At 39.6% G+C, this 50,883-nt stretch overlaps 1 non-coding gene and 1 pseudogene across 1 annotated transcript; one reads left to right on the top strand and one right to left on the bottom strand.

The window, feature by feature from the left end:
* Nucleotides 1–14,159: 14,159 nt before the first annotated feature.
* LOC103082471 (39S ribosomal protein L45, mitochondrial-like) lies at nt 14,160–15,060 on the bottom strand (annotated as a pseudogene).
* Nucleotides 15,061–27,441: 12,381 nt separating this feature from the next.
* TRNAW-CCA (transfer RNA tryptophan (anticodon CCA)) lies at nt 27,442–27,514 on the top strand. The gene has a single exon. It is a non-coding gene; the product is annotated as a tRNA-Trp (tRNA).
* Nucleotides 27,515–50,883: the final 23,369 nt, after the last annotated feature.

The raw sequence follows: 50,883 nt of genomic DNA, 5'->3' as shown, positions 1-50,883 counted from the left end.
CACAGGTCTCTTTCCCTAACTGCCTCCACTTTTTCTCCCTCACCCCACTCCAGATTCTGGTAACACTATAGGGCCCCAGATATTATACTATCTCCACACCTTTGTAACTAGTCCCTTAATGAACTCCCCTCAAATTACCCACTATGAATGCGCCATCTTTTTCTTGCAAGGACTCTGACTCATACAGTGCTATGAATGTCTCCTTCAGTATGGCTTCTTCCTGTGCAGAGAATTATTTTTGACATTTCCTGTAGTATTTTGGCCCAAGCAGTTCAGTAAACCTTTATTCTTCACTATTCAAAATGCTGAAGATAGAAAGATAACTATGACAATGGTTTTGCCCTGAAGGAACCTGGTCTAATGATACAAACAGATGCATAAATAGGGTGCCCCAAACTTTATTCTCCAAGCTAAAACAATTTTTTTTAAAAAAAGGAGTTGCTATAAATAATTACATGAGGACAATAAACATAAACTGTCACAGTCCCAAGTTCATCCTACACATAAAGAAATCATTGCCTTATACTATAATGAGCATATGCAGAGTGTGAACAAGCTACCACAGGTGAACAAAGCCGAGCCACCTAACTCAAGCTTTGAAGAGGGGTCAACAGGAGGCTTCTTGAAGGAGTCTTGAATATGATCTGCCCCCAGAGGCTCCACCTCTCTGTAGCACCCCTGTGTCACATCATCTCCTTTGCTAGAGACTCACCTTGGCCACAGGTGACAGATTGAGAAATCAGGGCTAAGTACATCCACACCTTAGCAAGAAATAAAAGATTCACTCTCTGACTTCAGAAATAAAAACTGGGACTTCCCTGGTGGCGCAGTGGTTAGATTCCACCTGCCAGTGCAGGGGACACGGGTTTGATCCCTGGTCCAGGAAGATACCACACACCTCAGAGCAACTAAGCCCGTGCACCACAGCTACTGAGCCTGTGCTCTAGAGCCCGCAAGCCACAACTACTGAGCCCACGTGCCACAACTACTGAAGCCCATGTGCCTAGAGCCTGTGCTCTGCAACAAGAGAAGCCACTGCAATGAGAAGCCGGCGCACTGCAACGAAGAGTAGCCCCTGCTCACCACAACTAGAGAAAGCCTGCATGCAGCAATGAAGACCCAACGCAGCCAAAAGAAAAATTAAAAGAAAAAAGAGCTACCCACGAGAGCAACAGCCAGCTCTACCCACCACCAGTCCCTCCCATCAGGAAACCTGCAAATGCCTCCTAGATAGCTTCATCCACCAGAGGGCAGACAGCAGAAGCAAGAAGAACTACAATCCTGCAGCCTGTGAAACAAAAACCACATTCACAGAAAGACAAACAAGATGAAACGGCAGAGGGCTATGTACCAGATGAAGGAACAAGATAAAACCGCAGAAAAACAACTAAATGAAGTGGAGATAGGCAACCTTCCATAAAAAGAATTCAGAATAATGATAGTGAAGATGATCCAGGACCTCGGAAAAAGTTTGCAGGCAAAGATTGAGAAGATGCAAGAAATGTTTAACAAAGATCTAGAAGAATTAAAGAACAATCAAACAGAGATGAAATATACAATAACTGAAATGAAAAATACACTAGAAGGAATCAATAGCAGAATAACTGAGGCAGAAGAACGAATAAGTGACCTGGATGACAGAATGGTGGAATTCACTGCTATGGAACAGAATAAAGAAAAAAGAATGAAAAGAAATGAAGACAGCCTAGGAGACCTCTGGGACAACATTAAATGCAACAACATTTGCGTTATAGGGGTCCCAGAAGGAGAAGAAAGAGAGAAAGGACCCGAGAAAATATTTGAAGAGATTATACTCGAAAACTTACCTAACATGTGAAAGGAAATAGCCACCCAAGTCCAGGAAGTGCAGAGAGTCCCATACAGGATAAACCCAAGGAGAAACACATCAAGACACACAGAAATCAAATTGGCAAAAATTAAAGACAAAGAAAAATTATTGAAAGCAGCAAGGGAAAAATAACATACAAGGGAACTCCCATAAGGTTAACAGCTGATTTCTCAGCAGAAACTCTACAAGCCAGAAGGGAGTGGCATGATATATCTAAAGTGATGAAAGGGTAGAACCTACAACCAAGATTACTCTACCCGGCAAGGATCTCATTCAGATTCGATGGAGAAATCAAAAGCTTTACAGACAAGCAAAAGCTAAGAGAATTCAGCACCACCAAACCAGCTCTACAACAAATGCTAAAAGAACTTCTCTAAGTGGGAAACACAAGAGAACAAAAGGACCTACAAAAACAAACCCAAAACAATTAAGAAAATGGTAATGGGACCATACATGTCGATAACTACCCTAAAGGTGAATGGATTAAATGTTCCAACCAAAAGACACAGGTTTGCTGAATGGATACAAAAACAAGACCCATATATATGCTGACTAAAAGAGACCCACTTCAGACCTAGGGACACATTCAGACTGAAAGTGAGGGGATGGAAAAAGATATTCCATGCAAATGGAAATCGAAATAAAGCTGGAGTAGCAATACTCATATCAGATAAAATAGACTTCAAAATAAAGAATGTTACAAGAGACAAGGAAAGACACAACGTAATGATCAAGGGATCAATCCAAGAAGAAGATATTACAACTATAAATATATATGCACCCAACATAGGAGCACCTCAATACATAAGGCAACTTCTAAGAGCTATAAAAGAGGAAATCAACAGTAACACTTTAATAGTGGGGGACTTTAACACCTCACTTACACCAATGGACAGATCATCTAAAATGAAAATAAATAAGGAAACAGAAGCTTTAAATGACACAACAGACCAGATAGGTTTCATTGATATTTATAGGACATTGCATCCGAAAACAGCAGATTACACTTTCTTCTCAAGTGCGCACAGAACATTCTCCAGGATAGATCACATCTTGGGTTCAAGCCTCAGCCTCAGGTCACAAATGAAGCCTCAGTAAATTTAAGAAAACTGAAATCATATCAAACCTCTTCACTGACCAAAATGCTATGAGATTAGAAATCAGTTACAGGAAAAAAAAAAAACCGTAAAAAACAAACACATGGAGGCTAAACAATATGCTACTAAATAACCAAGAGATCACTGAGGAAATCAAAAAATACCTAGAGACAAATGGCACTGAAAACACGATGATCCAAAACCTATGGGATGCAGCAAAAGCAGTTCTAAGAGGGAAGTTTATAGCTATACAAGCCTACCTCAAGAAACAAGAAAAATCTCAAATAAACAAGCTAAACTTACACCTAAAGGAACTAGAGAAAGAAGAACAAACAAAACCCAAAGTTAGCAGAAGGAAAGAAATCATAAAGATCAGAGCAGAAATAAATGAAATAGAAACAAAGAAAACAATAGCAAAGATCAATAAAACTAAAACCTGGCTCTTTGAGAAGATAAACAAAATTGATAAATCATTAGCTAGACTCATCAAGAAAAAGAGGGAGAGGACTCAAATCAATAAAATTAGGAATGAAAAAGGAGAAGTTACAACAGACACCACAGAAATACAAAGCATCCTAAGAGACTACTACAAGCAACTCTATGCCAATAAAATGGACAACCTGGAAGAAATGCACAAATTCTAGGAAAGGTATAACCTTCCAAGACTGAACCAGGAAGAAAGAGAAAATATGAACAGACCAATCACAAGCACTGAAATTGAAACAGTGATTAAAAATCTTCCAACAAACAAAAGCCCAGGACCAGATGGCTTCACAGGCGAATTCTATCAAACATTTAGAGAAGAGCTAACACCCATCCTTCTCAAACTCTTCCAAAAAATTTCAGATGAAGGAACACTCCCAAACTCATTCTATGAGGTCACCATCACCCTGATACCAAAAGCAAAGATACTACAAAAAAAGAAAATTACAGACCAATATCACTGATGAACATAGATGCAAAAATCCTCAACAAAATACTAGCAAACAGAATCCAACAACACATTAAAAGGATCATACACCATGATTAAGTGGGATTTATCCCAGTGATGTAAGGATTCTTCAATATACCCAAATCAATCAGTGTGATACACCATATTAACAAATTGAAGAAGAAAAACCATATGATCTTCGCAACAGATGCAGAACAATCTTTTGACAAATTCAACACCTATTTGTGATAAAAAAAAAAAAAAAACAACTCTCCAGAAAGTGGGCATAGAGGGAAGCTACCTCAACATAATAAGGGCCATATATGACAAACCCACAGCAAACATCACTCTCAATGGTGGAAAACCGAAAGCATTTCCTCTAAGATCAGGAACAAGACAAGGATGTCCACTCTCGCCACTATTATTCAAAATAGTTTTGGAAGTCCTAGCCATGGCAATCAGAGAAGAAAAAAATAAAAGGAATACAAATTGGAAAAGAAAAAGTAAAACTGTCACTATTTGGAGATGACATGATACTATAGATAGAGAATCCTAAAGATGCCACCAGAAAACTACTAGAGCTAATCAATGAATTTGGTAAAGTTGCAGGATACAAAATTTATGCACAGAAATCTCTTGCATTCCTATACACTAATGATGAACAATCTGAAAGAGAAATGAAGGAGACACTCCCATTTACCATTGCAACAAAAAGAATACCTAGGAATAAACCTACCTAGGGAGACAAAAGACCTGTATGCAGAAAACTATAAGACACTGATAAAAGAAATTAAAGATGATACCAACAGATGGAGAGATATACCATGTTCTTGGATTGGAAGAATCAATATTGTGATATACTACCCGAAGCAATCTACAGATTCAATGCAATCCCTATCAAATTACCAATGGCATTTTTTATGGAACTAGAACAAAAAGTCTTAAAATTTGTATGGAGACAATAAAGACCCCAATTAGCCAAAGCAGTCTTGAGAGAAAAAAACGGAACTGGAGGAATCAGACTCCCTGACTTCAAACTATACTACAAAGCTACAGTAATCAAGACAATATTACAAAAAGAAAAAAAACAGAAACATAGATCAATGGAACAAGATAGAAAGCCCAGAGATAAACCCACGCACCTATGCTCAACTGATCTATGACAAAGGAGGCAATGGAGAAAAGACAGTCTCTTCAATTACTGGTGCTGGGAAAACTGGACAGCTACATGTAAAAGAATGAAATTAGAACACTCCCTAATACCATACACAAAAGTAAACTCAAAATGGATTCGAGACCTAAATGTAAGACCAGACACTATAAAACTCTTAGAGGAAAATATAGGAAGAACACTCTTTGACATAAATCACAGCAAGATCTTTTTTGATCCACCTCCTAGAGTAATAGAAATAAAAACAAAAATAAACAAATGGGACCTAATGAAACTTCAAAGCTTTTTCACAGCAAAGGAAACCATAAACAATCCTCAGAATGGGAGAAAATATTTGCAAACAAATCAACAGACAAAGGACTAATGTTCAAAATATATAAACAGCTCATGCAGCTCAATATTAAAAAAACAAACAACCCAGTCCAAAAATGGGCAGAAGACCTAAATAGACATTTCTCCAAAGAAGACATACAGATGGCCAAGAAGCACATGAAAATCTGCTCAACATCACTAATCATTAGAGAAATGCAAATCAAAACTACAGTGAGGTATCACATCACAAGAGTTAGAATGGGCATCATCAGAAAATCTACAAACAACAAATGCTGGAGAGGATGTGGAGAAAAGGGAACCCTCTGGCACTGTTGGTGAGAATATAAATTGATACAGCCACTATGGAGAACAGTATGGAGATTCCTTAAAAAACTGAAAATAGAATTACCATATGATCCAGCAATCACACTACTGGGCATATACCCAGAGAAAACCATAATTCAAAAAGACACATGCACCCCAATGTTCATTGCAGCACTGTTTACAATAGCCAGGTCATGGAAGCAACCTAAATGCCCATTAACAGACGAATGGATAAAGAAGATGTGGTACATATATACAATGGAATATTACTCAGCCATAAAAAGGAAAAAAACTGAGTCATTTGTAGAGATATGGATGGATCTAGAGACCGTCTTACAGAGTGAAGTAAGTCAGAAAGAGAAAAACAAATATCGTATATTAATGCATATACGTGGAACCTAGAAAAGTGGTACAGATGAACCGGTTTGCAGAGCAGAAATTGAGACACTGATGCAGAGAACAAATGTATAGACACCAAGCGGGGAAAGCCGCGGTGGGTGGGGGTGGTGGGATGAATTGGGAGATTAGGATTGACATGTATACACTGATGTGTATAAAATGGATGACTAATAAGAACCTGCTCTATAAAAAAAAAGAAAATAAAAATAAATAAATAAATAAGAAAGAAATAAAAACTTTTTTCAAAGTATGTAGGTAAATATTCACACCATGACAAACATTTGTAGCTTGTAAATATACCTTAGTCCACAAATTATAAGTGAAAGAATTATTACTTTTAAATTTTTCTTAATTCCACTAGGTGGTGGGTATATTATTTGAATCAACTCGGGCCCCCCAACCCAGGATTTTGAGGTGTGTGTCTGTGGGTACTGGGGTGAAGCTCCATAGTACTAAGGGTACAGAGATATCTGGTCCTTGATGCTGTCACCCATCCATTGTTGAGTGGTGTTTGGGCCCCAAAAGTCACCCCTAATTTCTCTTCCTTCCTACCCGCAAAACCTCGTCATGTCCTCTCTCTCAGTCTCTGAATTATGTTTCCTCCCCTCTGTGATATGTGAGGATTATCTGGGGCTGGACAAGGGGAGAACAGGCAAGGCACAAGCCTCCTTCTCTGGATCTCTCTGGCTTTGAGGTACTGGCAACTCCTATCACAACCAGGGGAATCTTCACCACACCTGGTGCACTCTTACTTCCTTTGTATTCTTCCAAATCTCTGTCTTCTGCATCTGGGCCTATGATATTGAATCTCAAGACTCAAGGTTTTATCCCTTGTTTTCATGATCTGCTTCGTCATTCTTCAATGAGCAAATCAAGACAGACTGCTCAGCTGTCCAAAGGAAGAGAGGGTAGCAGTCACAGGTAATAACTGGTGGGGAAAAGAGGTGAGGCATCCATTAATATTTATAACATTTTCCCACCCCAGATTTGTTAAGTGTGATTCCATATGCCCAAGAACTGGAGATATAGAGATGAATATGAGAAAGTGCTTGCCCTCTGGAAGTTCAGAGCCTATAAGGAATTGTAGAATCAAACAAACTATCAACATAATAAGTAATTTTGGAGAAATGAACTTTCCAGAAGACTGAAAAACTGGATAAAATATATATATATTATTCATGGATACATGGACATTAACTCTGCTTTCTCCCTGCTGCTCTGTTCAAGGATCAGGAATGTTATAGACATTCCTTGAAACTAAAGCATATGGATTGCCAGAGTAAGTCTTGTCCTAAACAGTTCAAAAATTGCTAAGTGCCCATCACATGCTTGGTCAATTCTTGGTGTAGCAGTAATTGAGGTTTCTGGATTTGATAAGACTCTATCATGAATAGTGTCACCAGCAGTTCTCAAACTTGGTGATTTACAGTCTTGTTGGCCTGGAATAAGCATGTTCTAGATGAGGTGCATCCTGGCATTTGCTGAGGAGCAAGGATTCTGAATAATCACTTCAGGATATACACTCCACTCCCCAAATCTTCAAACAGTAGTTCACTTACAAAAGAATAGAGCTGGGAAGGCAACCTGAAGTTCTCTGCTGAATTTATTAATGATGAAACTACCGACAGTACATGTAGGCAACGTTCCTCAGTCTACTGGTAGGGAGGTATCTTAACTCATACCTAGCTCCCTGTGAGGTCCACTTCTTTTAGGAGTTCATTTCTAAACTTGACACAAAAGGAAAAGTTGCTGATATACATTTTCCTTTCTCTCAGGAAAATTATTAAGGACTAATATTATTATGACAGGTTTGGAAGATTTCAACATACTCCAGGCTGTAGCAATCTGACACGAAACCTCAGAAGTGCACAAGTGGCGATTTGGTTACATTTTCAGATAGAAAACTTCTATTACCCAGACAATCTTTAGGATTAAAAGTGCAGTATAGTCACCTATTTATATACATAGATAGAATCTGCTCTCAGTCATAAAATGACAGCAGCAGCTTATCACCCACATAATCCCACAGTATCAGTGAACTAGAAGTCTGAGAAACTTCTGTCCTTCAGACCCAAATATCTGAACATAAACTCTAAGGAAACAGTACCTTAGATTTAGAGTTCCGGTTTGATTTAGCCTTAATTCTTTTTATAAAAGAAAATCAATCTTTTTCCCCCCAAAGAGCTTCACTAGCTATCTTGCTAACTAAGAAATCTTACTGACAGTTATAGAACAACCAATGGGAGAGTAGCCATGAAGGAACTGACACAATTGAATCCCTGTTATCTTTTGCTGACAAACAAAATTCTAGAAAGGATGCCCTTGCCTTTGAGTGGTTACAATTAATCTGCAAGCCTCCAGGGTGGAGGAACTGAAAGGTATTTGCAACTATTGCAAAGAAACAGAAAATAACTGGCTGTCGCCTTATTCCCCCTCTGGCTCTCTCTGTCAATTTTCACTACCTAAGCAAAAGTGGTATTCTGAATATTGAGAGGCTTTATCTCATGGGGATGAGTTAAAACTTTCTGATACTGTTATGAAAATATCTATTATTGAATTGTCATAAGTTTGAAATAAGTAGGATCAGTCTAAATGTACTGTTCTGTTTTCTGAGTTGGTCCCCAGCATTCTTATCAGCCAAAAACTTGGTGGGGGTACTTGGATTTTATCCACATACATAAACAGATTTTTAAATATAGAACACAAAAAGAATCAGAGTCCTAAAAAAAGGTCTGTGGTCATCAAACCATAGAGGCATCTGCTTATTAGTAAAAGTGCCATGCGCAGCTGGAAACATTCTCTGGAAGTCAACCCCAGGATAATGGAAAGATAAAAGCAAATGAGAGGTAGCAGAAGCTTTGGAAGAAATGTAAAAGTTAGAGAATTTTTTTTTCATGTGAAATATTGGTGGAATAAACTCAGCATCAACCTTTGATAGTAAAAACTCTTAGCAAAGTATAAAGACACAGGGAATTCCTTTACGTGGCACAAACCGAATAGTAATATGTAGCGGAATCCTTTTTGTGTCAGTAAGAAGGTAAGAAGCCTGCTATCATGCTTAACAAATTCAAATGGAAGGTGCTGGGTAGTGCAGAAAGAAGAAAGGAAGGGAATGAGGGAAAGAAGATTGGGAAAAAAGAAGAAAGCAAGAGAGAGAAAGAGAGGTCAAGGGAAGGAGGAAGGAAAGAAGGAAAGAAAGAATACAAGGATTGGAGGAAAATAACAGCATTATTTTTTGCAAACAGTGTGTAATTTTCTATGCAGAAAATTCAGGAGACTCTGCAGGCCAAAAATTAGAGACAAAGAGCAAGTTCAGGATGTTTGCTGAACATAAAATCAATACAAAAAGTCAATTACATTCCTGCATACAAATCACAAGCAATTAGAAAATGCAATTTTTTAAAGATACCATTTAAATGACAAAGCAATCTATAAGATACTTAGAAATAAATCTAGCAAAAGATGTCAGAATTTTATTGAGAAAAGTACAAAATTCTAAGGAAGGACTTAAAATTTAAGTATTTATGGATGGTAAGAATCAATATCTTAAAGATGTCACGTATTGGGCTTCCCTGGTGGCGCAGTGGTTGAGAGTCTGCCTGCCAATGCAGGGGACACAGGTTCGTGCCCCAGTCCGGGAAGATCCCACATGCCACGGAGTGGCTGGGCCCGTGAGCCATGGCCGCTGAGCCTGCGCATCTGGAGCCTGTGCTCCGCAACGGAAGAGACCACACAGTGAGAGGCCCACGTACAGCAAAAAAAAAAAAAAAAAGATGTCACGTATTACCAGATTAATCTATAAAGTAAATGTAATTTCAGACAAAATCTAACAGGCTTTTTCATGCAACTTGACAAGGTGCTTCTAAAATTTATATGGAAGCACCAGACAATTATATGCAAAAAGACAAAGGACAATGTAGGTGACTTACTATATCATATATAAACATGTTATGCAGGGATAGTAATTAAGAAATTATAGTATTTGCCAAGAACAGACAATCAGAAGAGTAGAACAAAATAGAGAGTCCAGAAACTAATTCTTGCTTAAATGGACCTAAATTTACATAATATAACAGAGATGAAGTCATGAATCAAGGGGGAGGTGGATGGACTCTTCAATAAATGATGCTGGAACAGCGAGTTAACCAGGTGGACATTAAGTGCTCAACAATGTCCAATTTTCCTCTCCTACTAGACAGACTGAAGTCAACACTTCCACACTACCTTGTTGCTGGTCAGGCCACGTGACAGGCTATGACAATGACCTATGTGCAGAAATGATATGAGCAGGAGTGGGAGCTCCCTGCGCTCCCTTCCTACAACGCTAACAGAGGAAGCTGTATATTCTGAAAAAAATGGCAGAGCTACTTCCGCCTGGGTCTTTGAGAGACCTGTGGAGCAAAGAACCAACTGTGCTCACCCCACCTCAGAACGGCCACCAATGTTGCACACTTATAAGAAAGCAACAAATCTTTGTTGTGTTAAGCCATTAAGATTTAGAGCTTAGTTTGTTACAGCAACATAAATAGCTTATCCTGATAGTGCAGTTATCCTATGTGCCAACTAAAGAACGTCACTCGCCATCCAGCTCTACAAGGATTAGGTCATTAGCCACCGCAGTATCTGACTTTAACACACCCGAAAGGAGTTCAGGTGGAGATCAGGACTGAGGCATTCTATGCTCTGGGAAAAACTGGCAAAACAAGCCTTCAGATAGTTAGATATTTTCAGGAGAAAATTTTAGGAACCTAATTTCTTGCATCTTCTCATACCCCAAAAAAGCACTAAAATCATTAATGGAGACATCTGCTCCTCATGAGTAGCAGCAACCCTCTACCAAGATGCGTGCTGGATTGCACATACCCATTCACCAAAGTCATATGTATGCTGACCTTCGTCTCTACCTCTTTGGAGCGGTTCCTCAGAGCTATCTGAGAGGCTGTCTCCCAGGCTACAGTCCACAGTAAGTCCCCAAATAAAGTTGAACTCATAGTTCTCTCATTGTGCAGTTATTTTCAGTCGACATATGGAAAAAAATAAATAAAACTAGATCCCTACCTCAGGCCACAAGTGGATTTTAATTTAATTTAGACCTAAATATAAAAAAGAAAAACTTAAAAAAATTTTTTAGAAGAAAATATAAAAGGATACACTTCTGACCATAGGGCATAGAACTGTTCTTAAATAAAATACAACAAAACTCAAACCATAAAAAAAAAATTGATAAATTTGAGTACATTAAAATTTTAAAACTTCGCTATAACAAAAGACACTATAAACAGAGTAAAGAAACAAATTCAATTTGGAGAAGTTATTTGCAACCACATAACCAAAAGATTAGTATCTAGTTTACATAGAAATCTATAAAATGATAATATATCACACCCTGAATACAGAATAGAAATAAATATTCATATTCTAATAAATATAATTTAAAAGTATACACATTATACATAAATTAAGTATGGTATATATTATAATAAAAAGAAATATAATACAATAATATTTAACTAAATAAAGTAGATGCAGATGCTTGTGATCAGAGAAACAACTTAATAGCTATGACTTGTGGCCTGATAATCTGCTCTGCCCCTTAGTGCTTCTCAGTGCTGGAGATCTATGTACTAATTTTTTTCAAGTCTGGTCCTTTGTGTTTCTCTTAGGAATTTTTTCCCCTAATGAGATTATAAACTGTCAAGGATGGGGTTGAATTCTGCAACCCACATGCCTATTCTGCCTGCAGGTGTTTTTGGCTTACCTGGCATGACACTTTTTCAAAGATTTAATTTGAATATCTCTAAGTAAAGCTGTGGGTCTCCTCCATTCACAACAGGCCCCACTATTCTCTATAGTCTTATTTTCAGCACAAGTCCTTAGCTTCCTGATCTCTATATGCATTAGAGTTATGACTTCTGCCTATGGGCAGTGATTAGCCTTCATTTTTTTAATGGATAAATCTATAAACTCACTAATAGCCAGACAGTGTGCTATTAGCTGGAGCAATGCAAATAAAACATAGTCCCTGCCTTTGCTGGAGCTCAAAGCCTATTAGAGACAGACATAAGTAAATAAATTGAAACACTAGTGAGTGCAATTAGAGCTATACACAAGGTAGCTCCAATAGCTAGGAGAGACTGAAAAGTAAAGGTAGGAGGATGGAGGGGTGAGTAGAGGCTGTGTATAAAGGCTCCTTAGAGGAGATGACACCAGAACTACATTTTGAAAAATAAATTCCCAGGCAATCAAAAGGGAAATGAGCATTCCTGGCAGAGGGAACCTCATATCTAAAATCACAGGTAATCTGTATGGGGAGCACATCAAGTATGAGAAGGTAATGGGAGATGAGGCAGCAGCTCAATTATAAAGGGCCTTGTATGACTTCAGTTAAAACTGTGGCTCTACTGCTTGTTAAATGGGTGACTTTAGACAATTTGTTTAACCTTTGTGTGTCTCAGTTTCCTCAAGAATCAAGTACAGATAATATTTTCTTCCAGTGTTCCAATGAGGGTTTAATGTGATAATGTTTGGTTAAATTCTTAGCATAGCACCTAGTACAATGAGATGCTATCAGGAAATGTTAGTTTAATCTAACCCATAGGGCAGTTCTCCAGGCCTTCTGGTCATTTTGATGGCCGTTCTATGGGGGCCCATTATAGCATTTCTTCTTAATGTTTACCTGTAGTCTCTAATTTTTCAATGATAAACACATATGACTTTCATAATAGAATTAAATAAAGCCTTTTTTATAATGATGACTTTTTGGTAGGCATAAACAAGCTTATTTTAAAATTTATACAGAAAGGCAAAGAACTTAAAGTTGGTAAAACAATTTTGGAAAATAACAATAAAGTTGGAAGAATCACTCTATTTAGGTTAGAATGTCAAGGCTTACTCCACAGCTACAATTATTAAGAGAGTGTGATATCTGGCAGAGGACTAGACACATAGATCAATGGAACAGAACCGAAAACCCAGAAATAGACCTACAGCGAGAGAAAGAGAGAGAGAGATTGACTGATTAATTTTTTTAATTGGTTCACATAGTTGTGAGGGGCTAGAAAATTCAAAATCTTGCAGAGCAGGCCAAGCTAGGCTGGAGAACCAGTGAAGAGTTGATTTTGCAGTCTTGAATCTGAAAGCAGTAAATCTAGAGGCAGAATTCCTTCCTCCCTGGGGAAATCTAAGACTTTTCTTTTAAGACTTTCAACTGATTGAATGAAGCCCATCCACATTATGGAGGGAAATCTGCTTTACTCAAAGTCTACTGTGTAAATGTTAATCGCATCTAGAAAAATACCTTCACAGCAATATCAGACTGGTGTTTGGTGGACGGAGGGGGAGTGGGGTTTGTTTTTTGTTTGGTTTTTTGAGGGATAAATGATTTCTTTGGATTTACATTCCCCTATGAAATACAAATGATGATTCAGTGAGTCCATGTATGAGAAAAGACCCTCTTAATGACACCATCTTTTATAAACACTAATTATTTTTCCCAAGTCTGGATTTCCTGGAAGTCACATCACTCACAATGAAGCTTATCTTTCATTTCTGCCATTTAAAAGGCAGGCCTACTTCTAGCCTGAACCAGGAGAAGTACAAAACCCACAATTTGTCCAACACCCTGACAGTGTTTTATTTCAAACTCTGGTCCCTGCCCTGTGATTAGAAAGAAAATTCTGCCAGTTTGCTCCTGACAGCCTCTGCTGTGGGAAAAACTGGTATCAGACGTTCTCTGAAACATACTGCCTTTCATCTAGACTCAGAAGCTAGATGTGCAATTAGTAGAAGGAGGAAGAAGTGGTGGTAGAGGAGGGGGAGGAAGAGGAAAAGGAGGAAGGGAAGGGGGAAGAGAAGACGGAGGTGCATGGCTGGGCATACCAGCCACCCACCTGAGCCCAGCCATCAGCCATGGTTGTTGAGGATGAGACTGCTAAAAAGACCTAAGCAGTATAGGAGAGAACCAAGGTAGTTCCTTCTAGCATCATGGAGATGGATGACTTCCCAGCTCCCCGATTCATAGACTTCTCTGCTTCCAGCCACCTCACCCGTGCTTCATCTCAGGAGTCATTTTTGCCATCAGGTTAGCTGAGGCTTATGGGCTTCTCCTTGTGGTTCTTCCCACAGTTTCAGCTGGGGGCCAGGGATCATTACTGTCTTAAGGTTGGGCTGCTTAGGAAGTATCCATGGGGGTACTGTTGCATAATCCAGCTCCCAAAGGGATTTATCAGGTGCTTTTCAAATACAACATACTCCAGGACATCATTGGCCACATCTTCCTGTCCATACATCAAACAGCCAAACTGGTCATAGACAGTCAGAGTCTGCTGGATGTGCATGAGGACAGTGACCTGGCCATACATGTTGCCCTGCTTTTGCAGACTTCAGCAGTGAATCTGAACCACTGGAGTGGCTCTAAAGATTCTACAAAGTTCTGGCAGATAGACTTATGTTTGATGCCCTAGACCACATTCAGAAAACAGTGATTAGTCACCAAGGTGTGAAGCCAGTCGTGATCTAAGTCGTTTAGATAAATGTGACTGGCAATGAAGATATCCTTATCTTTTTCAGGTAAGTCCTTCGTTTTAAAATTAGCATCATATTCTTTTATCTTCCGAATGGACAATTGTGAGGCAACATTCTTCTTCCATTGCTCAGTGCTCTGTGTCAGGCTCCCTTTGAAAGAAATGACATGAGAGCATCACCCTCAGGAGGAACACAGGCATCAAAGACACCAGCTGTACAGGTCAGATGTGTGAGATGCTCCAAACGTTCCAGAGGCATGACCAGTCCCACTTTCTGGGCATTCTATAAACTCCTTTTCTGATTCATATTTGGGTTCACAAGTAGTGGGTATGAAACGTTTTTTAGTTCTCACTAGAACTACAGCTATGTACTGAGTCACCAGGACTGGCTGCAGAGACTACCATTCTAATGGTCTGGATAAGCAAGACAACCTCCCCCGGCATGGGGCTGCCATTTTTTTAATGCAAGGGCCTCTGGAATGGGGACTAAGAGTGAAGAGCCTGGGACAGGTGAGAAGGCACATAGGGTGGAGCTAGCTCCATATGGAATCCAACTGCATACCATAACCTAGCCAAATTGACACATAAAATTAAACATGACAGTAGCTTTTTTTGATAGCCAAAAAGTAGAAACAGATTAGCGACTAAACAAACTTGTACATCAATACCATGGAATACCACTCAGCAATTAAAAAAAAAAAAGAGCAAACCATTGTTGCAGGCAACAACTTGGATGGACCTCAAAGGCATGCTAACTAAAATAAGCCAGCCTCAAAAGGTACTGTATGATTCCATTTTGTCATTTAATTTTAAAATAACAAAATTATGCAGATGGAGAACAGATTGGGTTTAGGAATGGGGACAGGGGGCAGGTATGGCTATAAAGGGATTATAGGCAAGACTGATGGAACATTTCTATATCCTGACTGTGGTGGTGACTACACAAATCTACAAATGCGATGAAATTGCATAGAACTATACATACACACACACACACACACACACACACACACACACACACAATTGGTAAAATTTGTGTAACCTCAGTAGATTCTACAAATGCCATTTGCCTGGTTGTAATATTATACTATGGTTGCCCTTAAGGAACTGGGTGAAGGATACATGAGACCTCTTTCTATATTATTTTTGCAAATTCCTGTGAATCTACAATTATTTCAAATTAGAAGTTTTAAAAAGTGCGGGGGTTTAATTTGGTTAGGTTGTACCCAACCAAATTAATTATTCACAACTATCTGTGACCTGCTCACTGTACATCAACTATATTATATAGACTTTCTGTTGGTAATTTTGTGCTCCATTTTTAAAATCCATGAGCCTCTGAATGTTTCTCCAAAACCTGTAAAAGATTAATTATGGTCAGCCCTATTGGCAGACCAAAAGAAGCTTGTAACCATCGATCTCTGCTACACAATTTATTTCTTTATGGATGCTTCTCTTCTTTTACCCATAATTTCCTACTCGTGGAGGGAGGGAGGCAGGGAGTTTTCTTTGGCTGACTTGGTGTTTGGCGGCCACTTCATAGTGAAACTGGTCTGTGCTGGGCAACTGAGATGCAAACCAGCAAGTACAGAGAGAGAACGACAGGTCTGGAAGACAAAGATTCCTGTCCAGATCTACACCTTGCACAAAACGAAACCGCAGAAATGACTACTAATATAGTGCAAGGCAGGGAGGGGCATAGTTTTTCCATCAGTAAAACTTTGATGCCAAGGGGGCCATGTGCCCAGTGCAGAAGGCAGAGGGATGGTGATAAAAGGAGCCATCTAAAATTAAATTGTGATTGAGCACCAGGATCGAATTACAAGATAAATTTCAAACGGTAATAAAAGTTTGCAAAGTCCTAGGTGAGTTTTCTGAAAATGTCAATTGATATGCATTTACATATCTTACATGTATCTATATGATTCCCCAATCAGACTGTAAGTTCCTGAAAAGTTGGACCCTAGAGTGTGACTGGTCTAGTTTGCTGCAAGTACTAGCATTCAGTAAATTACAGAAGGCAACTCACATGTGTTCAGTACCTAGTCTTGGCGTTCTTTTGCACATGCAAGTTCATTCTGTTTAATCCTCACAACTATGCCATTAGCACATCTTATTGCCTGCATTTTGCAGACGTGGAAAAGCACTCAGAGAGCTTTAGTGACATGCTCAAGGATTTATTTAGGCAATAAGTGGGAGGACTGACAGTCAAATATAGGTCTGTGTGTCTGGCCCTAAGACCGTGTTCTCTCAATAGCAATCAATAGTTCATGATTATAGTTCTAATGACACAAAAAGTTCCTTAAGTTGCTTTCTGAATCAAGCAATAGTAGGTTATGCTCTATATCATTTTAGTGTTAATTGAAATTGGGAAGTCTGGATATAGTAACTCTTTATAGAGAATATAATTCGTCTATAGTGCTTCCCAACATAAAAAGTGATATTAGTTAGAGGGAGAGAAGGGAAAGGAAAAAAACTGAAAAGAGGAAAGAAAGGAAGGTTGACTCTGTGCTGGCTTTAGAAAGGAGCTTTATCCAAGTTTCAGAGCACTGTGAGGTTATTGCAAATTCTGAATTATAGCAGTTTCCAATTACAAAAATATTTTGGTGACATCTTAAATCTTGCAGGTAGTATTAGGAACTTGTGTTGAAGGACAACACAGATTGTTTGTGACAGCAATAGAAGGTACAAGCCCTGCCCCATGCAAAATTTTTACTTCTACCAAGTAATTCCAGAGGCATATTTTTGAATTAAGGGGTAATATAAAACAAAACAAAAATATCTGATACAGCCTCTCAAATAGAGCACAGGATTAGAGCTGAAGTCTAATGTAAAATATGGAGTGAACTGCATTAGCTGCTGAAAATGTAGAACTTTACCTGAGTCCTGTATTCCCGGAAAACAGGGATGATCAATACATCCTTTCGTATTTCAGAAAACAACTTATTGCAAAGAATCACCCTTTCACATGTAACTTATATATAAGAAGTTACAGAAAAACCCGAAGAAACCTTTTGGCCAACCCAATAAAACCCACGGATGACCCCACTGTTTAACCATGACAAGGCCAGACACAGACCCTTGAAATTTCCATTCTTTGTCTTATAAAATATTGGTTGAACTGCTTGTCCCCACTGAACAATCTGGACACTAATGTGACTTGACCAAACTTTCATCAAGCTTCTCTCCTTCCCCCAGGACCCTGAACTGTGGGCCACGCTTGAGCTTAAGTAAGCGCTGGGACACAGAACAAAACCCCTTAACAGCCTCTCCTGAGAATCAGCTGACCACAGAAAAAAAGACATTTTCTGCTGAACTGACCAATCAATCCCCTGCTCCCCCCACTCCCCACACTCAGATCTTTCTAACCTTGTTTACTCCTCCCTTTAAAAGAAACCCCTTTCTGCCTGGCCTTGGCAACATTTGTAGATATTATTATGGTCAGAGCCTTCTGTTGCAGTAGTTCCTTTCCTCTTACTGTAATAGTCACACCCCCTCTCTCAACTGCAAGAGTCTTTTCAAATAAAGTCCCTCCTTACCTAAGTCTGGATTTGTTTTTTATTTGATACGACCTAAAGGTGGAGTTTCTAATATTTTTGGAAGCATTTTTCTCCCCTGTCAAAGTGTTTTTATTTATGATTTCTCTTTTATGGATTTTAAGTATTCATGCCTGGTTCAGACGTCACACAGGCAGAGGGATCAAACCCTCTAAGGGTGTTAACAAGCTTCCCACATACCTCTTAGGTTAAAATGGAAATGAATAGATAGGAGGACTGCTTCCATATGCAAACACCTCCAGATAATCAATTCTATTCTAATATCTTGCTGGCTGCAGAATTACAGCTTCTGGGCCATTTAATTCACTTCCAGCTAATGCCTGAGGTGCCAATGTATACCAAAGAAAAAAGAAAAAGTAGATCAAACTAAAATATTTCCTTAGCTCATAGCAAGTTAAAAGCCTGGCCAACTCCAAGTTTCACAGACTTCTTTGTCATCTTAACCCTGAATTGGCCCAAATAAAAAGTTTGCTAGTGTTTATAAACTATCAACTTTGCACCTTGAAAATATTTATGTTATCACAAAAGGTTCAATGACATTATTCTCAAAAACAAAAGTGAGGATACCGTAGACTGGCAAAGGGTATTTTTGGCTAGTGCATTTAATAATAGGTAAAGTCATAAGTAAGTTAAAAATTGTAGATCACATTTAATTATGCATATTTAATGAATTACTTACTGAAATCATAGCTAACTTTAAACATCCAGAGTATGTAGTATCTATAGTCATAGGATGCTTTTGCTGATTCTTGCTCAGAAGTTTCTGGTACACACTGTCATGGTTGCCAGGATCAGCAGTGTGCTGCGAAATGTTTAAAAACTGGCTCTGGGGGAGAGGGTAGGCCCTGATGGGTTGCACTTGCCAATTTCCACGGTGTAAATACTCCCACCATGGCTCATTTGAAGCTATCAATGTGACTGCACTTGGAGTTGAGAAAGAGATGCTCAGCAACACACCATAAAGATACAATAGAAGTAAATAATCTCAAGAGAGCATAATAATAAAATAAAGTAAGATAATTAGGAAGTGATGAGTTTTGAGTATATATAATTTGGGGTTTTAATATAACTTATTTAACTGTAAGTTTGTGTAATTTAACTTTTTGTTTTGTTTTGGTTTGGTTTTTGGTTTTGGTTTTGGTTTTGCGGTACGCGAGCCTCTCACTGTTGTGGCCTCTCCCGTCGCGGAGCACAGGCTCCAGACGCGCAGGCTCAGCGGCCATGGCTCATGGGCCCAGCCGCTCCGCAGCACGTGGGATCTTCCGGGACGGGGGCACGAATTCGTGCCCCCTGCATCGGCAGGCGGACTCTCAACCACTGCGCCACCAGGGAAGCCCCTAATTTAACTTTTAATAATGGCTGTGTGAAACAACAGGCTTGCAAAATCCCTGGAAATTTAACAGTCAGTTTCTGTATTCTGGCACAAGCTGGTACCAGTGCCCACTAGTGAGTCCAGGATCCATCCTTCACTTTGGCTACAACCCCTAGAGGACTAGGTAACATTATTTCAGACAGGAATGATTTGGCTCACAGAAACTTAAAGGATTTTACTGGCAAAAAGGCATATACTACCTGTGGTGGGTTGAACTGTGGCTCCCAAAATATATGTCCAACTGGATCCTGTGAATGTGAGCTTATTTGGAAAAAGGTCTTTGTTGATGGAATTAAGTATCTCAAGATGCGATCATCCTGGATAATCTGGGTGGGCCCTAAATCCAATGACCCATGTCCTGATGAGAGCAGACAGACAGAAGAAGAGAACACACAGAGACACAGGGAGGACGTCCATGTAAAGAAGGAAGCAGAGACTGGAATGATCCATTTATAAGGCAAGGAATGCCAAGCACTGCCAGCAGCCACCAGAAGCTAGGAGAGAGGCAGGGAACAATTCTCCCTTCTAGCCTCCAGAAGGAACCAACCCTGCTGACATCTTGATTTTGGCTGGCTAGCCTCCAGAACTGTGAGAAAATTAATTTGTGTTTTTAAGCCACCAAGTTTGTGGCAATTTATTATGACAGCCTTAGGAAACTCATACACTACCCCATGACAATTAGTCTTGGTCAAACTGGGCTCAGAGAAAGAGGCTTTGGAGACTTTAAAAGCTATAAATTAATAACTTGGAAAATTATGCAGCACTGTAATCATGTACAGTCATAGTGGAGGAGACAGGTGAAGTTTCAAGGGAAAGACAGCTTACTGGTGGTATTCTTCTCTGCCATAAAATGTCATCTCAATACTCCTTATAGATCAGGCATGGCTAGACTCCCTGGTGACGCAGACATAACCTCAAACGTACCAACAGCCAAGGCTTATTTACCAGGTGGGGAGAAACAGATGTTCTTAAATTTCTCAGCAATAGTCTTCTTTTTTACCTCTAGAAGTTCTGCTCCTGTTTTACAGAATATTCTAGTTCTATTAACTGGGAAACAAAAGGGTAAAGGAAAAAAAAACAAAATCTGTGATATGTAAACATCCAAGAGACCTTGAAAAGAGTAGGAGATTTGAAATTTTACCATTGATTATGATTATTAATCTGACTACCTAATTTGTGGGGCCCAGTGCAAAATCTCAAGATAGTTCCAGCAGAGCATTAAACCAAGTGAGAGCCCTTCTACACACGGGTCTTGTGAGACTGTACAAGTCACATGCCCATGAATCCAGCCCTATTAATGGGATATCAGACCTAGCTACTACAGATTAGAAATTGTGATATTTGTGCCTAATATACTATTCTCAATTTTTTTTTCAGCATTCTTAATTCCATTTAGAAATGACTGGCCATATATCTGTTGCAAATAAATGCTGATATGCACTGAATTTTTTTACATAAATGTTCATAGAAGCTTTATTCACAATCACCGGAAAAATGGAAAAAACCCATATCTTTCACCTGGTGAATATAAAACAAACCGGTATATCCATACCATGGAACACCACCAAAAACAACAACATGGATGAATCTCCAAGATATCATGCCCAGGGAAAGAAGCCAGCCTCCAGAGGTCATATCATGCATGACTACATTTATGTGACACCTTAGAAAAGGCAACTCCACAGGGATGGAAAACAGATCACTGTTTGCCAGAGGTTGGGGTGGTGTGAGGGCTTGACTACAAAGGGGAAGCATGAGAGAATATTTAGGAGTAAGGGAACTGCTCTGTGTTCTGATTGGTGATGGTTACATAAAACCATACATGTGTCAAACCCTTAGAACTTGTACATCCAAAAATATTTTAATTTTATGGTATGTTAACTTGGAATTTTTTCAAACGAAAATATAATTTGGCTATATATCCAAATAAATGTCTCTTAAAAAGTACTTTAAATTTTCCATGAGTTTCTGCCAGAGAGGCTGCTTTGGGGGGCTCTGCCACATCAGCCCTGATATTCTGTGGGACTGTTTTTCCATCTGTAAAACAAGATCAGTCCAGAGCAGTGATTTTTCATTCATCTCTCTCCACAGTTTCATCCCTGGGCACTTCTTTGTGAGGTAGGGGCACATTTGAAGAGAAAGAATGTTCAGCCTCCACTGGGCTCCAGACCCACAGCTCTGCATCAATCAGAGCAGTTGTGCTTTGGTTTATTTCATATATTGTCTGCAGAACTTTCATTTAGAATAGTTGCTCCCAAGCTACATGGTTAGGTACCTGAGGAGTTTAAACAATTCCACATTCCAGGGCCTAGTGTTAGGGCCAACTTGATTTTCCCTTGGGCAAGTGCCCCCATAGAGCTTGGTGGTTAGCCAGACTGAAGCACTGGTTTAAATGGTCAATGATTCTAAACAAGATGTTTGAGGAATAGCTGGAATCATGCTCCTTGCTTCACAACCTTTGGATATACAATGGGATTCTGAAAAGGCTGCTAAATCTAGGCTTCCCCTGACATACCGTCTGAAAGGAACTTAAACTTCCCCCTCCCCCCACAGGATGGATGATTTTGGGGAACATCACTTTGCAAACGATAAAGGGCTGTGCATAGATGGGGGAAATGCTGTTATGAGGGTGAAGGCACAGACCAAGGACCAGCATTGCCTGAGAGTATCATTAATACTAAGAGCCGCCCTTTACTCTAAGCAAGTACCCTGTGCCAGTCACACTGCTAGCAATCCTTTAATCCTCACAACAACTCTGGGAGAGAAGAGCTGTCACTGTGGAGACTGATAAGGAAACTGAACCTCTGAGAAGCTACAGGTCACGTGATGACAACACCAGGTCCCAGCCCACACCTCCAACCTTCCAAGCCAAGGGGAAACCTTGAGGCCTGACATCAAGCCTGCTGCTCTCTCAGCACTCACCCCCAGAGAAAGGGACTAATGCCACCTTTCATCAAAGGCTGCTGGGAAGTCACCACAGGCAACTTGAGACCTTGCCATCTGGAACAGCACTCAAAAATTATTTTTAAATTTTATGTAATGAAATGCTTTCTTCAAAAACTATCTTATGCTTAAGTCCAATCTATAAACCCAGAGTTAGACTGCTATGGTTGAAGGTCGGGGGAAGGGTGGCCTGACACTCCCAGGGCTCCCAGAGCACCACTTGATCATTTATCTAGCAAATTGGCACTTGCTGTGAGAGGTACAGGAGCCATGATGCCTAAGGCCCTGGCTCTGCATTCCAAAGAATGAAGTGGGATTCTGGCTGACTTGCTCCTGAGAAGTGGGACTGGGGGAGGGCTGTAGGACTCCAGGCCTGCCACTTGCACTGAGCACTGCTGGCAGGTCCATCTGAATGGGCACCACCTGCCTCACCTCCTCCCTGGCCTGGCCCTAGTGGTCGTGCCCTGGCACTCACAGGGTAGGAAACTTATTTTCACCATCTTATATTTAGGGAGTTTTATTCTTCAAAGTTACAGATTATAAGGTTAAAAACTGCAGTCACCCTTCCTTTTTTCTTGGCCTTATAAGAGCCATCGTCTGATTTTCTGTATCAACTAAAGTAGAATGTTCAAGTTCAGATCTTGGTGTAGGATTAACTGCAGACCCGCACCTCTGACCTCTGGGGCAGGGGCTCACCAGGATGGCTCACCGTTTGGCTGCCATCAAACCGAACTCTTTCTCATATATGTCAGGGATCACGTCCATCGGGGAGCTGACGGTGTGTGCGGTGTTCTTGCCAAACAGGTGGAACTCCTAGTGGACAAACTGCTCCCCAAAACCGTTGGGCGGGATGAGTGCAGGCACGGCCTAGTCCCGCCGTGGGTGTCTGGCAGGGCCGGGCCTGGTCCTTTGCGAGGCAGCAGAGCTGAGGGCGGCCGAGCGCTGGAGCAGAAACGGCGACTCTGCGCAGCAGAGGGCAGCTCTGCTTCATCTCTGGATCGTGGGTGCCCTCAGCAATGGGGACCAGGAAGTCGCAGAGACACGAGATGGGTGCATCGGCCACAAGCACCTGCAGCTACTGGGTGTCCTGGTATGAGGTGTTCTCTACCTCCACCGAGACGTTGATGACCGCGGTGATCTGGTTGCAGGACAGCCTGAGCTTGTTGCTGGCAGCCACACCGTTGCTGATGTACAGGCTGCTGGTGTTCTGTGAGAGGCTGCTGGCCGAGGGCTGCCGGAACCGAACCAGGAGGGCACCCAGGGTGTGGTCACCAAGGCGGAGGGGCGGCAGCCAGCAAGGAGCAAGGGCTGAATCTTTCTCCTGGGCAGAGTCCACTGAAAACTCTCAACCATCGGCAGGTGGGCTCCTTTAGGGAGCAGCCACACCAAGAAATCTCGGGGAAAGGGTCCAGGAGAGAAAAGACAGGTCGCGACATGGAAGCCACAATTCCCGCTGGTCCGGCACTGCTCTGGTTTCCATGGCAGGCCTGAATGGGCCCTGCCTGGTCTTCAGAGAAAGCCCGGCCTCTGCCTCCCTGACCCGGCACTGCTTGGGCCCCAGCCCACCTGATTACCCAACCACGATCGTGACAGGCCTCACGGCTACCCCTGTCGAGAAGTCTGCATTGAATTTTGTTGAGCATTATAATTAGGTGATTCCTCCAAATTTCTTAAGGAGTTTGGAATGCGGTTCACTATCTCTTCTAAGCACAAAGAGAAGAAAACCCATTTAGTCTCCTTATTAGATATTAAATCCAGAACAAAAACTATTGAGAATGGGAGTGCTTAGCATTGGAATGGATCTTTAAGAAAAAAGGCCTCTCTGGAAAACTTTAGGATGGGACAGACACCAGTTACCTGGGTCATCTCAGTAAGGTCATCTAAACAGCTCTGAGAGCTGGGCCCCAAAAGCCAAATGAAAGACTCTCAAAAAACAATCCAGAAGCGAGAGAAAATTATGTCCTCAACTACCTAGAGTATTTTACTGATTTTCCAAGAGATATCTGTGTCTCCATAAAAGCAAATACTCACATTGGCTACTTTTCCTCAAGTACCTGGAGAGTTCCCCACTGGCTGTTGCTGTTACTGACAGGTATTTAGGATTCATGATTCACCAGACTGTAGCTTAGAGGCTCTGGAGGGACACTGACCCTGCCAACACCTTGATTTCGGACTTCTGGCCTCCAGAACTGTGAGAGAATAAATTTCTGTTGTTTTAAGCCACCCAGTTTGTGATATTTTGTTACAGCAGCCCTGGGAAACCAATACACCTCTGTAGTCTTTTACTCATGAAAGTGTACCTTAATGCAAGCAAATGAGAGGGACAATCTTATAGAAACAGCCTTGAATTCACTCTTTTTTTTTAAAAGTATTTCCCAAACCTCATTATTTTCAATGTAATCTGTAACAAACAACCTATGACACATTTTGCAACCAACCACAGCACACCCAAGCAACCAATCCACTGCCTGTACTAGGAACTGCCAATCCCACCCAACAGTTTAATTTTACTGAGGAAATGGAGCTCCCAAAGGCCAAATGGCTCACCAGCTTAACTATGTATTTATCCTCATACCCACCATGTTCTAGCAATTTCCTTGAGCACAGGTAGAAAAAGACAACTTGAGGAATGTAGAGGATACCTCATCATTGCTCACATCAGTCCCCAAATTTTGCCCTCTGACTCCAGTTTAAGTCATTTTGTGCACGATGGCTGAATGCTGAAACTTCCATAAGCAATTAGGATCATAACTCTGACTTTGAAGGCTGATAAAGTGATGTAGTCAGGCTGCTGTACAAACCAAGAAATGGCTCAGTGTACTAGGATTAGGATGTGACACAACATCCTGTGTCAGGGCATAGATTTCATGCAGGAGAGGAAGAGTGTCTGTGCTTTGATATTGCCATCAAGAGACTCAGATTTATTATTAAATCCTCATTGGGTAGAAAGACCAATGGTGAATTTATCAAGAAGCCTGCAGTATAATTTTGAAGAGAGTGATTTCTCTGCACCTCAAATAAAAGTCTAATACAGGCCTCAAGTATAGCCAAGATAAAATGTCAGAAATTTGAACGTAAGAAATTTATGAGTGCAATTAACTAATATCTTTAGCCTGAAAATTGTCCTCTTGGTTAGGATGCCCTTCCAACAAGATGACTCTTGCTGACCTAGATTTCTCACCATAATAGTCCTATTTGTATCCTGCCTAAATGTTAATTTAGTTGTCATCCATGTTTTGGAAAATAATATATCTCCTATTTTTGAGACATAACCAAAAAAGTTATAAGAAACTAATTTCTCTGCCAGTAAATCTAGTCTTCTTAGAAAGAAATTGAAGAATCACATAAGTAACCTAAACATTCAAACAACACCTCCAAGGAGATCCAAATACTCACCAAATAATCTAGTACTAGAGTTTGGGTCTAAAAACCTGAGTTAAAGCAGGATAACCTCCCTAAGGCACTAGAAGAGGAAAGAGTCAAGGGCAGTACTGGGAAATGCCAAGGGTCCAGAAAAGCCAGCAGATCTGCCTTCTAGCCAAAGGGATTGCAGTGGTATCTATATGAGAGAAAAGGTTAGGGCCAGGAGCCAGGCAGAAAGAAAGCCAAGAATACAATTGGGAGAAAGCAATTGGAGTCCTTGAGAATGGCTTTTAATAAAACTGAAAGGGCCTAAAATGCCAGTGAGTCAAAGTAGATTAAAGACATGATGAGGTATTTTTCTTAATACCCACTGCTGACTTTATTTATAAATTAAACAAGAAGGGAGGGACTTCCCTGGTGGTCTAGTGGTTAAGACTCTGTGCCCCCAATGCAGGGGGCCCAGGTCCCATCCCTGGTCGGGGAACTAGATCCCACATGCATGCCACAACTAAGAGTCCACATGCTGCAACCAAGACCCCAACTGCCGCAACTAAGACACAGCACAGCCAAATAAATAAAGTAAAATATTAAAACAAAAAAAAACAAAAAAACAAGAAGGGTGACTTGATCTATTTAAAAAAATAGGTTTTCTCAAAAACACTTAACTCCTGAGCCAGTCACAGTTCCTATTACCTCTTATAGTCTGTAAATGTGCCTGCCCTGTTCTCAACCCTGAAGCAGTCTAAAGTATACATGTTACCCATTGTAGGATCACTATGATTGATTGGATCAATACTAGACACAGGATTCAAGACCAGGCAATTCATTGTCTAGCCAGCATCCAATTAAAATACTTTCTCAAGAATTTAAACCAAGAGGTATACAACTGTACTCAGTGGGTAGAATGTAATTGAACTAAAGGGACATGTGACTCTGACTTAGCTCACCATTTTGGTGGAGACAGATGTGCAAATGGATTATACCAATCCGCAGAAAAAGAGACTGGAGCAACATAAAGAAAGAGGCACCTGAGAGCATGTGGTCCAAGAAAGAGTGAGAGGGAGAGATGGGAAAAGTAGCTGCCTTGGTAACTGATGGCATAGCAGTCCTAAGTCGCAATTTGTATGAAATATCTATAAGGACTTTGTCTCAGTGAAGTTTCTGTATCCTTTTGACAAATGTCTCGAATTTTGACAAATTCTCAAAGTTACATGATTTTGGCAAGAGCAGCACAATAAGTTTTTCCTCAAATAATACTCCTACTATTACCAGATGGCCCTTGGGTGGGCAGAACTGTCTTCTAGAGAGAAAGACAACTCTGGGAAAAGAGCATATGCTATGAACAAATTATCAAAAGTGTACTCCAAAAAAAATTGGGGGCTTCTCTGGTGGCGCAGTGGTTGAGAGTCCGCCTGCCGATGCAGGGGATGCGGGGTTGTGCCCCGGTCCGGGAAGATCCCACATGCCGTGGAGCGGCTGGGCCCGTGAGCCATGGCCGCTGAGCTTGCGCGTCCGGAGCCTGTGCTCCGCAACGGGAGAGGCCATAACAGTGAGAGGCCCGTGTACCGCAAAAAAAAAAAAAAAAAAAAAAATTTGGGACTTCCCTGGTGGTCCAGTGGTTAAGACTCCGTGCTCCCAGTGCAGGGGGCCCAGGTTCGATACCTGGTCAGGGAACTAGATCCTGCGTGCAGCAACTAAGAGCCCATATGCCACAACTAAAGATCCCATGTGCCACAACTAAAGATCCCGTGTGCCGCAACTAAGACCCAGTCCAGCCAAATAAATTTTTTAATAAAATTAAAAAATAAAAATAAAATTCATGTACATATAAACCTCTGCATGTAAAGCACTATAAAATATTATAGATTCGTTGGTGTTAAATGGGACAAACTTAACTCCTGTTTTGGGGAAAGCTACAATAAGCTTCACCCAGAGGTAACAATTGTTCATAATGATCTCAAATTCCACTGATATACATATCACTTTTTATTTCTCTTCCTTATCCCTCAAGATAATGAAGACTACTCTGAATGTTACCTGAGGGAGAAGCAGTGACACCTAGATGTTTCTACAAGATGAATTCTAGGTGAAAAAAGTTGAACAAAGTTTAAAAAGAAAGAAAAAGCCAAGTTCATCATTTTTACAAATTTTGCCTTCAGTGGAAGGCAAAATTCAAAAGGGAAAATATGCTGTGAAAAGAATATTTTTGATGCTTTTTGCCCAAAATATGCAGGATTACATAAAAAGAAGGGGGAGGGGAATAACAAGAAAACCTAGATTATCAGACAGGCACTGCTAGTTCCAACATGAAGACCCAAACATAGTCACTCTAATAAAATGGTATTTAAATGACACATTCAAACCCATACTCAAAATACAATCACGCCAGCAAAACCAATAGAAAGAATTCACTGTTTTTTATTCAGAGGAGGAAAGAAATCTCTAAAAGAAAATGATGATAGAAAAGCTTAGCAACAGCATTCTACACAGAACAGAACAGTCTGGCAGGCTGTCATTTCTGAAGAACCCTGCTCTCAAGATGGTTTAATACAAGGCAGTTCTTTCCAGAGAACCTGGAACACTGTAATGATGATTCAAACCAGGTAAAAAAGAAACAGTAAAAAGAAAGTGTTGAAGGTTTTCAATGTATTCTCATCTTAAAAGACATTTTCCACTACTTCAACAGAAGAGATGCCTTTGTGGTTGATTTTACATGCTTGCCTTAATAGTTTCTTTTGTGAATGGAAAAAGGCTTCAAATTATTGCAGTAAAGGCTATAATAGCAGCATGTCCAGAAAGAACTAAGACTTACAAACAGACCATTCTATAAAAGATGTTGTTTGTATCAACTCTGGTTACCAGAATTCTTAGGGCAATGGGTAGAAAGTGTCCATTCGTTATGGGCATCTATACATAAATATATCTGGATGGCATATTTAACTCTGAAACCGAAGATGACAAAAGATTTTGGGGAAGGATAAGTCCAAATGGTGAAATGGAAATCATGTATACAGTATTTAATGGGTAAGTCCATGTACTATGATGATTAAGATCTCAAAGCAGAACAATTTAGTTGAGTAATGGCTCCACCACATACCAGTTACGTAATCTTGGGCAAAGTAGTTAACCTCTCCAGGTCCTCATCTATAACATCAACATAAGAAGACCTATCTCATAGAGTTTTTTGGAAAATTTTGTAAACAAACACATAAATCACTTAACACAGAGCCTGAGTCACAGTAAGTACTGCATAAGTCAATGTGATGATGATTATGATGATGATGACAATGACAGTGACATCAGTTTCAAGTGCCTCCTCATTATGGATCCAATAATGATCTATGTGACCTGTGTGTCTGCTCAGGTCCAGTCCAAGCATTTTTTGTCCCCATGTTCTCATTATCTGACTTATCATTCTCTGTGTTTCCCTAGTCTTTTCCAATGATTTTAGATGTGGGGAGGCCATTTTCTTATTTCAGGTTCCCAGTAGTTCTTCTGAGTCTTTGAAACTACAAATACATAAAGTTCTCTTTAGAATCTTTATAAATAGTTTTTCTTCCTTTATCATTACCTTTAAATGTGACCTGCTCACTTTATTTACTAGTATAGGAATGGCATGTGTTTGTCTCTCTGAGGATGCAGTTCTTTAAACTCAACACCACTCTCTCGTGTTCTTTGGCATGTCAGTACTTTAGCAGGCAGTCACATTACAATTGGATTCCAACTGAAAACAAATTCCCTAAGTGTGCCAAAAAAAAAAAAAGATACTTCCTTTATAACACCATTAAACATTATTCCTGACTATTAAATTATGTCATGGCTACTATTGCTCATCCTACACTAGCCAAGTATTGGACTCAAACAGTGAACAAGAAATGCTTGTTAAACCAAATTGGATTATAATGATACAATGGAACAGCAATGTTTCTGGGAGCCTTTGGACAATCTGTTTCAGCCTACTTAGGCCATGGCCATTGCTGCATGATGAGGCTTCCTTCATCTGGGAATACCCAGACATGAAAAACACTCAGTAGGAGATGATGATGTCACTGGTTTAGGATGGTCTATTCTCACAAGTTATGGGAAATGGAGGAAACAAGAACATGAGGAAATCTTCAGTCTTACATCTTATTCTATCTAATATCACATGAATTTTTGCATGTTTGCTGCCCTGTACTTATTCTATTCATGAAAAAATTTAAGCCTGTCTCTCTGCCCAAATAAGAAAGTAAATGTTTTCATGTAGTGTTGGAATTTCACATCATCTTGGTTTAAAAAGAGGGGGGCAGGTCAATTGGCCACCAAGGTAATAATCTTGAGGTCATGCCCATGAAGCTTAACCATGAGTGAACCATGAATGTGGTCCCTAATATTGTGATGTATAAATTATTCAAGGAAAGAGAAGTCACCAGCTAATGGGTGAAAAACCAGTGTGGGTAAGACTCAGTGATTCCTTAATATTATATTCTAGGCAGAAAATAAAACAGAATTTGTTGGGAAAAGAAAAACTACTTATTTTGTCAATATTTGTGATTCTTGTTTTATACACAGCTTAGTCATTTGCCTCTGCTCAGAGCGTTTGGAAGCCACCCTTATAAAGGACCTAGAAAACTACAATGCATACCCTTAACCTGATCTTTGACAAAGATGGCAGAAGGAGACCAGGACAGTGGACACATGCCAGAAGGTCAACAGTTCTCAGGACATCTTATCTGACTGAACAGGTGAGGTAGGACCAGTCAGAGCACCTCATGTTCCATACCATGAGCAAACTAAGTACAACAACATTTCTGATCTGACCTAGTAAGCAGACAACACCCCAGATAATAGGTTGTTGAACAGTTAAGAAAGAAAACACTATCCAGTGTCCATGAAAATAATAAAAGAGTTAAATTCAGTAAAGAAAAAAAAAAAAAATACTACAGATCTATGTTGCATCCATAGCCTGGATAACCAGGGGGAAAGCTGCTGTGTTCAAATCCAAACCACTGCCTAAACATACTTCCAAGTGCATAAGTAGTTTGGTTGTCCCTTACCAGTCTTTACAGGTCACTGTACTGTTTTATTGTCTATAAAGTGAGTTAGACTAGATGATATATTTTTTATATATATATATATACATATATATATATACATATATATATATACACACAAACACACACATATGTATGTATATATGTAATTATATATATATATATACACACATATATATGTAATTATATTATATTATATGCCTGGAGAATTACAATTGGTTAGTTTCTCAGAATTTACAAAAACACTGCTATAATCTTTCAGGAAAATTCTTTTATTGGCTGGCTATTGCTACAAAATTGCTGTATGTCAATCAACTACAAAGTCTTAATGACATACAGCAAATATTTTTCACACTTATGAGGAGTTCTGCTGATCTAGGCTAAACGTAGCTGATCTTGGCTGGACCACTCACTCATACATGTGTTTTTAGGTTGGCTCTGCACCATGTGACTTCATCCTTCTCATGGGACCACGAACTAACCTGGGCATGACCTTCTCATGGTGATGGCAGAAATAAGAGTGAAAGTGCATTGAGCAAAATCTTTAAAGGTCTAAGCTCAGAAGTGGCACTCTGGCATTTCAACCATATTTATTGTCAAAGAAAGTCACATGACAAAGCCCAGAGTCAGAGCAGAAGGGTACTGCAAATTTACATGACAAAGAGGAGTGAAGGACTGGAGTCACTATTTAATCTACCACAAATCCACAATTAGGCAAGAATTATTCATGCTCCTCCTATCCCCCACCTGGGATGGTGGGGGTCCACCATCCCAATACCCCCAAAAGTTTTATCTAACACAACATCAGGTTTGAATAACTTATAATAGATGTTCATGCAAGTCCTCCTGATCCAGAAACCTATGAATGAAGAAGGCAATATAGCTGCCTCAAAAACACACAGCATACAATGGTGGAACAAGGACAGGATAATCACAGTAAACATTCCAATTCAAGGAGGAGGCAAATGAAAGGCAAATAACAGTTACTGGTATGTAGAAAGTCTGCTGGGAAAATGTTTCCAGGTCCCTCCACTTTAGGAGTCGTAAATAGTCCTTGATTTGACCCTGGTTATATTTCCCAAAAGTAACTCCCCAGTTCATTTTATTCATGGATCTTGGCTTCACTCTCTAGGATGTCCTTCCTTTCCATCATCTTCTTTGGCCACTTCTAAAGAGCTCAATAGAAAATATGTTCTTTGAGAAAAAAATTTAGCCTGCTTTCTGGATACAAAACATTAAGGGCTCAGAAGCCTTTTAACATTTTGTACTGCTCAATCCCTACTAGACCAGGCAGATGGCACTTCTGCTGGTACAGTCTTCTCAAAAATTTTGTGGGTTTCCAGTGTATTTCATTCATTTTACTCCCTGTGCCCAAAGCCATTCTTTGAGAACAATTCTTCTATTTGTCTCACTAACTCTAGACTTTGAAAGAACTGCTGTATCAGACTGTTGTGGACCTTGACCTTAAGATTCCTAAAAACACTTGTGTGCAACAGAGAGCACATATTAGATTTCATCCTGATTCTTTCAGAAGTCAACAAAAAATCATATAGCCCCTTCTTTGACTTGGACTTTACTCTGAGACCATCACTTACTAGGAGCACCCCAAGTTTGACCTTTACCCCAGCCCAGACTTTACCTTACTCTGAGAATCTGTTGCTGACTATAGAAGCTGGAGAAGAGAAACAATTTTATGTTCCAGTTCATTAAGTCCTGGGCTCTCGATTTTTCCGATAAATTCTGCTTGCAGATGGCCAGTTCTTTTGAGTTCTTCCTTTCTTGTACTACCTTATATGCAGCTAAAGAGAAGCAGCTGATGTTTTCAAATTTTCACTGGGAGATCTCCTTGCCCAAGTCCAAAGTTTGTTTAAGTACATTTTCTGTCTTCCAAGAAACCACAAGTGACCATTTCACCAAATGGGTTACCATTTCTTCAGTCTCCTATAATAGTTTCTTCACCATTTTTCCAAACTCCCACCATCAACTAGCCCTAAAAATAATGCTATGTATTTCAGGTGTTTGTTAAAACAACATCCCATTTCTGCATACCAATTTTTGTTTCAATTCCCTTTGGTTGTATATCAAATGACCTAAAAATATAGTAGCTTCATATATATGACAAAATGACATTTAAAGATGTATTTGAAAAGATCATAACTGAAAACTTTCCAAACTTGATGAAAGGTATCAATCTACAGAACTTTTAAGCTCCATGATCCCCAAGGCAGGATAAACACAAACATCACACCTTTTCAAACACAATAAAAGACAAAGATAAGTAGTAAATTTTAAAATTAGATTTTCTGCTTTTAAGCAGAAGGGAGGAAGAAGAAGAAGAAGAAGAAGAGAAAGGGGAAGAAGGATGATCAGGGGGGTAAGAGGAGGAAGAGGAGGAGACGACATATACGGGGCAAAATCCATATAAATAACAACCAACATGTTACCTGAAACAAGGAAGAACATAGGGCAATGCAACAACATCTTTAAAGTAACAAATCAACAAAAACACTCAGCCTAGAATTCTATATCAGGAGAAAATATCCTTTAAAAAGAAGGTGGGGCTTCCCTGGTGGCACAGTGGTTGAGAGTCCACCTGCCAATGCAGGGGACACGGGTTCGTGCCCCGGTCCGGGAGGATCCCACATGCCGCGGAGCGGCTGGGCCCGTGAGCCATGGCCGCTGAGCCTGCGCGTCTGGAGCCTGTGCTCCGCAACGGGAGAGGCCACAGCAATGAGAGGCCCTCGTACCACAAAAAAAAAAAAGAAGGTGAAATAAAGACATTTTCGGAGTGACTACAGCAGCAAGAATTAGTCTCCTGTACTACAAGAAATGCTAAAAGTTCTTTCAGGTTGAAAAGAAATTATAACCAGATACAACCTTAAATCTGAAGGAAAATGTAAAGGCCACAGCCTAGTGTGTGTGTATATGTGTGTATTTTTAATTTTTTAAAATAAATTCCTTTAGAAAATATCAACAAAGTATTATGAAAATTATCACATATCTGCAAGTTAAATATAAGACAACAAAAACAAATGGGTGGGGGGAGACTTTTAAGATTCTTATACTCTTCATAAGGTAGGATAATATTATTTAAAGGTAGACTGCAATAACTTAGATCACATTGTAAACTCTGGGATAGAGGACCCCATAAAATACTCAAAAATGTATAGCTAAAAGTCAATACATGAAATAAAATATAATAATAAAATATGAATTCACCCAAAGAAGGCCAGAAAGAGGTAATAGAGGAATAAAGAACTCCACAGGTGAGTTGTACCAGACATTAAAAAATAATAATACCAATCTTACATAAACCCTTTTAGGAAATAGGGCAGGAAGAAATGTACCCCAACTTTTGATTACAAAAACCTGTAAACAACATTTACAAGAAAGCTACAGACTAATACGCATCATGACCACAAAAGTCCTGAGCAAAATCCTAGTAAATTGAATCCAGAAATACTGAAAAATAATAATAATAAACCATGACCAAGTGATATTTTTTCCCAGGAATACAAAGTTGATTTGACATTCAAAAATCAATGGACTGAATTTCTGTTCTTAGTTCCAATACATAAAGAGCTTGAAAGTCATCTCTCCAGTTCTTCTAAAAGAAAAAAAGCTGAATGAATTAAAAATCAACATCTCTTCTTGGATCCATCAGAGAATTGAGGTCACAGGGCAGATCACTGCCCTGAAAACTGGCAAGACATGTGAAAACAGAGGATCACAGTTCACCACAATCAAAATCCACTGGAGCTATAACGTTATAAAGTGAAAGGAACACTTAAACAGTAATTGAAATTGCTGGAGACTGAGTATGAACTCGCTTGAGAGTTAAAAAAAAAACCCTAAAGATACAGTCTTAGGGGGGACTCCTACACTGCTGTGAGTTTTACATTTAGGCACCCCACCAGGTTTTCCCAGTGAAGACTTGAGAAAAATAGCCTCTGCTCCCAGGTGGGTGGGGGCAGGGAGTGAAGGGAAGGGGAAGAAGTAACCATTTTGAAATAAGCCTGGAGCATTCTGTTCTCCATAACAAAGGGTAGCCCTCAAGGAAAGCTATTTTACCAGAACCTGATCTGACCTATCAGAAGAGCAGTTAGACAGCTCTGGTCCCCTCTAGCCTTCCTGTCTCACCTAAGAGCAGAAAAAAAAAGAGCTAAGAAACCTTCCTGATGGTCATACTTCAGGGACTCAGGCCCACTGAAATACTAAGATTTAATCATAAGATTATAGAATGGTTTCCCTCCCCTGTACCTTACTACCACATTAACAAGGCTCCAGTATAATAACAGTGGATTACCACTGAGAGAGGTACAAGGCAGAGACTCAATTTAAGAAAGAGTTTCTAGGGAAACCCAAAGACCGTAGGGAAGACAAAACCAAGGATACTAGAGGAAACTGAACCTCTGCCATGCACAGCTATAGGAAACATTAAACATAGCCTAACTCCTAGCCAGACAAAACATAAAATATCACACTAAACTTATGTTTACCTTAGTTCCTATTACCCAATACATCATGTCAAGCTTTCAGAAAAAAAGTACAAAGCATGTTAAAAGGCAAGAAAAAAACTCAGTCTGAAGAAACAAAGCAGGTGTCAGAACCTGACTCAGATATGGTAGAGATTCTGGAATTATTGGACCAGAAATTTTAAATAACTATGATTAATAAGCTAAGGGCTCTAATGGAAAAAGTGGACAACATGCATGAATAGACAGGTAATGTAATTATAAAGATGAATAAGAAAGAATTAAAACAAAAGGCTAGAAACCAAAACCACTGTAACAGAAATTAAGAATGCCTTCCATGGTACCAACAGTAGACTAGACACAGCTGAGGAAAGAGTCGGTGAACTTAAAGAAATACCAGTAGAAATTCCCAAACTTAAATGAAAAGAGAAAAAAATTTTTAATGTGGAACAGAATGTTCAAGAACTATGGGTCAATTACAAAAGGTGTAGCATATACATACTAGGAAGAAGGAAAAGAAAGAGAGATGGAGCAGAAGAAATATTTGAATTAACTATGGCTGAGAATTTTCCAAAATTAATGACCGATACCAAACTACAGATCCAGGAATCACAGAACACCAAGCAGGATTAATACCCCCCAAATCTACATTTAAGTATATCATATTCAAACCATGGAAAATAAAAGACAAGGAGAAAATCTTGAAAGAAACCAAATGGGGGGAAAAAATCACCTTACCTATAGAGAATCAGGAATATGAATTACATCAGACTTCTCTCCAGGAACTATCCGAGCAAGAAGAGAGTGGAATTAAACATTTAAAGTGTTGAAAGAAAAAAATCCACACAATTCTGTATCTGGTGAAATTATCCTTCAAAAGTGAAAAGAGAAATTAGGACTTTCTCAGACAAACAAAACCTGAGGGAAGTTGTTGCCAACAGAACTGCCTTTCAAGAAATGTTAAAAGTAATGTTATTTGAAAGTTGACTTAGGGGATCCCCTGGTGGTCCAGTGGTTAGGACTCCATGCTCTCACTGCCAAGGGCCCAGGTTCAATCCCTGGTCAGGGAGTTAAAATCCCACAAGCCACATAGTGTGGCCAAAAAAACAGAAACAAAAGCCAAAAAAAAAAGTGGACTTACATTATACTGCAAACTCTAGAGCAATCACCAAAAGAACATTGCTGGTGGGAATGTAAAATGGTGTAGCCAGTATGAAAAAGTTCGCCATTTCCTCAAAAACTTGATCATACAGGTACTATATAACCCAGCAATTCCAGTACTAGGTATCCAAGAGAAATAAAAACATAAGTTCACACAAAAGCTTGTATATGAATGCTCATAGGAGAAGCATTTATAATAGCCAAAATGTGGAAACAATTCAAAATAGACATCAACAGTGAATGGATTTTTTTTTTAAATGTGGTATATGCAATGGAATATTATTTGACTATGAAAAGGAATTAACTACTAATACATGCTACAACATGAGTGAACCTTTAAAATATGCTAAGTTAAAGAAACCAGACACAAAAGATCACATATTACATGATTCCATTTACATGAACTGTTCAGAGTAGCCAAATCTATAGAGACAGAAAGTAGACTAGTAGTTGCCAGGGGCTTGGAGGGAAGGAGAACTGGGGAATGACTGCCTAATGTGTACAGAGTTTCTACTTGGGATGATGAAAATGTTCCAGAATTAGACAGTGGTAATGTTTGCACAACACTGTGAATATAATAAAAACCACTGAATTGTAAACTGAATTGTGCAGTATATATATCCAGCTACTTTTGAAAAGCAATGTAATTAATATTTAAAGAATAAAGAAGAAAAGCTATATGATCTTATTAGACACAGAAAAAGCACTTGATAAAGTTAGTACTCATTCATAATAAAAATTCTCAGAAAACTAGGAATAAAGGGACCTACCACAACCTCATAAGGAAATCTATGACAAACCTACAGTTAACATAATATTCGATACTGAAAGAGGGAAAACTTTCTTCCTAAATCCAGGAACAAGCAAGGATGTTCTCACTCACTGTTATTCAACATTGTGCTGGAGGCCCTAATAAAGGATAATAAGGCAAAAGAAAAAGAAAGGAAGGAAGGGAGAATGGCATGCAGACTGGCAAGGATAAGAAACATAAGAAACAGAAATTATGGAATATCATTGTGACTTGAAGATAGCTCAGTATTTCTTAGACAGGACAGAGGAAGAAATAAGTGTAAGAGAAAAATAATTGAAAATTTGGAATTTATCAAAATTTAAAAATTCTACTCATCTAAAGATACAATTAAAGAAAATGAATAGGCAAACCACAGAACAGGAGAAAAGATTCAGGAGCATATATCAGACAACTGTTATCTTGGGTATATAAAAAATTTCTTCCAAACAAAAATAAAAGACAACACAATGAAAACATGTTGAACATCATTAGTCACCAGAAAAATCAAACTTTGAAAAATGGTCTGGGGGGAGTTCCCTGGCAGTCCAGTGGTTAGGACTCTGCACTTCCACTGCAGGGGGCACGGATTCGATCCCTGGTTGGGGAACTAAGATCCCACAAGCTGCCTGGTATGGCCAAAAAAAAGAAAAGAAAGAAAAGAAAAATGGTCTGGCAGCTTCCTATAAAACTATACCTCTTATTTATGATCCAGCAATTCTAGTCTTTAGTATCTATCCAAATAAACAAGAATGTTATTCAAATTTTATCCTTAGCAACTTCATTCAAATGAGATAAAAAGGAAACTAAATGTCCATCAACAGAAAAATGGATGAACAAATCATGGTGTAATCACACAATGGAATACTATAATACACAATGGAATGGAATAAAAAAGAACAAAACAGTGATACATGCAACAAATGGATAAATACCAAAAGTAGTATGCTGAATGAAAGAAGACCTAAAAGAGCTCATAATTTATATGTTATAAACTTATATGAATTTTTTAAATAAAATTCTAAAATGAGCAAAACTAAAAAACAAAAATGAGCAAAACTAATTTATGGTAGAAAACATCAGAACACTGGTTGCCTCTGGTGGGTGGCGACAGGAATTGACTAGGAAGGAGCAGAAGGCAATTTTCTGGGACGATGAAAATATTTATACCTTAACAGAGATTTGAGTGACAGTAACTTTAATATACGGATCAATCCCCTTACATGTCACTAATCTCTCAGTACCACCTTCACCACTCCTACACTGGTGCAATCACACGCCTCTACCCATTCAAACACCCCAGGCTGAGCCACCCCCACCTCCCCACAACGTGGACAACCTTCTCAGCCCACTCTGCCTCCAATACGCTGCTCTGGGCCACCGCGGCTCAACAACACGTGCCTAGCTCATTCAGCACCATCTAGGGACTTTAGGGGGAAGGGCTGTTCTTTTATATTGGAAAAGACCCTTCCATTTCATTTGAGGCTTCAAAGACACTATGATGTAGGCAAGGTATGTCATTTTAACCCATTTTACAGGGTACAAAAAGTTTAAAATCTTCTCCCAAGTTCCTTATTGGTAGGTGGGCACAGTCCAGGATATCAGACCCCTACTCTAATGTTGCTTCTACCAGCCTTACAGTGAAGTCCTCATCCATACCTCTAATCCCTAAATCTTGCTTTCAGAACCAGGGGATTTGGAGAACAGAGAAGCAGGCAGAATAACAAAATGCAACCTGCCAACAGCCTCTGTGGTTAAGGTGAGAACCCCCATAACACACCTCTCATTCAGTTGTACAATCTGTTCCTGCAAAATAATCAACCAAACCAGGATACTTACCTTCATGCACTTCTGATGCATACCCCACGTGCCAGGCCCTTCAGTTCACTTCTCCAGTCATTCTTATAAGAGGAAGAGTTAGATTAGATTCCTATGCCTGCCCTAACAAATTACCACAAATTTGGTGGCTTAAAAGAACAGAAGTCCAAAATCGGTTTCAATGTGTTTTTAAGCAGGGCCTTGCTCCCTCCAGAGGCTCTATGTAAGATCCATTCTTTCCTTTTCCAGCTTCTAGAGCTGCATTTCTTGGTTCATGACCCCTTTCTCCATCTTCGAAGGCAGCAGAGTAGTAGCTTCACATCTTTCTCTGCTTCCATCGCCACATCATCTTCTGCCTCAGTGTCAAATCTCTGCTCTGTTTTCACATCACTTCCTCCTCTATCATAAAATCTCCCTCTGCCTTCCTCTTATAAAGACACCTGTGGACTTTTAGGTCCATAATCTTCCATCTCAAAATCCTTAAACACATCTACAAAATCCCTTTTGCTCCATGTTCCAGAGATTAAAATCTGGATATGCTTAGGGACCGTTATCCAGCCAACCACAGGGACCAGTGGAGACTTACCTCCTTCAGAGGCAAGTACTAAGCACATTCCTATTCAGAAATGGTGTGGGGAGGGTTAGAATAAAGTTGATTTATTTTTCTAGTCATGGTTAAGATAATGCTACCAGCTAAGACATTTCAAACATTTTAGAGAATATCATCCTGTTCTTTCTGTTTTCCACGAAAGAATTGTTTGTTGAAATTTACCATCTAATTTTCAACAGCCTCTTTGACTCAAGTAGCTTTTCCATCTCCAGTTGATGCACAGAGCCAGGGAAATCTCATAGAAATGAAAATGGTTGGTGAAAACTAAACATATTTTCCCTTAAAATGCAGTTTGAAATATTTGCCCATGGAGTTTCACCCAAAGAAACAATTATTTTAAGCATGAAATTGAATGTTAACATTCTGAATATGAATGAACTCTCTCTGTCTCCCTTGGTCTTTGTCTTCAGGGAGGTGGGGGAAGGTACCACAAAAGCACAGAAATATGCAATATTTTTAGTTGTTCCTAATTTTTATTATTGTTTTATTTTATTTATATTTTATTTTAGAAAGTTTCAAATTAATACAAAAGCAGAAAAAATAATATAACTCCATGTATCCATCACCAGCTTCCACAGTTTCCAACACTCTGACACTACCATTCCATATACTTCCCACCAATTTTTTTTTCTGGATTATTTTCAAGCATATTCCAGACATCATAAAAATTTCTCCTTAAATGTTAGGTTTTATCACTAAAAATTAGACCTTTCTAAAAATATATATAACCAGGCTTCCCTGGTGGCGCAGTGGTTGAGAGTCCGCCTGCTGATGCGGGGGACGTGGGTTCATGCCCCAGTCTGGGAGGATCCCATATGCCGCGGAGCGGCTGGGCCCGTGAGCCATGGCCGCTGAGCCTGCACGTCCAGAGCCTGTGCTCCGCAACGGGAGAGGCCACAACAGTGAGAGGCCCCGTACCGCAAAACAAAAAAAAAAGGATATCTATATATAACCACTACATCAATAACACATTCAGCAGAATTCACAATAATTTATTGATAGTTTTCAATACCACTCAGTCTTCAGTTACCACCACTTGTTTCACAAATACATTTTAACAGGTGGCTTTTTCAAACCAGGATCCAAATAAGGTTATTATTGTTTTTAAAATCTTTATTGTATCTACAGTTATTTTTCCTTCATAATTCTGTTATTTCTTCCTATATTTTTGGATTGGCCTTGCCAAAGTTCTATGAGCTTTGGTTTTGTTAATCTTCACTATTATTTTTTGTGGCTGTAGTCCTTTTTTTTAACTGTGCTAAAATCTACTACCTTAACCATTTTAAGTGTACAATTCCATGATATTAAGTACATTCACAGTGTTGTGCAACCATTACCACTATCCATTTCCAGAACTTAGAAATGAGCAATTTTATAAGGAGACCCAAGAGAGTGACTTTAGCTGTTCATGACAACTTCTATCCTGAATAATAGGTTAAATACAGAGTTCAGAAGAGATATTTACAAATATTTCATTAGCAGTTTCCAATTTCATGCCAATTTTTAAAGCTCTGACCTAGATCACAGTTAGGTAGCTTTAACTTGCATTTAATAAATGTCATTTATAGCAAGGATATATAACTGTATTAAATCCTCTTCCAAATAAACTGTCAGCACCCCACCTACTAGGTATTGATCTTTTATATTCAACACCCCATCAAATAGCATCACATAGTAAATGAAATTGCTGATTTCATCCCAGGGTTCATAGAATTATAAAACTGTTTCTAAAGTCTAACTCACTAATGAATGGCATCTCAATTTACAAGCTCTGGTTTACTCTTTGAAATGTTTGCACCCCATCAACAGTCACAACCTCACTGAGCCACTTTCCTTCCTATTAATTAGAAGAGATACAAACAATTCTTAGGAGAATAACTAGCAAGCTGCAGGCAAGCTTCTTTGAAAATGTATTGGGATTAAAGCAATTAGCAAAAGTGTAACCTGATTAAAACAACTGGTAAATTGAAGAGAACCTCAGTGATACAATTTGCTCCTCTATTCTACTGGCAAGACATTGAAATAAAATGTGATATATGTATTTTTAACTAAGTATTCATCCAGGAAAATCCAAAGGATAAGAAAGCAGACATCCTGAACATTGCATGGGATATGCCACATGAGATTTGGTTTATGGCATCACAACTCACCGTCTTAGAAAATGTGAGAGATCCAGTCAGTGATGGAGAGGCCACTAAGTACTCTGAGGCATGGGTCTCCATTATAATGAGATTCATTTCTGATTGAAAAAATTCATAGAATTGAAGAAGTGAGGAAAGGGGAAGAAGTAATCCTATTTTTATGTCTCATCCAAATATGTAGATAACACTGGAAAACCTGCATGGGGAATAAGGTATGAAATTACTTTCACAGTATATGAACATCATTGGTCACTGCTAGACTGTCATAATATTCTTTAAGGGATGTCTTATTCTAGGACTTTAGATTTCAGCTCTTGGCTGATAGCAGCCTACAAAACATCAGCATGAATTAAACATGGAAGGTTTACAAAACTCTAAATAAAACAAGGGAAGGTTGTTAAAGTTTGGCTTCTTAGAGGTACAATTAAAATAAGAAATGATAGAAAATCCTTCTCAGAGACAAAGGAAGCAATTTTACAGAGGAGTAAACAAAGATGCTGCAAATGTAATTATCTTAACTAAATAGGAATAAGTGAAAATGGATGGCTGAGCAATTTTACTTCTGCAACCGATTTTCTTGATTTGTAGAAGGAACAAGAAAACCAGCTCCAGAGCCAATGCTTTAACCATCCATTCATGGAAAATGTGAGTGTCTATCATGCTCTGGCAGTAGGCTAGATGCTAGGGATACAACGGGGAAAAAGAAACATGTTCCCGTCTTCATGAAGCTTGCATCCTGGTAGAAGAGATGATAAATAAGTAGATACTTTTTTTAAATAGTAAGTTGGACAGAAGCACATAAAACAAATAATTATAGCAGTTTTAGCAGAAACAAGAACATGCCAGAGGAGACATGAGTGGTGACTCTCTGGTCACTAATTATTATGCATGTGTCTTCACTTACTGGGTGGCGGTTTTTCACAAGAGTCAGCCAGACCCCCCACAGATTCATTTCATTAATGATGCTGGTTATGGTTGCAAATTAAAATAAGACAATAATCGTGTGTGTCAAGCACTCAGGAAGCTGAGCTGTTCTGGAAGCCTCCCTAGCTATGACAAAGGGTGAGATCCAAACAACCTATTTTTACAAAAACACATATATGTAGACACATTCAGAGAAGACAAGGAAGTGCAATATATGCAACCTAACTCTGCATTGTGCTACAAGACAGAAATGGCTCTAGAAAATGTGTCCCTAACAAAGCAATTTTTATTCCTTACTTGGCCAGTTGCGCTCTCCTGTGCTCTTCATCTCATTACAGAGAAAAAAGCAGTCGACTTCGAGCTCCAGCTTCCCCACCACACTCCTCCCTGATGAAGCCCTGATTGGTGTGTGTTAAGGAAGCCTCCATTCTCCGCCCAGCCCATTCCCTCAGCCTATAAATGCTTATCCTGAAGACTGAAAGTCCCGCCCAACGTCCTCCTTTGGAGTTAGACATTGAGAGCCTCAGTTCATATTCAAACGTGCTATACAGGTCCACCTGAGCCATTACCTGACTGCGTATGAGAATCACCTGAAAGGCTTATAGAATTTTTTTTTTTTTTTTTTTTTTTGGTGTCACAGATTATGATTTAATTGGTTGGGACAGAGCTCAGCGTGGATACATTTGAAAAGCTACCCAGGTGTTTCTCATGTTGCAGACAGGGCTAGGAACTACTGTGCTAATGCTTTAGTATAAATTAGTTTGTCCCTTTAAATAACAGAGGCCGAAGAGAAGAGAACCCATTTCACCAGGAGGGGACAGATAGGCAGGGAATAAGCAGAGTACCAACCTCTGGAATGGGTACAAAAGTGGAGAGCCTTGAGGAGCCAGGGGTCATGAAAAGACACAGGAAACATTGGAGGAAGCACAAAATATCTGCACCTCTGAACAAGACCCCAATGAGATAATATGTTCTTCCTCTCTGGAGCATGGGTTGCGGGATTAAAGAGGGCTGATCCTGGGGAGGAGCTGTGTAATGGAAAAACTCAGTTCTCCTGTGTTTCTCCTTTACTCTTCCCATTACTACCACACAACACTTCTGACACCAGGGGTGTGGGGGGTTTTCCCACACCAAGCAATTCTCTGTGACACCAACTGAGTGTCCTACGGTTTAACTCAATTCTGACGCTACCTACCTGGAGACAACGAAAGATCCCACAGTTACGGGCTCAGTCAGGACTACCACCCACTTCAGATGCCAATCACAAGTAGTGAGCCCCCAGGTTACCCACAGTTTCTGTCCCACTTGGCTACAAATCCAAGGTTCCCATGACCTCCTCTACCTTGGATTCAATTATTTGCCAGAATTGGCTACAGAACTCAAGGAAACACTTACTTATGTTTACCGGTTTATTGTATAATAAAAGGATATGAGGAAGAATACAGATGAACAGCCAGATGAAGATCAGGTACACAGGGCGAGGTCTGAAAATGTCCCAACCGCAGGAGCTTCCGCCTCCACAGAGCTGGGGTGTCTCACCCTCCTGGTACGTGGATATGTTCAACCTGGAAACTCTCTGAACCCTGTATACAAACATTTGATATTTTAGACATATTATTCTTAAAGGGAAACTTCAAAGCAGAAAAGGCATTAATTGCCCTATCAATCGTCTTGATCTTTGTTTTGTAACAAATATTTCAAAGAAAAATTTTTGTTCATTGCATATCCATATTGTCAAAGAGTGCATCCCAAAACATCTATCTTTCTATTGAGTGTTAGCATACAAGTTGCTTCTGATAAGCTCATTTTCATTCATGCTTTGATTTTGGGTTTGACATTGAAATTGATATTGCTTTTGCTAATACAGATATTAGATCATTTGTGATTGTATGTCAGAGTATTCCACATAAATATACACATCTTTTCTATTAAAGTGTTTATAATTTTAGATACCAGAAAACACCAGCAAACATTTTTGGGTATATTCTAATAGCCTGAAATTCAGATCTTCTAGAAAAGTTAGCAGCACTACCAGAAATCATGTGTCAAAACTGCCTATTTAAGAACTATTTTACCTAAAAAACTTATTTCTTGGAACACCACTCACATAATTTGCACATAGTATATAACGCATGTAAACTTATTAATATTAATATCTCTTTTATTTATAAAAATGACTCACTACAAGGCCACAGACAAGGCCACAAACACCCAGTTATGTCATCAGCTCTAAGACTGAATGACTATATCATGACCACTTCCCTCCTATGTGCTCCTGTACCAGCTCCCAGAAATGTCAAACTTAACTTTTGACTTCACATGTCAGGTTTCCTGTTCTTGCTTTTAACTTGACTTCAGTGAATTCCTTCAAACCAGTAATATCTCTATATTGATTTTTAAGCTTTAATTCCTTCAGGATCTGGAATTTTAAAGAACATACAAGTCCCAAGAGCTACAAGGAAGGAGTCCTGCATGGAAATACTAAGGCTGATCAATAACTGATTAATAAATACAGGCAATAAATAAAATGTAAAAGTGTTCAAGGTCCCCCAACTGTGGCACCATGTTCTAGTAAAGCACTTACTTTAGGTCCACATGTATGAACTAAAATAGAGTTTATCATCCCTAGCTTCTGGGATTTATCTGAGGGCAGGAGCTTCCCACCATGCTGAGGGAATCCTCAATATCCTCAAGAATCTAAGGAGATAACTCAGAGGGATACGAAGGAACGGTAGGGGAAACTTTCATCCTGGGCATCTCCACTTATTTCTGTTGCCTTCATCATAAGACTTCCTGCTTTGGGGGCGGCGGTGGAGGGAGGTCTTTGAAAATGTGAAACAATTGATATGGGAAACACTCAGCACAGTACTAGGAACACAGTCAACTCTTCTGGTTTGTTTAAATAAAATCCTTCAAAAGTAATATCTTGGCCTTGTCCCTTCTCCCTGAAAATCATTTTCACTAGGGTCATTCATTTTCACTAGATGTTAACCATCTCGGGTTGATCTGCATCCCCTCGCCTCATCCCCTGTGATACACACTGGCATTGAATTCCTTCCTTTGGCAATCCCGCTCCACTGTTAATAGAAGCTTGTGAGCGGTCAGCCTGATTTCATTATGACACTTCTAATCATTCTGCAGGGCCCAACTCAGCAGCCACAGAGTCCACAGGGCAAGGACGAGGAAGGGACCATGATGCCAGTTTAGCTCTAGCACTCCACAGGCTTCGTTGTGTCAGTAAAATTTGGCCAGTGACCCAGAACACACTAACCAGGAATTCACAGCCAAGAAACATGAAAACTGAAGAAATCCCATAAATGAACCTTCTTTCTACCAGCCTTCTTCTAGCCGTTCATTTTGTCATCCTTTAATTTCACCTGCTCGCTTCCTTTTTACCTCCTTTCTTCTCCTCTCCTCCTGTGTCATCTCTCTCTCTTCTCTTCTTCATTTGCTCCTCTGCTTACTTTTCCCCCCGCGAAAAAAAACTGATATAGACAAATAAAAAGAGCATAAACATGGAAGTCAGGTGAAAGGAAATAAAGGTTGAAAAGTGGAAAGCACATACACATTAAATCATTTCTTGCTGTGTGTCCTTGGCAACGTGTTTAACTTCTCTGAGCTTTATTTCCACTATGAAGAAATAACATGTTATGAGAATTAAATGGGAATAATATATATATATATACATGCATATATATATAAAATAATCTCTATTATATGTAACTAAAAGTACTCAATAAATGGTAACTACTATTATTTATTATCAGCAGCAACATAATTTGCTATCTTTTGTAGGCTCGCTCTTTGCCTGCATACTGTGCTCCGTTAAACCCTCTTTGCCTCCCACCATCTTGCATCCTCCAGAGATGATGTTCATGATTATGACAATGATGGGGGAGAGGGAGGGGAGTGATTTGCAATTCATTTTGTGTTCACGATGTGCTATATCCCGTGCTAGGTGTTTAACACACATTATCTGATTTAATTCTTACAATAATGCTACTAGGTAGTCACAGTATTAGCATTATCCTCGTTCTACAGATGAGAAATGGGGCTTAGAGAGTTTAATTAATTGGACCAAAGTTCACACAACTAATAAGTTGCAGTTGCAGAATTTGAAACTAGTGTCTGTGTCCTTGACCACTACAAAACTTGCCTGCATTAGATACTTCTCCACAATCGAAGGCAAACACGTCAGCAGTGGCATGCCTCATTTTATATTTAGAGTTAAGGGGTTTTTATATAAATACAGGGATAGAAATGCTTGCAAAGTAAAGCACTATGGAGAGAGAGAGACTGTCAAGTGGCAGTGCAGGTGCCTGACTGAGCTTCCCCATGAATCCCTAAATTTTTAGTGTTGGGTGGGCTCAGGATCTATGTTGTGCTCTGAGGTTTAATTGGGGAGAGTTCATGGTTTCTTTCTATTCCCTTCAAGTACCTCTTACTTCACCCCAAAGACTAAGGAATATTGTTATAGATTGGTCAAGTCCCTGGACTACAGTTCTAAGAGGTAGAGCTTCCAAAGGGGTTGAAGTTCAAGCATACATGATCATGGCTTCTCTTTGAATATACTTTATTCCTAAGGGCTCAAGACAGCAGAGGTGGAATTGGCTCAAAGAAGGTCTGACTAAATCTTCCATTTTATTTTGGACTGAGAGAAAGCAAGGTGATCTCAAGCAACTGGTTTGGAAAAATGAACAGGGTTGTACATAAAAGGAACCCCCCCACCAACACCACCACACACACACACACAGACACACACACAAACCCAACAAGGGTAGTGCTTAAACTAGAGAAAATAGAAGAAAGTAAAGTAACAGAAGTATCTTAAGGGATCTCCTCCTTCATGATAAAATCCTCACAGACCTAAGGAATCCCAGATGAAAAGGTACTATGGCATAATAACAGTACAAGGCCCAGAAAGACTTAGAATCATGCTAGGCAAAAAAAATACAGAGATAATGGAACTATTCTCAGGAGTGTGCCTGTTATAAATGTAGGGTATCTTGCTGCAAGAGGGGATGAGTGCTAAATCCCTAAAGAAACCCACACTGCATAGACTGAATTGTGCCCCCAAAATTCATATCTTGAAGCCCTAACCCACAATGCAGTTACATTTGGAGATAGAGCATTTAAGGAAGTAATTAAGGTTAAGTGAGGTCATAAGGGTGGGGTCCTAATCGGATAAGACTGGTGTCCTTAGAAGAAGAGATACCAGAGAGCTCTCTCTCCCTCTCTCTCCACGCGCACACAGAGGAAAGGCCATGTAAGGACAGCAAGAAGGCAGCTCTCTCTCTGCAAGCCAAAAAGAGAGCTCTCACCAGAAACTGAATCTGCCAGCCCCTTGATCTAGGACTTCAAGCCTCCAGTACTACGAGAAAATAAATTTCTGTTGTTCAGGACACCCAGTCTGTGGCATCTTCTTATGGCAGCCTGAGATGACTAATACACTCAGTAAAATTCAACAATGGAACCCAAGGAAGTAGGAAATCAAGAAGAAGATGGAAAGAAAATTTAGAAGTTTTAAACAAGAAAATGGACACCAAAAGGAAGGAGACTTCAGAAAAAACCTGAGGATGGCAATGCCACTCTAGCAGGTTGCTAAATTTTGCAAAAAGACAGGAGCCCCCTGTGGAGAAAAGACAATTTGTAACAGGGGTGGATTTCCCCACAGAGTGTAAGAGCTGTTGTGTCACAATTAACATTCTGATGGGAGATTCCTCCCAATGGAGTTGTAAGTTCATGTGTCCTCCACTCTAGAAAACTGGCATAGATTGATTACCACCTGGCAATGCTGGAAACAAATCTCTGTATTTTGCTCTCCTGTTGACTCTATCCATCAACTTCTCCCATATGACTCTTTTAGTCTATGGTTCGTTCATATCAACAATGTACATCTAGAATGCAATATATGTTAATTTCCAACTCATACTTTGTTGGAAGACATGTTACTATATAAGGAAACTACTGCTGTGATTGAGAGTGGCTGAAGCATGAATATTTGTTGCTGCGATTTTAGGTGTTATCTGTATTGTTGGAACTGCAGAACTGAAAGACACATTTGGAAGCTGGAATTAAATTACCTCAAATTTTGAGATGTTTGGCGGTGGTGAAGAAGCAACCTCAGTTCCAGAGGAAGGCAGCTGCTATAGGAGAAACCCAGATTCCAAACAGGCCACACCGACAGCAAATGAGTCCACCAAGAAAAAAATGGTTGTTATACATATTTAGGTACTTTCATCTTTTTATGGCAACAAGAAGAAAGGAGATCCATTTTATTATACTAGTTTCTCAGGTGAAACAAGGAATTGACTTACTAGGGAAATTCATGCTGTTCAACTTTAGGTTAATTATGTTATAGTATTATAAAGCTATATCCTATATAGCTAAATCCTATATCCATCATTTATTAGCATGTTGTTTTAGCAAATTACTTGATGTCTCTGATCCTCAGGTTTCTCAACTGTAAAATGAGATAGATAATAATACTAACCACCTCAGAAAGTTAATGTGAGAATTGAGTTAAACAATGCCTGAAAAGTGCCTAGCCCATAATAATTGCTCAATAAATGTTAGATGCTCTTATTATAATAATCATTTTTTTCTCTGGACTTTACTCTGGGGCAAACAGTAAAACACTGTCTGGTCACTGGGTTGGAGAAGTAGGGGAGGTGGAGAAACATCTAGCATTGAATGAGCACTTAACTGTGTGCTAGACACTGTACTGAGTGCCAAGACATAGATTATTTTTTTTAATTTTAGTTATTATTCAATTATTATGCATTTGTATTTTTATTTATTATTTATTACTCAGCCCAACCTTATGGAGTAGGTACCATTACTTTAAAGACGATGAAACTGAGGTTCAGAAAGACTAAGCATTTTACTAAGGTCAACACAGGTAGCAATTAGTGACTCTAGGAGCGGAAACCCCAGTGATAAGACTCCAGGGACTATCATTGTGACAAGGATCAAATAAAACATATTTCAACAAAATTAAAGTCAAAAATAAAAAGAGTATGACTTCTCAGGTACTGTACAGAGTGGTACTGGAACTAACCTCAAAAAGGGTCTTTGGGCAATGTCAGAGGCCTTCATAAAGACCAAGCTGCCCATCTCATGGCCACAAGTGCAGAGGCAGAGACTGAGCCAGTGATCTCAGTGGGATCAGGACCCTGATATTTTCCTGACCTTCACATCTCATTCCACTCTGGGATGAAAAGTTTGTCTCTGGATTGACCTCTGTCCTTGAATGTGCACTTTCAAGGGAGTTAAAGATCATGTGCATACATGTATGTTCTTTCCTTGTATTTCCTTGATTCCTTGAAGCTGGAGAAGGAAGATAAGAACAGGACCTGCTCTGTCATGGGGGAAAATCTGTCCATCTCTGCTTCATTTTGGCTCCCTTCTCCCTTTTTAGACCTATATCATCCCAACCGGTGAGAAAAGATGAGTCTGGAGATGACTCCTTCCTAAGGGCTTCTAGAGCTTCTTATTCTTTTATTCATTGCTGGATGCTCTGGCCTTTGCCATTGGAGCAGGAAGATCTGAGACTCGGGGTGCACTTAATGAAAAGGAAGCAGAATAGATTAGTGGTTATTATCCTTGACTACACATTAGAATCCACCTTGTTAGGTTTTTTAAATTCTATTGGCCAAACCACATATTATACCAAATCAGCCAGTATCTCTGGTGGCAGAAAAGAGGAGAACCAAAAAAACAGTGTTTTGTTTTTTTTTTAATCTCAGATCACTCCAATGGACAACTAGTGAAATAGACCACATAACCTGTTTTGGTTCCAAATCTCAGAACCACCCTTGGCACGGAAAAAAATGTTTTCTGTATGACCCAATATAGAGCATTAAAGTTCTACAACAGGGTTAAGGGTCAGAGCCAGAGTATAATAAAGAATGCTCCTGGGGCTTCCCTGGCGACGCGGTGGTTGAGAGTCTGCCTGCCGATGCAGGGGACACGGGTTCGTGCCCCGGTCCGGGAACATCCCACATGCCGCGGAGCGGCTGGGCCCGTGAGCCATGGCCACTGAGCCTGCGTGTCCGGAGCCTGTGCTCCGCAATGGGAGAGGCCACAGTGGTG

The sequence above is a fragment of the Lipotes vexillifer genome, unplaced genomic scaffold, assembly GCF_000442215.2.
Source record: "Lipotes vexillifer unplaced genomic scaffold, Lipotes_vexillifer_v1.1 scaffold202, whole genome shotgun sequence".
In the NCBI taxonomy this organism is placed as follows: domain Eukaryota; kingdom Metazoa; phylum Chordata; class Mammalia; order Artiodactyla; family Lipotidae; genus Lipotes; species Lipotes vexillifer.
The sequence above is the reverse complement of the archived record's forward strand: the minus strand, read 5'-3'. Positions and strand labels throughout refer to the sequence as shown.